Source organism: Macrotis lagotis, chromosome X (genome assembly GCF_037893015.1).
Source record: "Macrotis lagotis isolate mMagLag1 chromosome X, bilby.v1.9.chrom.fasta, whole genome shotgun sequence".
In the NCBI taxonomy this organism is placed as follows: Eukaryota; Metazoa; Chordata; class Mammalia; order Peramelemorphia; family Peramelidae; genus Macrotis; species Macrotis lagotis.
Genome location: NC_133666.1, coordinates 578,787,660 through 578,859,748, shown reverse-complemented (window position 1 = coordinate 578,859,748; position 72,089 = coordinate 578,787,660). Strand labels below are relative to the sequence as shown.

Genomic DNA, 72,089 nt, shown 5'->3' with positions numbered 1-72,089 from the left:
ATAGTGGTCTCCAAAATGAGATGAAATTAAAAGTTAAATTGATGTTTATTTTTTGCAAAAGATAATATAGAAATGAAACTATGAATTTTTTTATTCAGGGATTGACACTAACCTCAGTTCATGTCAGGCTATCACACAAAATGAATGGTCTGAAAAATATTCTGAGGATGATACATTCTATAAGATGAAGGGTTTAGGAGACAGAGCTAAGATGGTGGTAAAAAGGCAGGAATTCTCAGAAACTCATTTCCACCAAAACTCCAAAAGCTGTCAAATTATGACTCTAGCCAAAATTTTGAGGGGCAGAACCAGAGAAAGACTGAGTGATATAATTTCATAGTCCAAGACAACTTAGAAGTTCCACAGGAAAGGTCTGTTTCACTGGGATCAGAATTTGGAAAGAGCCATAGTGCAGCCCCAGCTCAGAGCAGCCTGGCTGGAGCAAACCAGCTCTAGCCTTCCAGGAATAGCCCCTCAAGGTGCCTGAGTGCCTGAGGGTACCTGGGTCCATGGCAGATGGGGTGGTTTCCAGACCTCTTGGCCCATAGATCACTGGGGACAGGCTGAAGAGGTGGTGAGAGAATCCTGCTGTAATAGAGTGAGCCTGGAGTGTAGTGCCAGCCTGTACCCAGTGATCTATGGGCCACAACCCTGTGGTGCGAACTTGCAGCAGGACTTGGGAAGCCACCCAGCACTTTCAGAGCTCCCAGCCCACAGATGGTAAGGGGGTCAGGAGAGTTTGAAGAGGTCTCTCTCTGCTCTCCCTGGATCAGGACTCTGCTGTTTGCTCACTCAAATCTGGACCCCATTCTAGCAAAGCCAAGCAGGGACCCTCCTCACAGCTCCAGGGAAGAGAGGAGTGCTGTGTGGTCATCTACATACCAGAGCGCAGGCAAGAAAGCAGTGTAATATGACCTTGGAGGAATTAAGGTCCCTGTGGGGTGTCCTGAAAACCCCTCAAAGCCTTGGAAGTTCAGTGAACCAGTCATAGGCTGAGGAAATCAGTAAATAACAGACAAAGAATAATTTGACCATAGAAAACTATGTTGGTCCCATGGAGGATCAAAATATGAGCTCAGAAGATATCAAAGTTGAACCTTCTGTATCCAAAACCTCCAAAAAGAAATAGAAAATGGGTTTGGGCAACAGAAGAGCTCAAAAGAGAATTTGAAAGCAATTAAAGAAGGTAGAGGGAAAGATGTGAGGAGAAATGAGAATGATACAAATAAATCATGAAAACCAAGTCAGCAGCTTGATGAAAGAAATACAAAAATACTTAAGAAAATAATATGTTAAAACCCAGTTTAGGCTAAATGGAAAAAGCAACACAAAAGGCAAATGAGGAGAAGAATGCCTTAAAAAGCAGATCTGGCCAGCTGGAAAAGGGGATAAAAAAGTTCTCCAAAGAAAATAACTCCTTCAAATGGAGAATGGAACTAAAGGAAGTCAATGACTTTTTGAGAAATCAAGAAGAAATAACACTACACCAAAAGTACCAAAAATTGGAAGAAAATGTGAAATATTTCATTGGAAAAACAACTGACCCTGAAAGCAGATCCAGAAGAGATAATTTAAAAATTATTGGGCTCCCTGAAAATCACAATCAGGAAAAGAGCCCAGACTTCACTTTTCAAGAAATAATACAGCATAATTGCCCTGAGATCTTAGAAGCAGAGGGTAAAATAGAAATTGAGGGAATTTGCTGATCACCTCCTAAAAGAGATCTCACCCCCCCCAAAAAAATCTCCCAGGAATATTATAGCCAAGTTCCAAAACTCCCAAGTCAAAGAGAAAATATTTAAAGCTGTGAGAAACAAACAATTCAACTACTGCAACTCTATAGTCAGGATCTGGCAGCATTGACATTAAGGGCTCATAGGGATTGGAATATGATATTCCAGAAGGCAAAAGATCTTGGTTTACAACTGAGAATCAACTACCCAGCAAAACTGAACACACTCTTTCAGGGAAAAAGATAGATTTTCAATGAAACAGGGGACTTTCAAGCTTTCCTATTGAAACAACCAGAGCTGAATAGAAAGTTTGATCTCCAAGGACAGGATTCAGGTGAAACATAGAAAGGGTATGTAGGAAGGGAAAATTATGATGGATTTAATGATGTTAAACTGTGTGTATTCCTTCATGGGAAGATGATACTGATAACTCATATGAACCTTCTCATTTATAAGAGCAGTTAGAAGGAGCACATATGGACAAAGCAAGTAGGGAGTTGAATATAATGGTATAAAATAGTATAAAGAGGTATTCAATGGGTGATAAAGGAAAGTACTGGGAGAAAGGGAAAGGAGAGGTAGAATGGGCTAAGATATTTTACATAAAAGAGTCAAGGAAAAAGCTTTTGCAGTGGAGTGGAATGGGAGGAAATGAGGGGGAATGAGTGAGCCTTCATTCTCATCATAAATGGCTCAGAGAGGAAATAACATACACACTTAATGGGGTATAGAAATATATCTTACCCTAGAGAAAAATGAGAGGAAAAGGATGGGATAAGGGAGGATGGGGGGGGAGGAAGGGGGAAGTAGGTGATAGAAGAGAGGGAAGATTATGGGAGAGGGTACTCAGATACAACATACTTCTGAGTAGGGACAGGGTGAAAGGAGAAAAAAATAGAATAAATGAGAGTGGGGAGGTATAGAGTAGAGGGAAATATAGCTAGTAATAGCATCTTTGGGGAAAAAAATTGAAGCAACTTCTCTGGTGGACTTATGATAAAGAAAGCAACTCATCCCAGAGACAGAGCCATTAGAAATCTGAATACAGACTGAAGTACACACTTCTTTCTCTATCACTATTTTTGAGGTTTCTCTATCTTTTGGGGGGAGGGGGGTTTATGTTCACTCTCACAACAAGATTATTGTAATAATATAAAATAAATAAACCAAAACAAGAATGTTAAAAAAAAGATGAAGGGGACAGCTAGGTAGGGCAGTGGATAGAGCACTGGCCCTGGAGTCAAGAGTACCTGAGTTCAAATCTGGCCTCAAACACTTAATAATTACCTAGCTGTGTAGCCTTGGGCAAGCCATTTAACCCCATTGCCTTGCAAAAAAAAAGATGAAGGGGTTAACAGTTACATTTTCATTCATTCATGTGCTTTCAGTGTATTGTAACATATTGTCAGTTAAGTAGATTTGCAGATTGTATTCTTTCATTTTACCTGATCTTCATAAAATGGAAAGTGGTTTAAGCAGACTTCTACTAAGAAATTACAGATTGAAGAGAATGACATTAATATGAGTATAAGAGAACAAGAAAATATAAAGTAAGCACTTCATTAAAAAACTAAGCAATCAACATTCTTTAAGCTCCCATCATATGTTAGGCTATATGTTTAGTACTGGAATAAAAAAAAGACAAAAGACAATCCCTTCTTTCAGGGAGTTTATAGTTTAATGGGGAAAACAACAAAGAAACAAATATATGAAAAGCAAGTTATATTCTGGAGAATTAGGAAATGATTAAGAGAGAGAAGGCAATAGAAATAAGGATTCAAAAAGGTTTCATGTAAAATTTGGGATTTTAGTTGGTACCATCTTTAGATGGAATTTTCATTTAGTTTTCATCAGTCCTAAAAAACTAAAGCAAAAACAAAACCAATCATGAACTAATCTAACTAAATTCATTATTTTTCTCCTTATGAACCTACTCTTCAAATCTTCCCTATTATATTTTAATAATCTTCTCAGTTACTCAGATTTGCAACTTCAGTGTCAACTCTTCACTCAAATACTTCCTCTTACTCATTTCATATATCCAATCAATTATCAATTTTAAAAAATAACTTCTTTCTTTATAATTTTCTTTATAATTTATCTTGTATACATTCCCTTTTCTCCATTCACCCAGCTACCATCTTTGTTTAGGTCCTCATCAGCTCTGGCAAGATTATCTTTTTTATTTTGGTTCTCACAAGCAAGTCCATGAGGTTCAAGAGTGGTGTAGTGGCACGGTAGGTAATAGGTTGTCTTATCAGAGTTGTCATTCCTTCTAATAATATCTTCATTTTATTCTATATGGATTTTGGATTTGGAGATCACTGGTAAGAACATTAACTTTAAATTGGATTCCCTGTCTCAAGCTGCTCTCCCTTACAACCCATTTTACACACAGCTATTGAAATGATTTTCCTAAGGTTTTGGTCTAAGCATATAGCTCACTTCAAATTGCCAGCAACATCAATGGTTTGCTATTCCCTCCAGGATTAAATATAAACTCCATTTAGCATCTAAGGTTCTGCCCCATTGTTATCTTTCTATTTAAAAAAAAGCACATTATTCCCTTTTACACACTCTATCCAGACACATTAATCCATTTAAAACTCAGTTCAAGCTCCACCTTCTATAAAAGTTCTTTTCCCATTCCACTGGATACTAGTAGATTCCCCTCTAAGGCTACTGTATGTGTGTGTGTGTATGTGTGTGTGTACACACACACACATATCTTGAAAGTGCCTATATATATTTATATGCACACAAATACACATGAATATATCTGTATATACATGCATATGTATTTTCTCTTTCATTAAAATACAGGATCTAAAAGACCCTTCAGGGAAGGGACAACTAAATTTGCAATCTGTTTCCCTATCACTTAGTACACTGTTTTGTACTAAGTACCTAATAAATTCTAGGCAATGGATTGATTAATTAATCAGATCTGACAAGAAATTGGCCAAAATTGTCTGTAGGCCCAAATGACCAAAATTAAAAATTAAAAAAATTATTCAAATATAATCTATCTATCTATCTATCTATCTATCTATCTATCTATCTATCTATAGTATATAATACAACAGTAGAGAGAGCATTGGTCTTGAAGACAGGAAGTCCTATTTCCCAGGATTACTGTGAAGATAAAAGATAACATTTGCAAAGTGTTTTGTAAACATTAAAGTTCTATATAAATGCCAGCTATTAATTATACTGGTTTACATCCATTAATTTGAGGTTCTAGGTACTATGAAGCATAGGATTCTAAAAAGTCATCAGCAGCAGCAGCAAGAGACCTCCAAACTAAACCTCTCTTACCAAAAATGATATGCTATCTTTCAAATAATTTTAACATTGGAAACAGGATATTCTAATTAATTCTAATTAAATTAAAAAATTCCAAAGGAAGCATTTTGTGTCCTGAACACATTTATTTAAAATATAAAAATATATAGCACTTTCTCATTAATTTGCAAAAATAATCAATTGTCAGCAGAAATGAGACATTTACTGCATGAATTTCAACAAAAATGTTTGTATAATTTGTTGATAGAATTAAAGATGAACAACACAATTTAGTAAATGTAGCCAATGAGCATTTGGATTTCTGCATCTTGGGAGAGAGTGTATCTTTTTGCAACTTTTTGAAATCATTAAAAAAAATCAAAATAAACTGATCTAAGAACCTATCCTTCAAATATCAATTATCAGAAGGTGTTGAGCTGATATTTTCCTAAAATAATGAAGTATACTTACTTACATTTCTCCCCTTAAACATATCACTTTATTAAAATGATATTTTAGTGAGTTCAGAAATGCTTTTGAAACATTAATGCAGCAACAATTATTTTTTTTAAATTATTTTTTTTAGTGAGGCAGTTGGGGTTAAGTGACTTGTCCTGGGCCATACAGTTAAAAGGATTTGAGGCCAGATTTGAACTCAAGTCCACCTGACTCCAGGACTGGTATCTATCCATTGTGCCAATTATTTTTGCAAAGAATTTGAGGTTATCTTATCATCTTAAATTTATTTTATGAAAGTTTTCTAATGTGTATAATACAATAGTATTACATATAATATGCATATAATTTATAAATACATATATATCTATTGCCACTGAATGATCAGTTTTTTCATCTGATAGGGAAATGTTGTTAACCACTCTCTCTACCATACTCATTGCCTCTCATTATTTATATATTGCCATTTGATTTTTTTCATCTTGTTTTTAAATTAATACCTGGGATTGAATATGAAATAAATACCTAAGACCCCAAAGGAGCTCAGATCTAAAATGGAAAAGATTGAAAATTCAAAGGAAGAAAAAGATATTGTCTCTATTCTTTAGGATTTTATTATCTAGAAAGGGTGACAACACACAAACAAATGTGTATATATATATGCATGTATAACATATTAGCATATTTCTGAATGCTAGCATGAGGATTATAGACAGTAAATACTCAAGGAAATCAAGAAAGGAAAGCTAAACAAGGCTTCATGAAAAAAACAAGACTGCATTTGAAAGCTCGAGGAATGACTAGTATGTGGCTCAACTGAGTAGATACGAAATAGGAAAGAGTATTTCTGGCTGAAGGAGAATATACATATATATATATATGTATATATATATATATATACATATATATATATATATACACACAATGTATTTATATGAAGCTTTTTACAAAATAGTAGAGCTTATGGAGACCCTTTGTTCGTTTTTCTTTTCTTTTAAAAATTTAATATTTTATTCTCCCAACTACACATAAAAACAATTTTATCATTTTCCAGATTTTGTGTTCCAATTTCTCTCCTTCCCCCTACATTGAAAAAGCAAGCAATTTGATATAGCTTATACAAGTGTAGTCATGCAAAACACATTTTCATGTGCATTATACTGTGAAAGAAAACAGATATAAAAAAGAAAAATATTTTTTAAAAGTATCTTCAATCTGCATTCAGGGTCCATTAGTTTTTTCTCTGGAGATAGATGGCATCTTTCATCATAAGTCCTTCAAAATTGTCTTGGACTATTGTATAGCTGAGAATAGCTGTTATTCACATTAAAATATTATACAATGCTTCTATTTCTGTGAACAATGTTCTGTACAATTACTTCATGTAATTCTCTTTCTAAGTCTTTCTGAGAGTATCCTATTTATCATTTCTAAGAGCACAATAGTAATCCATCACAATCATATACAACAACTTGTTCATCCATTCCTCAATAAATGGACATCTCCTCAAATTCCAATTTTTTGCCACTACTAAAAAGAGCTGCTATAAATATTTTTATATAGGCGTTTCTTCTTTTTTATATCTTTGGAATATTGACCTAGAATGTGGTATTAGTTAAAGGGTATGTGTATGATTTTATAAACCTTTGGAATAATTTAGTATTCTCTTACATTTAATAGATAAAGAACTTAAAGTCTAGGAAGGATACATTCTTGGAGGAATTATGGGGAGGAGAGACAAAAGACTAAAAAGCAGGGAACCCAGAAATATGAGAAATGAGAAGGGAGAAGAAAAAATAGACATAAGATCCTATTTGAAGGAAGAATTTTCAGATTTAGTGAATTATTGGATATGTTATCATGGACAGAAATAGAGAATTTTGAAGGTAGAAGATAATGATGTCAATGTGGAAATAACAAAACCAACAATAACTGTAAGACTTTGAAGTATTTTATATATATTTCCTAATTTGATTCTCAAAACAACTTTGTGTAGTAGGTCTTATTAGTATCTCCCTTTTACAGATGAAGAAAGTGAGATTGAAAGAAGTTAAGTGATTTGTCTTGGCAAAATTTTCGTCTAAGGCAAGTCAAATTCAGGTCTTTTTGACTCCAGAATCAACTCTATCCATTATGCCACCTAGAAGCCTAGGAAATATGCTTTAGGCTATGCAAAGAAATACAAATGGGAATGTTCTATGAACAGCTGAAAATTAATGGCTGAATTTTACATGAGAGGTTAAAGGACTCTACATAAAACTGATGAGTCAAAGGACATACTAATCAATGAGATTAAATGCAAGGTAAAAGAACTCTAATTAAATACAAATGACACAAAACAAATCCATAAACATAAAACATTAATCCAAGACACAGTGGAAACAAACAGTTGGAATACCACAATCTCCTTTGCAGTGCCAGGAAAAAACAGAAGCTAAAGAGGAAAGTTGATAGCTCTGTGAATCCGTCAAAAATCTCAATGCCTTTCCGAGGCCACTTGCCATAAAGCTATGTTACTATAGTTCTCCATAGGTTTGTTAAAAAACAAGCCATATGTAGGAATCCATCAAGGTAAGCATCTTTGGAGAAAAGCTTGTTACCATTTAATTCAAACTCTGCCACTAAGATTCTGTTTTCCGCTTTAGCAATTTCTCACCTGGACTATTGTTAGAGCCTTGGCAAACCCTTTCAGTTAATCTATCATGCTTTTACAGTCTATTCAAAACATTGAAGCACATTTATTTTTCCCCCACCTGCTGTAATTCTCCTACTACTCTTTTTTTTAAGCAATTAGACCAGTTTTCTGTTCATCAGAGAATTCAATTTAAAATTTTAGTGTCAGCACTTAAGATACTTGCTCCATACATAACTTTGAACTTGCATGGGTTTAATTCACGTTTATGTTTCTGTTCACACTTGGCATTCTTTAATTGATTTATTTGTTGGTTTGCCATCTGTAGATATGCAATATTGAGCAATCACAAATGACTTCTTTCCTCCAAAGCTGTTTCAAAAACTATTTCCCCAACCTTATCACAGTTAAAGCTGGGCTGCAATTTCATACTCCTCACTGAGTACTTTGCATATTGTCTTATATTCTCATCACCAGTTAGGTTTTTTCTTTTTTTTTTCCAGTATGGGGCACAAATAGTGACTTACTGTATTGAGATTCCCTTCATGCAATGTTCCCTAAGAATTCAACAAAAGGACACATGAATTATAATTAATTACTCTACACCAAACTTCACACATATTAGTGTCATTTGAATCAGTTCATCTGAATGTGTTAATTTTTATGAACTTTTCCATGGAGCTATTTCAGGAATCAGGTGCTAGGTGGTTCAGTATGTAGACCACAAAGCCTTAAATGAGGAGTCTGGCCTCAGACTATTATTAACTGTGTGATCCTGAGCAAGTCATTTTGCCTCAGTTTTCTCATTTGTAAAATGAACTGGAGAAGTAAAACACTCCAATATCTTTGCCCCCCCAACAAAAACCCAAATGAGATCATGATGATATGAACATTACATTATCAACAAAGCATTCAGAAAAGTACCACAGTCTTTTGTCCATTAGTTCTTTTCTCCTAACATTTTTGTTCCATAAATTCACTAAGAATTATTAATAATTGCAATTGCAGAATGATAAAATTGAAACGTAAGATTTTTTTGTGACTTTTCCTAGATATAATAGACTCTCAATTATGTGTTAGAACAATTTTTTTTTGTTTTGGGGAGGTTTTTTTGTAAGGCAATGGGGTTAAGTGACTTACTCAAGGTTACACAGTTAGCTATTTATTAAGTGTCTGAGGTCAAATTTGAACTCAGGTCCTCCTGAATCCAGGGCTGGTGCTCTATCCACTATACCACCTAGTTGCCCCTAAAACAATCTTTTAGAGATATGTAATTCTTTCACAACATGCTAATATGGAAATATGTTTAGCACTGTTATACATGTTTAAAAAGAGATATTAAACTTTTTGTCAGTTTGGATGAAATGCCCATTCTGGCTATCTTGCAATTAACAATGGTGAGGTACTTATAACCTTTCCATCTTTGATCCTTCCACTTTCTTCCACTTCTTGTTGTGGACATGGTAATCCAATAAGCATACCATTGTTCCTAGAAAATGCATATCATGTAAAGGCAATTCTTGGACAAGGAAATCAAAGATATTTATGGTCATGTGAAAAACTGCTCTAAATCATTAGATTTAGAGATTATGCAAATTATTCATAAGATTATGATTAGAGAAATACAAATTAAAGCATCTCTGAGATACCACCTCATACCTCTCAGATTGGCTAATATGAGCAGAAACGATATTGATCAATGTTTGAGGGGAATGTAGAAAATCTGCTCACTAATGCATTGTTGGTGGAGCTATGAACTGATCCAACCTTTCTGGAGAGCAATTTGGAATTACATCCAAAGGGCAATAAAAATATGCATACCCTTTGATCCAGCAACACCTTTACTGAGTCTGTATCTTGAAGAGATGATAAAAGGGTAAAAATCATACATATACAAAAATATTCATAGCAGTTCTGTTTGTAGTGGCAAAGAATTAGAAACTGAGAGGTTGTCCATCAAATCAAATCAGTTGTGTGACTCTGAGCAAATCATTAAGCCTCAATTTTCTAATCTGTAAAATGAGCTGGAGAAGTAAATGGCAAAACACTCCAGTATCTTTGCCCCCACCCCCCCAAAAAAACCAAATGAGGTCATGAAGATATGAATGAAAAATAATTCAACAACAATATTCAGGAAATGTTGTTGATAATAGTGTTGGAACACTATAAGAAATCATGAAGGATGGGATTTCAGAAAAACCTGGAAATATTTTCAAGAACTGATGCTGATTAGATGAGCAGAAGCAGAAGAACATTATACACCTTAATAACAACTTGGGGTAATGATCAACCTTGATGGACTTGCTCATTCCATCAGTGCAATAATCAGGGACAATCACAGGGGATCTGTGATGGAGAATACCATCTGTATTCAGAGAAGGAATTGTGGAATCTGAATGAAGACCAAAGCTAATAAGCTCTTTAATTTTTAAAAGTTGTCTTATGTGTCACATCATTTTTCTATCTCTAATGTTTTCTTTTTTTCCTTTTGGATCTCATTCTTCTCTCACAACACATTCAATTTTGATCTATGCTTATCATGGATATAAATGAAAAGCCTATATCAGATTGCCTTTTGTTGGAGGCAAGGGGAAGGGAAGGAAGGGAAGGAGGAAAAAATCGTAAAACTGAAAACTTTGAAAAATAAAAGATTGCTGGAAACTACTATTGTATGTAATTGGAAAGCAAATAAAATATTTATAAAAAAATTTAAAAAGAAAAGTCATATCAAAGAAATTCTACTATGGCTATTCCTTAAACTAAAACCCCCTACCCAGATCAACAATCCCCAACTGTGTTGTTTCTCCTTAGTACGATGGAAGTTCTTTGAGAGCAGGGACTTTCATATTTTATTAATATTTCCAGCTTTTAGCATAGTTCCTGAAGTATAAGTATTTAATCAATACATGTTCATGTATTCACATTGTTTAGGATTTATTTGAAAATACTAGATTGGAGCTATTATGCAGTTGATTTTCACCTTTTCCCAAACTAATAGGTGGATTGATTATCCACAATAGACTCTGAAATAGCTTTCAGCTCAGTTGCTATTCATTTCCATTCTGTTAAGATATCCATGAAAGGGTGGAGCCAAGATGGTGGCATGAGAACAGCCTTTCATAGAAGCTCTCTTCAAAATATTCCAAAAATCTTAAAATTACATCTCTAATTTTTTTCAATGAGATATTTCATATATTCTTCTAGTTTTTCATTCAGTGAGGCAGTTCTCCAGCCCTAGGTAATTTGGAATATTTTGGGAAAGCTCTGTTCCTCGGGGATGGAGGGAGCAACAGCACAGCCAGGACAATCGTGCCTGAGTGATGGAGCTCAATTCTTCTGGGAACAGCCCACTGGGCACCTGGGCTTCTGGGAGTTCCAGCTCCTGGCAGCAGAAACAGTTTCCTGACCTGCAACCCAGGGAACACCAAGTGCAACTTGGAAGATCAACAGGGAAATTTCTAATAGAGCAAGTGCCCAGGCCAGTATGGCCCCCCTCAGCATGGCCACAGCCCTCAGTGCAGCCCAAATCCCAGGAAACAGAAGCAGGCTCACAGAACTGCCCATTAGGGAGCTGCCCAGCAGCTGCTTCCAGAGCACTCAGGCCATGGAATGTAAGGGGGTAAGAGGAGACAGTTCAGGTCTCTCCTCTGGCCCTGGAACAGGACTCTTGTGCTTTGTCCATCTTCAGACCCTGGTTCCAGGCTGGGATCACCCATTGTCATAGAGCAGGGACCCTCTTCACAGCTCCAGGGCAGAGGGGTGTGTTTGTGGTCATCCACAGACCAAAGCGCAGACCAGGAGAACAGTCAGAGCCTCTCATAAGACCTTGAAGAAACTGAGGTCTTTGCAGGGGTGTCTCAATAATACTCAAAAGTTCAGGAAGCACCCCAAAACCAGGGCACATGCTGGGGAAATGAGTAAGCAGAAAAAAAGGATTCTGACCAAAGACAATTACTTTGGTTCCATGGAGGATCAAGACACACACTCTGAAGATGAGAAAGTCCAAGCTTCTGTATCTAAAGACTCCAAGAAATAAAGAAGTTGGTTTCAGGCTATTTCAGAGCTCAAAAAAGAGTTTGAAAATCAAGTAAGGAAGGTAGAGGGAAAACTGGGAAGAGAAATGAGATGCAGCAAAAACATGAAAACCAAGTCAACAGCTCAGTCAAGGAGACTGAAAAAAAAAAAAAGCTGAACAAAATAACATTAAAAATGAGCTTAGGTCAAATGGAAAAAAATTCAAAATGTTAATGAGGAGAAAAATACCTTTAGCAGAATTGATAAGATGGAAAAGGAGATAAGAAAGCTCTCTGAAGAAAACAAATCCTTCAAATGTAGAATGGAGCTAAAGGAAGCTGATGACTTTGCGAGGAATCAAGACACAATAAAATAATATCAAAAGAATAAAAAACTAGAAGAAAATATTAAATATCTGATTAAAAAAAACAATGGATCTGGAAAACAGAACCAGGAGAGACAATTTAAAAATTACTGGGTTACCTGAAAGTCATGATCAAGAAGAGAGTCTTGACTTCATTTTTAAACAAACTGAAAAAAATTGCCCTGATCTCCTAGAAGCAGAGGGCAAAACAGAAATTGAGAGAATCCACTGATCTCCTACTGAAAGAGATCCAAAAAAATAATACCCAGGAATATTATAGCCAAGTTCCAGAATTCCCAAATCAAAGAGAAAATACCATAAGTAGCCAGAACAAAACAATTCAAATATCGTGGAAATGCAATCAGGATCACACAGGATTTAACAACATCCACATTAAGGGCTCATAGGGCTTGGAATATAATATTCTGGAAGGCAAAAGAGCTTGGAATGCAACCAAGAATCAGCTACCCAGCAAAACTGAACATCCTCTTCCAGGGGAAAAGACGGATTTTTTTTTAGACTGGATTAGAAGATTTTATTCTCTGTGATATAAACACAAATGTGCACAGAGTTGGCATAATCTTTTTACTTTACAAAAAAAAGGATGGATGGAAACATTTACAAATATCCTTCAGTAGTTTGTTTTAAAGTCATAAATGAAAACAGCAATTCTATGTGTCTACTCATCATCTCTGAATACTACATAAGCTAGTATTACCTAGGAATTAGAACCTGCCTAGGTATTGAAATTTCCCCAGGCCAGTTAAAAATACACTACAGTGATAGTTTAGACTACTGTGCCTTTTATAATTTAAGACAATTTGAGAAAAGCAAATACCTATTTCCTCATTAGGAAACAAGACTACTTTCTTGTCATCATCCAGTATCAAAAATATTTCACAGTTTGATTTACCTTTAGCCAAGGGTAAAATTAAACTCTCCTATACCTAGATGAATTTTTTTGGCATTTAGTAGTTCCAAAAGCAAATTCTGTCTGAACGTCGACTGAGTATATATATCAGCAGAGTATCCATAACTAGGCGCTAATAAAAAATATGTCAGCATACTGGCTGAAGTCCATGCGTTAACAAAAAGAGATCAATATAAAATGTTCACCAACATCATTCTTGGAAATTTTGCCAGTCCGATATAGTGAAACCTGATTGGTTCCTTCAGTATTTATCATATTCATTATGAAGATGCAAACATCAATAGATTTCTTCAAGGTGTTTTCCAATTTTGGCTTTTAGCTTTCTAAAACGTAAAAGATCTTCTCTTCCAATTTCAAGTATTTTTTCTTCCCACGATTTAATTTCATTTGCATAACGAATTTTATCATCTTGAGCAAGCTGCATATATACCTGCTTCCGAGATAATGACAGAGCTTTCCACTCTTCATGTAAAACCTTCATCATCTCCTGTGATGAAAGTCCTTTTGCTTCCTTAAAGTGTTCAGAAATAAAAATATTATAACCTGAACGAGGTTTTTTGGGCTTTCCAAAGACAGTTAACTCCTTTTTTTTCTTTATTTCTTTTCTAGCCTTTTTTCGACGCTTTTCTTCTTTCAAACTTTTTTTCTCCTCAGGATTAAGCTCTGCTTTATATTTAGAGACCTCCTCTTTGTATACTTTAAAATCTGCCTTGGTGGCCTCTTGATATACTTTCTTCTGTGATTCTGGAAGCTCCCTCCAAGCTTCAGCAAGCTTTTTTCTTATCTCTTTGCTTTTCAAATCTGGATTTTGTTCTTTGAATACGGGTCTTTGTTCCATTGTAAAACGAATGTATGCAGTCAAAGGCTTCTTTGGAGCATTAGATAAAGTACAGTCTTTCATAAACCATTCCAATCCACAGCGAGCACTGGGCCACTCTCCAGCAGCCCCCGGGCTCCCACGCAGCAGCAGCAGCAGCAGCAGCAGCAGCCATGGCCCCGGCCCCGCTCCCGTCCTCCCGCGGCCCGCAGGGGCTCCGAGCGCGCTGGGGTCCGACCGCGAGCAGCCTCCGGCCCCGCCGTGCTTGAGGCATTGTCAAGACGGACTTTCAACCAAACAAATGAATTTCAAATGTTCCTGTTGAAACAGCCCGAGCTGAACAGAAAATATGATCTTCAAGTACAGTACTCAGGTGAACGAGGAGGGCGGATGAGAAGGGTAAATTATTAGGGATTTAATGATGATGAACTGCGTGTATTCCTGCTTGGGAAGATGATACTGATAATATCATATTAACCTTGTCATTTATTAGAGCAATTAGAAGGAGCTTATATAGACAAAGCAGTAGGAAGCTGAATATGAAGGTATTATATATATATATATATATATATATATATATATATGTATATATATACATATATATATGTGTGTAGATTTAAAATTATTAAAGATTTTATTATTTTGAGATTTACAATTTTCCCCCTAATCTTACTTCCCTCCCCTCACCCCCCACAGATAGAAATTTATCAGGATTTACAATGTTTCCATGTTGTACATTGATCCAAATTGAGTGTGATGAGAGAGAAATCATATCCTTAAGGAAGAAACATAAAGTATAAGAGATAAAAAGATCATACAATAAGATATCAATTATAAAATATTTTTTTAAAATGGAGTGAATGAGTGAAAAGGAAATGTACTGGGAGAAAGGAAAGGAGAGGTAGAATAGACTAAGATATTTCATGTAAAAGAGTCAAGAAATAACTATTCAAATTGTATGGAAGGGGGAAGGTTGAGGGGATTGAGGAAGCTTTCATTCACATAAAAAATGGCTCAGAAAGGAAACAACAGGGGTGGTTAGGTGGCGTAGTGGATAAAGCACTGGCCTTGGAGTCAGGAGTACCTGGGTTCAAATCCGGTCTCAGACACTTAATAATTACCTAGCTGTGTGGAACTTGGGCAAGCCACTTAACCCCATTTGCCTTGCAAAAACCTAAAAAAAAAAGAATAGAAAGGAAACAACACACACACACACACACACACACACACATATATATATTTAATGGTGCATGGAAATCTAGAAGAAAAAGGAAAGAAAGGGGATGAGGGAAGGGAGGGTGGGTGTTGGGGATATAGGAAATGGTAGATCATGGGAGAGGACAGTCATAACACATTTTCTATTTTATTTTTTGCAAAGGGATTGGATGGTTGCTGGTTCTCTGGTGGGGAATGTAGGCTTGGGGCTTCCTGGCTGGTTCTGTTCACTGAACCATTTGGTTGTCCCACAGAACACTTTTGAAGAGGGACAGAATGAAAGGAGAGAGAGAGAGAGAGTATAATAATTGGTAATGGGGAGAAATGGAAGGAGGGAATTACAAGCAGCAATAGCAACTGTGGAAAAATATGGAAGTAACTTCTCTGATGGACTGATGATAAATAATGTGATCCATCCCAGAGACAGAGCTAATGGTATCAGAACACAGACTGAAGTACTTTTTTTCTCTTTCTTTCACTTTATTTCTTGTGAGGTTTTTTAACTTTTGTAGGGGGAGGGGAGAGTATGTTTATTCTTACAAGACTATTTTAGAAATGTGTAAATAAATAAAAAAGAAGTGGGGGAAAAGATATTTATAATGGAAAGCATGCTGAAGTGGATTTGGAGATGGAAGAGCTGGTTTAGAATTATGAATGAAAGAATAAGCATTCAATTCACTGATTATGGGCCAATCTTAAAACACTAGGCATAAAAGTTTTTACATCAAGATTGTCCTACTCACAAGGTGCTCCAACTAGGGAAAATAATACTTTAATGATTAAATGAATGAATGAATGAACATTTATTTATTAAGGGCTTATTTTGTATCAAGCAAAAAGTTTACAAATAGAAAAAAAGAGAATTCAGATTTTCATGGAGCAAAACAGTCTAATTGGGGGAAACACATAAATGAAAGTTCAGCTAGAGCTGATAAGAGTTGGACAAGCTAACAAGTATGTTAGATTCTGTGCTAAGAGCTGGGCCTACAAACCAAAAAGGCAAAAATCAAATAAGAACAAAAACATTCTCTGCTCTTAAGGATCCCAGTCTAATGGGAGAGACAATACACAGCCAACCATTAATACAGAAGATAGATACTAAACAAATAGGAAAAGATCACAGAGGAAAGGCAATAGCATTAAAGGAGCACTGGAAAGGCTTCTTATAGGAGCATTTCTTATGAGCTATTATGCTAAGATCTGGGAGACAGGGAAGCCCTAAGGAAGCAATGGCAAGGTGGATGGAAAAATTCCAAAGGTCATTATGTTATACTAGATTAGATGAAAATTTCAGTTCTGGGAAATATGTTTAAGGAAAAACACTGACAACTTGGAACTCATCCTAAAGAAAGCACTCAATATGGCAAAGAAACTGGAAACCACACCATACAAGGGCTAACTGGAGGAGATGAAAATAACTTGGGGAGCAGAGGAAAAAAAAGTGACTGAACAGAACTGTTTTCATGTTGTTGAAGAATTGCTATTTGGAAGAGATTGGAATTAATCGTCTTGGCTTCAAAAGACAGATCTATGAGCCAAGAATGGACGGTGTGTATGAAAAGCACTTTGTTTGAATGAAAGAAAAAGCATTTATTAAGCACTGGAGATATAAATATAAAAGCAAAGATAGTCCTTGACATTTCATTCTAATGGGAGAAACAGCCTACATGTGAAGTGATGGCTGAGATGGTGGCCGCGGAGGAATACATTATGGTGCTATCTAGGAACAGAATAAATTTTAATCATACTTTATGGTATCAGGATTGTGTGTGGGCAGTAGAGATGAGCAGGAGAGAAAGAATTCAGGAACAGGTAGTTGGTGAAGAGGTTGAAGAGGAGGTATCTGGAGAGAAGGAAGTGTAGTGAAGCATGGCTGGGGTTTTTCTGAAAAGTTCGGGAACAAGTAGTCATTAATTGGGAGAGTGGTATCTTAAGTTATTTATAAGTTACATAGAATATTATTATTATTATTATTATTATTATTAATTTAGAGTCATGTATCTCCTCCCAACAATAGATTAAAAAATAGCAGCAAATAAATTCCGAAAGATTAAAACCATTCAAAAGCTGAATGAACTTTCATGATGAAATAAAAATAAGATTAAAATCTTCAAATGGAAGTTAGATGCCTCTTGCTAAAGATATTGTAGAAGACAGTCCTGTTTAGGTATACACTGAACTAAATGACTTCTGAGGTTTTTTCCAATGCTTAAAGACAAATATTTTGAAATAATTTAACTAAACAAAGTACATGCAATGAGAGAAATCTGCTATCATGCTCAAATTTATATCCCAAGTACACAAAATAGTTTTTAAACTACTCATTATTTAATCCAAGTATAGACAATTTCTTAAAAAACATTCTAATGATATTTTTAGAAACTTGAGAAAATTAAGAGAGCACACTATATAACAAATATAATTTGGTATCGAATTTCAGATCACATACAATTTAGATTAGGATCCAAAACATTCCTCTAATAAATATTAAGCACTATAGCACCATGTCAATTATTACTAAGCTTTAGAGGAAATTTTGGAAAATAAATTTAATTATTCAAGTTGAAAATGATTAACTTATTTTGATTTGTTCACATGTCAAAAGATCTGATTGACCTAGTCGACAATTCAGTTTAAAAATTGTCTAAAAGACAAAGACCAAAGACCATTACCTTTAATTTAAAAAAAAATTATCTTACTATGTAATTTTGCTATTGTTATTTTTTCTTTTATACCTTTTTTTCCTTAAGGATATGATTTCTCTCTCATTACATTCAACTTAGAACAATGTATACAATGGAAATAATATAAAGATGAACAGATTGCCTTCTTTGGGGGGGTAGGGGGAGGGAAGCAAGATTAGGGGGAAATTGTAAAATTCAAATTAAATAAAATCTTTCCTTTATAAACAAAAAAATATTGTCCAAAAGACAGTATAGTTACCAGTATGCTAGAGAACTAGGTTTAAATCAGTTCTGGAAAGGTACACATGGATCCCTGAGTTGATCATTATAGACATGAACAAAGGCCCTTCAAGTTTCTTGTTGCCCTCTCTTAGATGCACTTTAACATTCAAACATTGGAGGTCAGTTTAAACATTGTGGGGGAACCAACTAAACACAGTGTTCCAGATGTTGTTTGACAAAGACTAGAATATAGAGGTACTGGTGTTCCCTTATTCATGGAAACTATGCCTCTCTTTACCTTTTTGGCTACCATAACATAAAATTTTTTAAATTGCTTTTCATTTTTAACATATATATGTATATATATATATATATATATAGATAGATAGATAGATAGATAGATAGATAGATATGAGTTTTTTGAGTTCTAAGGTGTCTTCTTGCCATCCCTCTTCCACACATTAAGAAGGAAAGAAAAGTAATATCAACTATATGTATGAAATAATGCAAAATATATTTCCATTTTAGTAATGTTAAAAAAAAGAATTATGAAGTGGAAAAATTCTGTTTCAATTGGCATTCAAATTTCATTAGTTCTTTCTACAGAATTGGATATTATTTTTCATCATGAGTTCATTAAAATAGTCTGGGGTCATTGCATTGAACAGAATCACTGTTATTCAGAGCTGAACAACAGATAATGTTGTTGTTACTATAGAGATTACTCTTCTGGATCTGTTTACATCAATTTTTATCAGTATGTATAAGTCTTCTCAAATTTTTTCCCAAACCATCTTATAACACAATAATATTCCATCACAATACTGGAGTGTAATACAAGAAAGACTAGTAAACAAATTTGACTCAGTTATCTAGATGTAAGGGGTGCCCAATTCTTTTTTAAAAACTATTTCCACCTTTGGGGTCCACCTGTCACCCAATGTTCACTTGTGACTCCAAGAATCTGTAGCATGTGCCATTTTGACACAAGCCAAAACAAGTTGTGGGAAACTGAGGGGCCTTTTATCTTTTTGATGAATTTGGGCTATCTCTACCTTAAGCATGTGAAGACTTTCTTGGCTAAATAGGATGACTGAGCAATTTGTTCCAATAGATCAAGAGCACATTGTAGAGCACTTAAAGCTTGGTTAAACATCTAGGATGCCAAGGTCATCCACTTGTCTTGATATTTACCTTGATGCTGGACTCTGATGACTCTGGAATAAAGTTGACAGCTTCACACAACTTCACACAACTCTGCCTCATTTAAATCCAATTTATGTGCAAGTTACCCATATCATTTTACCATTTTTACCTAACTTGAAGTCAAGTGATGATGGACAAGTGATAAAGAAGCAGGTATAGATACATTGGGAGTTATAGTCCCAACTCTGCACACAGGTAGCCCAAGCCATAGGGTCAACTTCTCACAGTATTAAAGCAGCAGTGGGATATCACATCTCCATGGATGGCTGAACAATCTTTTTTTTTATTTTGAAATTTTTTCATTTTCCCATTATATGCTATGGTAATTTTCCAACATTCTTCCAATTGCAAATTTATTAGTGATACAATTTTCTACCACCCTCTTTTCCCTTTCCCCTTTCCTATGGAAGTCAATATTCTGGTAAAAGTTGTACATTTGTGTTTAACATATTGGTCATTTTGTGGAAAAGGAATTAGAACTAAGGGGAAAGACCATGAAATAGGAAGGGAAAGTGAAAGAGAAGTTTTAAAAATGTGAACAAAATATGCATTCAGATTCTGTATTCCCTCGACCCCCTGGATGTGCATGGCATTGTGAATAACAGGCCTCTTGGGATAGTCATTGATCTCGGAACTGTTGAGGAGGGTTGCATCCATCATATTTGATCATCTCACAGTATTGTTCTTAATGAGTACAATGTTCTCTTGGTTCTGCCTCCTTTACTCAGCATCATTTCATATATCTGACCACTCATGATTTCTCATAGAAAAATAGTATTCCATAACATTCATATATCATAACTTATTCAGCCATTTCCCAATTGATGGGAAGCCCCTCAATTTCCAATTTTTTTCACTATAAAAAAGCTGCTATAAATATTTTTGAGCATGTAAGACTTTTCCCATTTTTGTGATTTCTTTTGGATATAGAACTAGTATTGATATTTCTGGGTCATAGTATATGATCGGCTATATTTGAGCAACCTTTTATTTTTAATTTTTCTTTTCTAAAACTTTGAATATTATTTCCCAATGTTGTATCTTTTTTTGAATTTTACAATTTTTCTCCTAGTGTCACTTCCCTCCCTTCACCCACCACAGAAGGTAGTCTGATAGTCTTTATATTGTTTTCATGCTATACATTGATCAAAATTGAATGTGTTGAGGGAGAAATAATATCCTTAAGGAAAAAATAAATTATGAGAGATAGCAAAATTACATAGTAAGATAACTTTTTTTAAATATTAAAGGTAATAGTCTTTGGTTTTTGTTTAGACTCCACAATTATTTCTTTGGATACAGATAGTATTCTCCACTGTAGATACCCTAAAATTGTCCCTGATTGTTGCACTGATGAAATGAGCAAGTCCATTAAGATTAATCATCAACTCCATATTGCTGATATTCTGTACCATATTCTTCTGGTTCTGCTCATCTCACTCAGAATCATTTCATGCAAATCCTTCCAGGCTTCTCTGAATTCCCATCCCTCCTGGTTTCTAATAGTACAATAGTGCTCCATAATATATACCAAAAAATTGTTCAGCCATTCCCCAATTGATGGATATTCACTCAGTTTCTAATTCTTTGCCATCACAAGCAGAGCTACTATGAATATTTTTGTACAAGTGATTTTTTTTACCCTTTTTCATGATCTCTTCAGGATATAGACCCAGTAGTGGTATTACTGGATCAAAGGGGAAGCTCATTTTTATTGCCCTTTGGGCATAACTCTAACTTTCTCTCCAGAAAGGTTGGATGAGTTCACAGCTCCAACAACCATGTATTAGTGTCCCAGATTTCCCACAACCCTTCCAACATTGATGATTGTCCTTTCTGGTCATATTGGCCTGTCTGAGAAGTGTGAGGTGGTACCTCAGAGATCCTTTAATTTTCATTTCTCTAATCAGTAAAGATTTAGAGCAAAATTTCATATGACTATGAATCACTTTGATTTTCTCATCTGTAAATTGCCTCTGCATATCCTTTGTCAATTGGGGTATGGCTTTTATTTTATAAATTTGACTCAGTTATCTATCTATTTTAGAAATGAGTTCTTTGTCAGAAACACTAGTTGTTAAAATTGTTCCCCAATTTACTACTTTTCTTCTTATCTTGGTTACAGTGGTTTTGTTTGTGTAATTTTGATGTAATTTTAATTTAATGTAATCAAAATTATCTAGTTTGTTTTTAATGATGCTCTCCATCTCTTCCTAGGCCATAAACTACTCCCCTTTCCATAGGTATGACAGGTAAACTATTCCTTGATCTCCTAGTTTGCTTATAATATTGTCTTTTATGTCTAAATCCTGTACCATTTTGATCTTATCTTGGTATAGTGTGTGAGATGTTGGTCTAATTCAAGTTTCTGCCATACTAACTTCCAATTTTTCCAGCTGTTTTTTATTGAAGAGAGAGTTCTTATCCCAAAAGATATGACTTGGACTCTTTGGGTTTATCATACTGCAGATTTACATAATCATTTCCTGCTGTCTCTTTTGCACCTAGTATATTCCACTGATAGCCACTCTATTTCTTAGCCATCACCAGCCACTTTTGATGACTGATGCTTTATAATATAATTTTAGATCTGGTAGGGCTAGACCACCTTCTTTTGTACTTTTTTTTTCATTAAGTCTCTGGAAATTTTTGGCTTTTTATTTCACTATGTGAATTTACTTACAATTTTTTCTCACTCATTGAAGTAATGTTTTGGAATTTTGATATGTAAGGAATTAAATAAGTAGTTTAATTTAGACACAATTGTCATTTTTATTATATTAGCTCAGCCTATCCATAAGCAGTTGATATTTGCCCAATTATTTAAATCTTATTTTATTTGTGTGAGAGGAGTTTTGTAGTTGTTTTCATAGAGTTTCTGAGTCTGCCTTGGCAGGTAGACTCCCAGGTATTTTACATTGTCTAAAGCTACTTTGAATGGAATTTCTCTTTCTACCAGCAACCTTTTCAGTGACAGGACTGCTCACTTCCTGGCATGAGGAAAGGGCTAGAAAAAGGTGCCTTAAAATTTTTCTACTTCACTTAAAATATCCCTGGTCTGCTTACTGCAGCAGGTACTGATTCTTTCCTAAGGTTGAAATACAAAAATAATGAACAAAAACTTTAATAAGATGATTCCACTCATGTATGGACAAAACTAAATCCAGGAGACTTGAAAGCTGAACAATTTTTGTTAAAGAACTCAGCGGGTTATCCATTTCATCTAAAAAAGTAGCCCTGAGTGAAATGAGGCTGGCAAAAGAAATTTTATCTTACTGAGGTCAGAGATAGAAACAAGTTTTTCTGGAGTGGTTCTCAGGATGAGAAGCACATGAAAATAATGTAGGTTTGTATTAAACTCTAATCTAGTCAACAAGCTGATATGCTTCAAAAACATGGAATAACAGACTCATGCTAATATGACTGCTATATGCAGGCAAATGTCCTATCATCTGTGCATACTCCCAAGATAAAACTTGATGAGGTCAAAGAAAAATTTTATAAAGACCTGGTGACCTTTATCCTCAATATATCTAGCTTATAATTCTCACTGATTTTTAAAGGCAGAATGGGCACAGACTATGAGAAATGGAAGGGAAGCCAGGAAGTGGAGTTGGATAGAATAACAATGATCATTTATTAGTAAAGACTTGTGTATCTCATGAACATCATCACCAACATTGTCTTGTTGTTGTTCGCTTGTTTTGTAGTCAAGTCTAATTCTTTGCGACCCAATTTGGAGTTTTCTTGGCAAAGTTACTGTTTTCTCCTCCAGTTCACTTTACAAATGAGGAGCTGAGGCAAATCGGTTTAAGTGATTGCCCAAGGTCATAAAGCTAGTAAATGCCTGAGACCAGATTTGAATACAGAAAGATGAGTCTTCCTAACTTCAGACTCAGAACTCCATCAACTATGCTACCAAGCTGATGATCTTTCATTTACCTAAACACAATATAACTTTGTGGATACTCCCTTGCAGGAAACACTGGCATTCGATAAACCCTGTCATTGTAAAGCGAAGAGACTGACAGGATGTGACAGTGACACATGCAATGTGTAGGACTGATCATAGACAACTTCTCCAAGCTAAACATTTGCATTCAACAAGAGTGGTGGCCCCAAGATTCAAAAGAAACATAAGATTCACAAATTTAGTGATATCTCCAATCTAAATGTTCATATGTATTATTTGTGGGCCAAATCTGTTGTACTCTTCTGAACTCACATTGGATCAGTCAGTTAGATACATTGTACCCCCAACACAGTGATGTCATTTTGGTCCTTTTTGAATATGAAGGACAACCATTCCATCACTGTGATTATACTACAACTTGTTCCGATTTCCGCAAATGATGGGCATCCCCTCAATTTGCAATTCTTTACCATTGCAAAAAAAAAGTTTCTATAAATATTTTTGTATAAATTTTCTGTTTATTCCTTCCTTCCTTCCTACCCCCTTTCTTTCTTTTTTTCCCACCACTCTATTTCTTATTCAATACCATATTATTTGCATGATTTTCACTTGATAATACAGTTTAAGAACTGGTACTTCTAGTTAACTTTCCTTCACAGTTTTTGTTTCAATTATTTCCTCAATATTCTTGGCCTTTTTTACTTCCAGATAATTTTGTTATTTTTCCAAGCCCTACAGAATAACTTTTTGTCTGTTTGACTAGTATATTACTAGATAAATAACAAATTAAAGTAAAATTGTCATCTTTATTTCATTGTCTTACCCTACCTATGGACAGTTAATATTTCTCCATTTGTTGTAGATCTGTGTTTAAAAGGATTTTATAACTGTGTTTATATAGTTTTTTAGATTTTCTTGGCAGGTAGACTCAAGCATTTTATATTGTCAGCAGTTATTTTAATTGAAATTTTCTCATTCTCTCTACGTGCTAGCCTTTATTATTAATAAAGAGAAATGATGATTTATTTGATATCCTGCAACTTTAATGAAGTTGTTTCAACTAGTTTTTAGTCGATTCTCTAGGATTCTTTAAATATACTATCACAGCATCTGCAAAGACTCATAGTTTTGTTTGTTCATTATCTATTCTAATTCAGTTTTTTCTTCTCTCATTTTTTCAAATAAATGTATTTATTTATTTTTCCAACTACATGTAAAGATAGTTTTCAACAATCATTTTTTTGTAAGGTTTTCAGATCTAGATTTTTCTCTTTCTCTCCCTCCCTCCTTTCCTCCCCATAGAAGTAGTAATCTAAATAGTAATTTATTGTAGATATAAAACTATGTTAAACATATTTCCATATCAATCATATTGTGAGAGGGCAGCTAGGTGGTGCACTGGATAGAACACCAACCCTGGAGTCAAGAGGACCTGAATTCACATCTGACCTCAGACACTTAATGATTGCCTAGCTGTGTGACCTTGGGCAAGTCACTTAACTATTGCCTTAAATAAATAAAAATAAATGAATCAACATAGTGTGACAGAAGAATCAGAAGAAATAGAAAAAATGAGAGGGAAAATAATAAAAGATAAAACAAATTTTAAAAATTGAAAAGTTTACTTTGGCTCTGCATAGTTCCTTCTCTGGATGTGATTGGATTTTCCATCACAGTCCATTTTCTTCTGGTTCTGCTCACTTCACTCAGTATTAGTTCATGCAAGTCTTTTTAGGTTTTTATGAAGTCTGGTCACTCATGATTTCTTACTGAACAATAGTACTGAATCACATTCATATACCAAAGTTTGTTTCCTAATCGATAGTCATCCCCTCAATATTCAAGTCTTTGCCATTACTAAAAAGAGTTGCTGTAAATATTTTTGTACATATGAACTTTTTATCTTTTATTATGATCTCTTTGGGAAACAGACCTAGTAGTACGATTGCTGAATCAATACACCCTTTGGGTGTAGTTCCAAATTGTTCTCCAGAAAGACTGGATCAGTTCACAATTCCACCAACACAGCATTAGTGGCCCTAGTTTTCTCACATTCCCTCCAATATTTTTTAAATTTATTTATTTTTTTCATCCATATACACATGTATATTTTTAAGTTACAAAATTTCCTTCCACACTCCCTTCCCAGTCCCATTCCCTCAGTGGCAAAATATCAGGGTAGTATTGTACATGCATATTTTGATAAACATGTTTACAAATTAGCAATTTTTGTTGTGACAAATGAGGATTAAGGGAAAGAAATATATGAGATAATTTTTTAAGTGTTCATCAGATTCTGAAGGGTTGGGTTTTTTTTTTTGTGTAAGTGTGTTTTATTTTGTTTTTCTTCAAATGGATGAGGATAATATAGTCCATAGCCAGTCTTAATACAATTTTCCTAACTCTCTGGACTGCTAAGAGGAGCTGCTTCCATCAAGGTTATTCATCCCACAATGTTGTTTGTACATTGCTCTCTTGATTCTACTCCCTTCCCTCAGTATCAGATCCTGTAAGTCATTCCATGCTTCTCTAGAGTGTGACCATTTATGGTTTCTTATAGGACAATAATATTCCATAGTATTCACATAACATAATTTGTTTAGCCATTCTCTAACTGATGGATATCCCCCTCAATTTCCAATTCTTTGCCACTACAAAAAGCTGCTATGAATATTTTGGAACATGTATGACTTTTACCTTTTTTTCCTTTTTAATAATCTCTTCTGAATATAGATCTAGAATTGAAATTGCTGGATTAAAGGGTATGAACAATTTTATTGCTCTTTGGGTGTAGTTCCATACTGCTCTTCAGAGAGGTTGGATCCATTCACAACTCCACTAGCAATGCATCAATGTCCCAGTCTTCCCATAATCTCCAGCATTAATCATTTTCCCTTTTTCTCATCTTGGCCAATCTAATAGATATGAGATGATATCTTATTGTTGTTTTAATTTGCATTTCTCTAATCAATAATGATTTAGAACATTTTTTTCATATAAATATATAGCTTTAATTTCTTCATTTGAAAACTGTCTGTTCATATATTTTGACCATTTACCAGTTGGGGAAATTCCCTGCAATAGTGATCATTTTTCTTTTTTTCTGTCATAGTAAACTATCTGATAGGTGTGAGGTGGTACCTCAGAGTGTTGTATATTGTCAAAGCTTTTTCTGCATCTTTTGAGACAATCATGTGATTTTTGTTCTATTTGTTATTGATATGGTTAAGTATGCTGACAGGTTTCCCAATATTGAACCAATCCTGCATTCCTGGTATGAACCCCACCTGGTCATAATGTATCTGTGTGATCCATAGTTATAATCTTCTTGGTAGTATTTTATTTTCAATTATTACATCATTATTTATTAGGGCCATTGGTGTACAGTTTTATATTTCCTTTCCTGTTTTTACTCTTTAAAATTTAGGCAACAGTACCATATTTATGTCATAAAATACTTTGAAAGAACTCCTTTACCTATTTTTCCAAATAGTGTATCTTGTATAGGGATTAATTGTTCCTTGTTTCATAGAATTCACTTGTAAATCCATCTGGTCCTTCTTAGGAAGCTCATTTATGTCTTGTTCAATTTCTTTTTTTAAAATAGGTTTAAATATTCTCCTATGCTAATTTATATTTTTGTAAATATCCATTTTACTTAGATCATTAAATATATACTTGGTAATGTAGTTCCTAATAATTGCTTTAATTTCATCTTCATTGAAGGTTTATGCATCCTTTCATTTTTGATACTGGTAATTTTTTTTAAAAAATAAAACAATGATTTAGTTATTTTTTCAAAAAACTAGTCCTTAATTTTATTTATTAGTTCAAAGATCTTTTAACTTTTAATATATTAATACCTCCTTTGAATTTTCAGGATTTCCAATTTGTTGTTTAATTCAGAGTTTCAAATTTATTCTTTATTTTTTTTAAATTAAAAACCCAATTCAATTATTTGCTATTTCTTATTTTATTGTTAAAAGAAATATTTTTCCTCTAAAGTTCTACTTTGGTTATTTCACTAGTTCTGATATATTGTCAGATGTTGCCTTACTCTTTGATGAAATTATTGTTTGCATGATTTGTTCTTTGACCCACTCACTCTATAGGATTATATTGTTTCTTTCCCACTTAATTATTAATCTATTTCCATGGTTCTTTATTAAAATAAGTTTTATTGCATTGTGGTCTGGGAAAAATACATTAATGTTTCTGCTTTTCATCATTTGCTTAAAGTTTTTATGCCATGGTACATGATCAATTTTTGTGAAATTGTCATCTAAAACTGAGAAAAATGTATATTCCTTTCTATTTCCATTGAAATTGCTCCAGATTTCTTCATTATTTAATGGCTAGATTTATCTAGTTCTGAGAGCATAAAGTTGAGGATCTCCTACTAATATAGTTTTGCTATTTTCTTCTATAATTCATTTAACTTTTCCTTTTTTTCCAACACCACCAGCTCTGTTGCAGGTAGATCACATTCTTTATGATTTGTCCAATACAAAAGCTACTTCCATATTTTTCCACCATTGCCATTGCTGATCACAACTCCCTCCATTCATACCTCCCCAATACCATACACTTTATTTTCTCTCTTCTTTCACTCACAGGCCCTGTGGTCAAGAGGCCCCAAGCCCACATACCACCCCTTAGGCAGAGCAACCACTTGGCCCTGTGGTACTGGACAGGCCATCCAATCCTGGTCTCTTGCAAGAAGTAAAAAAAAGAAAATGTGTTATATTTGACCACTCTCCCCCATGGTTCACCCTCTCCTCCATCACTTACATCCCCCCTTCCCCTGTCCCCCTTCTCTCCTTTTTTACTCTAGATGTGTATATCCCATTGAATATATATATGTTGTCTCCTCTCCAAGCCACCCCTGATGAAAGCGAACCCCTTCCATATCATTTCAATAAAAGAAATCTTATTATATGAAATACCTTAGCCTATTCCACCTCTCCTTTCTCTTACTCCCATTAGTCATTGACTCCATTTTTACAATATATCTTCAAATTCAGCTCTTTCCTGTGCTTCATCTATAAAAGCTCCTTCTACCTGCTCAATTAAATGAGAAGTTTCATATGAGTATTATCAGTATCATTTTTCTATGCAGTTCATCATCATTAAGTCCCTCATATTTTATCCTTCTCCTCCACTCTCTATGCTTCACCTGAGTCCTGTATTTGAAGATCATACTTTCTGTTCAGCTCTGGTTGTTTGAATAGGAACAATTGAAATTCCCCTGGTTCATAGAAAATCTATCTTTTTCCCTGGAAGAGGATGTTCAGTTTTTCTGGGTAGTTGATTCTTGGTTGCATTCTGAGCTCTTTTGCCTTCCTGAATATTATATTCCAAGCCCTATGAGCTTTTAATGTAGTTGTTGCTAAGTCCTGTGTGATCCTGACTGCAGCAACATGATATTTGAATTGTGTTCTGGCTGCTTGTAATATTTTCTCTTTGACTTTGCAGTTCTGGAACTTGGCTATAATATTCCTGTGGGTTGTTTTATTTAAATCGCTTTCCAGGGGAGATGAGTAGATTCTCTCAATTTCTATTTTGCCCTCTGCTTCTAGGATATCAGGGCAATTTTCCTGTAGGAATTCTTTTAAAAAAATGAGGTCAAGGCTCTTTTCCTGATCATGACTTTCAGGTATCCCAATAATTTTTAAATTATCTTTTCTGAATCTGTTTTCCAGATCAGTTGTTTTTTCAATGAGATGCTTCACATTTTCTTCTAATTTTTCATTCTTTTGGTGTTGAAGTATTGTGTCTTGACTTCTCGTAAAATCAAGTTTCCTTTAGAGAGTTTTCTTATCTCTTTTTTCCATCTGTCCAATTCTGCTTTTTAAAACATTCTTCTCTTCAATAACTTCTTGAACGGTTTTATCCATTTGACTTATGCTAGTTTTTAACATGTTATTTTCTTCAGCATTTTTGTATCTCTAACTAAACTGCTGACTTCTTTTTCATGTTTTTCCTGAATCTCTCTCATTTTTTCCCCAATTTTTCTTCTATCTCCCTTACTTGATTTTCAAAATCTTTTTGAGTTCTGTCATAGCCTGAGCCCAATTTCCATTTTTCTTGGAGTCTTTAGATGCAGAAACTTGAACTTCCTCATCTTCAGATTGAGTATTTTGATCCTTCTTGGGATCATAATTTATTTCTCAATGGCGTTCTTCTTTTTTCCTGTTTACTCATTCCCCAGCTTGTGCCTGGCTTTGGGGTGCTTCCTGAGATTTTGAGTATTATTGGGACATCCCCCCCACAAGGATCTCAGTGTGTGAAGCTCTGTCTTCCCTCTTGGTCTGTGAATGACCACAAGTGCACCCCTCTGCCACAGGGCTGAGGTGGAGGTCTAATGTTCAATAGGGCCTAGACTGTTATTAGGATTTGAATGTGGTCAAAGACTGTGTCTGTATTATGCACATGTATGTATATACTCATCCTTTGAATAATTCTTATGTTCTGATGAGACTGGAGTTTGGATGCTGCCACTTCCCTCATCTTCCCCTATATTATTAATGTTCATTATGGGCCTTTTATGTAAAATAATTTTCCCATTCTTCCTGTCCCTTTCCCACTTATCCTTATAATCCTATCATAGTCAACTCATACCCATGCCCTTGGTTATGTATACTCCTTTCAACTACTCTAATAATGAAAAAGTTCTTAGTAGTTACCATCTTCTTATATAGGAATGCTAACAGTTTAACTTTGTTGAGTTCCTTCTGATAGCTTTTTACCTTTTTATGCTAGTGTGTGCCATATTTTATTTAGCTCTGATCTTTTTTATCAGGAATACTTGAAATTTCACTACATGTCAATTTTTCCCCTTTAGGATTATACAGTTTTGCTGGATGGGTTATTCTTGATTGTAATCCTAATTCCTTTGCTCTCTGGAATATCATATTCCAAGTCCTCTGCTTTCTTAGTGGACACTACATCTTGTGCTAGTCTGTGGCTCTACAACACTATTTTTTTTTTCCTTTCTGGCTACTTACAATATCTTCTTGAACCTGGGAGCTTTGAAATCTAGCTAAAATATTCTTGGAAGTCTTCATTTTGGGATCTCTTCCAGGAAGTGATTGGTGAATTCTTTCAAATTCTATTTTACCCTCTGGATCTAAGATATCAAAACAGTTTTCCTTTATAATTTATTGGAAGATGATGACTAGGCTCTCTCTCTCTCTCTCCCTCTCTACTTTCAGGTAGTTCAATAATACTTAAATCCATTTTCTACACATTTTTGTTTGTTTGTTTTTGTAAGACAAATGGGATTGTGTCCCACCCAAGGCCACACAGCTAGGCAATTACCAAGTTTCTGAGACCAGACCTGAACTCAGGCACTCCTGACTCCAGGGCCAGTGCTTTATCCACTATGCCACCTAGCCACCCCTACACATTATTTTTCAATGAGATGTTTCATATTGTCTTCTATTTTTTTCTTGATATTTCATGAATTCATGAGATTCCATTTGTTCAATCTTAATTTTTAATGAATGTTTTCTTCATTGAGCTTTTATTCTTTTCTTATTTAGTCAATTCTTTTTAAGAAGTACTTTTTGGTGAATTTTTGAAACTCTTTTATTATTTGGTCAATTTTTTTTTTTGGCAAGGCTTTTTGCAAGGGTTAAGTGACTGAGGTCACACAGCTAGGTAATTATTAAGTGTCTGAGGCTAGATTTGAATTCAGGTACTCCTGACTCCAGGGCTGGTGCTCTATCCACTGCACCTCCTAGCCACCCTGGTCAATTTTGTTTTTAAGGTGATATTTTCTCCAAATATTTTTGTGTCTCTTTTACCAAGCTGTCAATTATTTTTTTCCTAATTTTCTAGCATCACATTTCTTTTCCCATTTTTTTCATTAACTCTCTTAATTTTAAAAAAAGTTAGCTCCTCTAGGTATTTTTGTTGGGCTATTGTCCAAATTACTTTTGTTTGCTTTGTTTTGAGGTTTTGTTAGTAACTGTTTTCATTGTGTTTGGAGTTTGCTTCACTTTTTCTTGTCACCATGTCAGCTTTTTATGGTCAGTCTTTTTGTTGTTTGCTCATTTTCCCAGTCTATTTCTTGGTATTTAACTTTAAATTAAAGTTGGACTCTGTTCCAGGGGTGAAATGTGCCTGTCCCAAGGTTCAGGTTTTTTGTGCTTCTATTTTCAGAGCCAGTTCTGGGAGTCTCTTAAGTTTTCTGTGCTCCTAAGTTGTATGATCCAAGGAGAGGTATGGTCATTGCTCTTCTGGACTGGTGCTTTACCATTAAGAGACCTTGTTCCCCTGCAGACACAAGTGATCAAGCATTTCTTGACCCTATAACTGACATGGGTAGGCTTAAGCAATAGTGCTCCTCTCTGCCTTGGACCAGTGACTAGGGTCCCTGCTCTCCTAACAGGCATAAGTACTAAGGTTCTCTTTTGCCTTGGAAATGCATATAGGCAATACACCAGGGTCTTTTACCCAGTACCAGCAAAGGGTCTGTAATCTGTGACATTTGTTGGATGCCCTTATTCTCTCTGGGGTGAGTTTCCAAAGCTGCTGCTGCTGCTACTGCAACCACCTCCAAGGCCTGTTGGTGTTTCTACTGTGTGTGTGTGTGTATGTGTTCTTTATTCTGGGTTGGCTTCCACCCCAGTGTGTCAGACCATGTACTAGTTTTGTGGTGAAAAATTGTCTTGCTCCTCCTTCTGCTGAGTATACCACTCCAGAATTAAATTTGAATAGAGTTTTGGGGGAAGGGAAATGTTGAGTTCAGTTGAGTTGTTTCTAGTATTCTCCATCTTGGCCCTGTCTCCATATTGTTCATTCCTAAGAATCCTACAATCCACTAAAAACCCCTAAATCTTTCTCAAATTACTAACAATCCTCTTCCATCTTACACTTACGAGACTTATTTTTTTAAAGTACAATTTTAAGTCTTTTGGTTTGCTATCCTTATTGAATTTTATTTTATTAAATTCAGCCCAAATGCATATCCACTAGGCTACATTTTTTCAAGAGCCTATCAGCCAGCATATTAATTATCCTTCCTAGCCTTTTGTCATCTGCAGACTTGATAAATATGCATTTATGCTTCTAACCAAGTCATTAATAAAAGTGTTTAAAAGCAGAGTCAAGCAAAGATCCTTGAGGCACTTCATTGTCTGTCACGTTCAGTAAAGTTACATTTGGACCATTTCACTGTAACTATGACTATATAGTTGACTGCAATGCTGTCAAAAATAGAAATAAGATTATTCTGGTTCAATCTATTTTTTTTTAGTTTTTTTTTAGTTTTTGCAAGGCAATGGGGTTAAGTGGTTTGTCCAAGGCCACACAGCTAGGTAATTATTAAATGTATGAGGCCGGATTTGAACTCAGGTACTCTTGATTCCAGGGCTGGTGCTCTATCCACTGTGCCACCTAGCCAGCCCTCGACCTAATCTTTATGAAGTCGCTCATATTCTTTGCATTTGTTTCTTTTTCTGAGTTCACCAAATCAAATAAAATAGACTAAAACCAGATGATTTCCATGACAAAAGAAAAGTTAAATCAATCTTTCTAAATGTACACTATGCTCCCCATCCCCTTCTGGTTAATAAAAGACCAACTAAATATTATGATGGTTCTATAATAGATTTGAATAAATCGGATCCATATGCAGTCTTCCAACAGAAAGTATGTCTTTACATTGATACTAATTTGGAAAATTTAATGTTTATGTATTTATGTATATAAATATATAAACATAAATCCTTAATTTGACTTTTTTAAATTTAGAAATAAGTGAGTAACTTTTTGAAAGTTACTTGAATATAAGATATTAAAACGGCTACAAAATTAATCTTTTCAATAAAAAAGACAAAATCTAGAAAAAACAATTCAAGAAAAATAAATTTAATAACAAAATTGGATTCTGATCTTTTCACATAATTGCTGAGTCATAGAAAACTAACAAATTAAGAACTGTCAAGAAGTTACTGTACTTAACAGGAAAGTATACATTGTTTCCTAAACTATAAAGCAAATATTTAATGCACATCTGAGATAATGGAACAATAATTTAAGTTTTGCAACATTGTGATGAAGACAAAAATAAACAATTTTGAGAACAAAATAGTTATGCAAGTCTTAAAGTAGAAATTTAAAAATCAGTTCAGTTCCTCATTGCCAACATGGCATTAATGTCCCAGATGAGATTCCGTAATTGGTCCATAATTTGTTTCAGCTGTTGATTCTTCTGTTTGAGTTTCTGTAGAAAAGACAAAGTTTATCAGAAATATCAGATGAAATGTATATCATTAGCTTATGATATTAATTTAACAGATTGATAAGGATAACCATGATAATAATAATACAATGAATGTTGCAGAGTGCAACTAAGGTAAAATTTGGTGCAGTTAGCAAAGTATCTCTTACAAACAGGATAACATGGTAGACTTCTTATATTGTTTTTCCCTTTTACATGATTAGGCTAATTTTCTATTGAATAATCATCAATAACATGGAGAGAGTCCCTATACAATTTTAGAATTTGGTACAATTAGCAAAGTATCTCTTACAAACAGGATAACATGGAAGACTTCATATTGATGAGTTACCTTTGATAAAAGTATTTTAGGCTTCATTTGATACTAAGAAACTGAGTCACTGAAAAGCTAGCTTTGCAATTTCATGTATTGAGGAATCTTAATAAAAACATGAGATACTGCTTTGTGAGGCCCTTTAGAGTTAGTTGTTTGTTTTTATCAAATATTTCTTTGTCATTAGTAAACAACAAACATAGAAGAATCTTATTTTAAATGGGTCTTTTAGTCAAATGTGTGACTGAAAACTTCATCTGCTGATAATCATTTACAAAAGTTTTCTCTTTTGCATGTCAAGTATATTCTTGATAGACTTAGTGTTAATTCTTAGAAATAGTTGTACAAAACTGAGAAAGCAGACAGAAACAAAATTGATAGAGTGGAGGAAAAAACTGAAAGAACTGGGTTCAAGTCCTGACTCTGACACTTGGACATAAAAAAGGGTGAGTCAGCATTGAGGTACTCTTAAGAATCATCACTGACCACCTGATTTATATTATTTCAGCTACTAGGAAGATATACTCCCTTGGGCATAACTATAAAAATCTGAAGGTAATTCTTTCTTATAAAGAAAAATTTTTTACAACTCTGGAAACAAAATCATTTTTATTTACAACCTAAAAAAAAAATTTAAGGTAGAGGCATATAAATATATAACATAAAATGTATAAATCCATCATATCAATCACCTATTCTTTAAGATATGTGTTCATCCCTATACTGTATAGGATTAAAATCTTTGAGGTGTTAGCTTAAAAAGTTTCCATTGGTCCGAACAAACAGTTTTTGACAGTTATCATATCAGTATCCACTGAAAGTGGCCAGTCAACTACTAGGAAAATGGCTATGATACAAGCAAAAGAAATACCCACAGTGATATAAATGTTGGTGTTGGGTTTGTAAAATTTACATTATGCTCATAATATTTAGTTGGGATTTTTATTGACCAGAAAGGGATGGGGGGGGGGATAATGTTAATGTTCATTTTAGAGCATCTGTCCCTAGTACCTAAACCTTTAAGACTGATTTAACTTTAGCCTTTATTGGCTAGGTGAACTTAGAAAAAAGAAACAATTGCAAAGAATATGAGAAAAAAAAAAAGAATATGAGAGGCTTCATAAAGAATAGGTTGTACCAGAATAACCTATTTCCTCTTTTGACAGAGTTACAGTCAATGCTATATAGTCAATATTACAATGGAATGGTCTAAATCTAAGTTTACTAGATGTGGCAGAAAATGAAGTGCCTCATGAATCTTTGCGTGACTCTGCTGTTAAACACTTTTATTAATGACTTGGTTAGAGGTCTAAATGCATATTTATCTGTTCATATTTCTGTCCATATTATACTCTATTGATGAGTGTTTAAATAAGCATAATAAAAATAATCTTCTTCAAAAAAGTAAAATGACATTATGTTTACTACCAAAGAAAAAATGTATTTATATTATATTAAAAGAAGTATCTTAATTTTGGCTTTTCATGATCACTATTATTTATGATTACTAAGTACTGAAAGTTAGAACTGTGGATTCTAAAGCTGATCCTGTCACTTTAGACTGAGCAAGTCACTTCTGGACTTCAAGCTTCAGTTTTCTCAACCATGAGATGGGAATAAAAATTATTTTCCTGGCTCATAGAGTTGTTATAAGGACAAAAGATAATTATGTGAACATTCTTTTGTAAAATGAAAGCAATAAACATATAAAACATTATCATTACAAATCAAACTCTTTTCATACTTACTGCCAGTTATTTTAGTTCATGATTAATTACATGATATTGCCCCTAAATTGCCGGGATCCTTCACATCTCTCATATTATACCTTATAATTCTGTCTATAGATTTTTATCTCCCTCATTGGACTAAAAAGTTTCAAAAGAATAGGGACTGACTGCTGTGTATTCCTCACTGCACACAGATTATACACAGTAGATTACATATACATATATATATATATGAATATGTATATATCTGTTGAAAAATGCTTTACTTGAAAAATGCTTTACAAAGCTTACTTTCTGAGCAGTTTTATAGTTTTATTTAGTTATGGTTCCACAATTATTAAATGTCACAAGTAGAAATCAAACCCATTTCATGCTTGACTTTAAGTTCTTCATTTGTAAATATAAATCTGATTATAATATTAACAAAGACTATATCTGTTGAGTGAATGGCTTACCTAAAAGAGTACTTAAGTCAAAGCCCTGAATTTTCAAATCATGAATCAGATACTTACAAATCATCTAACTATGGTTGAATTCCTTAATTTCTGTGAGCCTCAGTTTTCTCATCTACAAAATGGGAATAATCATAGTTGTACTACTTATTTCACAGAGACATGAAGGAAAGGCACTTGGAATAATTCCAAATACTAAATATATAAATAATATTATTGCTGGTTTCAGATTCAGAAATATGCTTGCTAATTGTCCCATTTATGGATTTCTAAATTTAAGAACATCTAATGAGAAAGGATCAGAAGCATCTAAATATATGGTGAGAATATTGATAAAAAAAAAAAGTCCAAAGACTATAAAGAAGAGGTACTGGAGTTGTAACGTCACTGGTATAAGGATTTTACCAGTGAAGAAGATCATTGTACCAATTTAGGCAGTATCTTATTTGCACCCTACAGTTTTGGAGAGTCACCTGGGGCAACTGAGAATTTAAGTGACTTGTTCAGAACACATATTAAATAAGTATCAGAGGCAGGACTTTGACCCACATCTTTCCTGGCTTTGAAGTCAATGATATGTCTACTTCACCAACCTGCCTCTTTCTATATAAATATACAGAGGCAAGCTTTAATATAATTAAGGCAAAAACGACACTATCCTAGGAGCATTTAAATTAATTCCTTAGTTATTGATGCATTTTGAAGCATATATCTTGATAGTTTAGTTACTTGTCAGCCACACTGCCAGAAATAAAATCAAAATACTAGTAAGTAGAAAAATAAGCCTTACAATGACAGACAGGAAAAATGCAAATTTAAAATCAGATCACATGAAAGGAATCCTTGAGAAAATGATGAATTATTTTTATGTTACTGTAATATAATAGCTGATATTTTATGAAAGTGAGTTTGCCTTAAAAAATATTTTTCTAAAGAACTTATTTGAGAAATATAGTACAATAGCCAGGAGTTTACATAGATCTACTCACTTGTCCCTAATCCTCAGAAGATATGAAACCTCTTTCCCCTACTTAAATTAATCTCTATTCTTCATATTTTGTTCCCTCCAATAAGTGAAGTCTTGTATTATGGGCAGAGTTAAGGAACTGAAAATTCACTTTCCCTATTTGTCTTTCACAAGCCTCTGGAGAAGGCTTCATTCAGGGCACATGACTTTATGCTCTCCACATTTCCCAGCTTATCACCTTGGAAATTATGCCCCAGTATCTAACTTTCGTAAAGCCCTACACACACGAAGCACTTCATAACTGCTTAAGAAATGAACAACAGAGGAAATCATTTTTAAAACCCAAATAAGGAGGCTACTGTTAAAATGTGCGACATCTTGTTCCCCGAAAATCAGATCTGCTTATACATGTGTGAATACTGGCAGATATTTCTTCAATAAACAGTCATCTCCCTAATGATATGAAAAATTCTATGAAGCAGCTGAAGGAGAAGAGTAATTTTTAAAATTGTCTAAGAGACTTTTCTGTCCTAAACTAAGCATTATATTATCATATGAGAAGTCTTTCCCAATCTGCAGTAAATTACATCTGAAACTCTCCAGAACAATTCAAATACTCTTGACTGGTAGTTCCATCAGACTGGCTTGAAATAAGAACCTTTGAAAAAGTCTATGAATGAAATGAACAAAAGAACTTTCTCCTTAGCTCAGGATATTCCAGATACGGATTTAATGTTAAAAAAAATACAAAACAGCCATTGGGGTGATAAGGAAAGATAAAATAATCAATCTGATTATATTACCTTAGAGAGGCTACACTAAAAATTATACAAATTAATATATGTGCAACACTCACTTGCAACCCTAAAGAATAATTAGCAGTAAGTTTCAAAACCTTAACTACTGATCTTCCTCAATAGGGCTTTCATAACAATTTAATTTTTATGAAAGAAAAACAAAAACACAAAATTTATAACCCCTCAATTTGATTCAGAAAGATAAAGCTATCTATTTTAGTTTATTGGTACAAAGAGTAAAATGGAATGTAGTTCATGACAATTGCAAAAATGGAAAACAAAAATATTATGTGAAAAAGCAAAATATCTATTTTGAATATTTAATTATGATATGTATTTTGATTACAAAGCATAAATGAAACAATTACATAAAACATTGTCATATGGAGAACTTAAAAGTGTTTCACAAGGTTCATAATAATTTATCCCCATTGAGATTTATACCACAGAGTGACATACAATAATTTTTTTCATATGGTTCTTTTCAGAACTTTTGAAACATTTTCAAAACATTTCAAAAAATGCTTGGAGTCAGAATGTTGGAGCTGAAAGGTATTCCAATGGCCATCTACTACTTGAACTAAAAGCTCAGTGCAACATTCATGACAAATGCTTGTTCATCTTCTTCTAAAAGATCACTGAAGGAGAACCCATTCTTTTACAGTGTAGTTTTTCCCAGTCTAAGTCTAAATTTACCTTGCCACAACTTCATAAATTGTTCCTAATTCTGACTTCTGGAATGACTTAATCCCTGTTTCACATTTTGTCCTATTTGAAAGAAAACTACCACATCCTCACTTCAGCTTTTCCTTCTCCAGAAATTTCTTGTCAATAGACTTGGGCTTCAATCATAACTTTGCTACTAACTTATATGTATCCCATGAGCAGTCCCCCTGAATCTACAGTAAATTAAATCTGAAACCCTTCAGATGAATCCAATTCTTCTTCATCATTATCAGCAGCAGCAGCAGCACATCTTAAAGTTGGATAACACTTCAATTAATATACTCCAGAGGTTTTCTATTGCCTCCAAAAGCAATACAAAATGTTTTTTTCAAAGCCTGTTATACTGTTATAATCCACATACCTCCTATCTTTCCAGTCTTCTTTCACTTTACTCCACAAGAAATACTTTCCCATCCAGTGACCTTCTGGATTCCCAACAAAAACACTCCCATCTCTCAGCTTTCAAATTCTCACTGTCCTCCATGCCTAGTATACTCTCCTTCCTCTGCACCATCTACTGACCTCCCTATTTTCCTCCAACTCCTAAAATTCCACCTTCTATGAGAAGCTTTCCCCAACTCTTAATTCTAGTACTTTCCCTCTGCTAATTATTTCGTATTTATCCTGTATGTAGGCTGCTTTGTACATATTTCTTTGCAGTCCTCATTTGTTTGATTCTAAGTTTCTTGCAGACAAGACTATTTTGTCTCTTTTTGCGTCTCTAGTGTTTATCATATATTCTGGCACAAAAATTATGCTGACTGAATGAACTTATAGCCATGATTTATATACTTTGCTTACAACTGCCTTAGGAAATGTTAAATTTGTAAATTTTTCATTAACATGTTTTTACTTTTCCTTGCCATTCTTTACAATTTTTCTTTTCTTCCTTTATTTGCCAAAATTATCTGGGAACTTTTGCTTTCCTTAGCATTTTATGGAATAATCTGGGCAACACCATAAATGATTTACACCAAAGACATATCAACCTGTAATTTTATTTACTCTGGTATTGCTGCTTTAACTTTTGGCATCAAAATATAATGCATGGTGGTGGCTAGGTGGCGCAGTGGATAAAGCACCGGCCCTGGGGTTCAAATCCAGTCTCAGACACTTAATAATTACCTAGCTATGTGGCCTTGGGCAAGCCACTTAACCCCATTTGCCTTGCAAAAACCTAAAAAAATATATACTGTATGTCTCATAAAAGGTCTATACTGTCAGAAAGAATGAAATTCTTTTATCATGAGTTCATTACCATGTGTTCAATCCTTCCCAAGTTAGATGAAACACCAAAAATCTTTCAAAATAAAATCTTTTCACTAAAATTTGAACTCCTTTTTTCTGACTTAAAAAAAATTAAAGTCCTAAATAAGAAATGTAAACATAAAATCAGAGTCCTTAAAAAAAAGATCATGAAGTGCAAGGATTTAGCACACATTAAAATTTTATATTAAAAAAATGTAGGGACAGCTAGGTGGCACAGTGGATAGAACATGGATTCAGAGTCAGAAGGACTTGATTTCAAATCTGGCCTCAGACACTTAATAATTACTTAGTTGTGTGAACTGGGCAGGTCACTTAACCACATTGCCTTGGGGGCATTCTTAGTTTGTGAACTCTACAAAAACAGGCAAAAGAGGGCAAACATTTGGGATACTGATTTTGGATTGAAATAAAGTATGAGTTTTAAAGTAAAAAAAGACAATTTCTTGTGTGACACAAACCAATTCTGAAACTTCACAAAGACTATTCCAAAGATGTTTTAATAGTGATAAATAAATAATACAGTCTTCAAAGGACATGGAATCAAAGTAATGGAATCAAGTTTTTGTGCTAAAAGGGACCTAAACTCTCATTTATTTTGAAAAACAATGCTTATTTATGTCTTAAAGCTCTGGTATATATGAAACCACTTATGATTTTATACATATGTTCATGTATATGGATATGGACATTAAAAAGTGTGGAATATTCTAAGTGTAGACTTAAGCATTCCACTCTCTTTATTAAGCTCCAATGGTTCTCTATAGTCTTTTTGTGGTTTTTACACCCCTTCATATAATCTGATCCTTTCCTACCTTCAAGATTCCTTATATTTTATTCCTTCCAAATTATCTATGATCCCAGGGCACTGGTCTTCTTGCTTTTCCTCAGAAAGGATCTTCCATACCTTTTCACTGGTAGCCCCCAATGCCTGAAATGTTCTCTCCTCACCTGTCTCCTAGCAAAGACTCAGCACAAATTTTGTCTTCTGTAAGAGACTTTCCTTTGCCAGTCCCTCCAATGGCTAAGTCCATCCTCCTGAGATTACCTACAGTTCATCGTGTGTGTGTGTGTGTGTGTGTGTGTGTGTGTGTGTGTGAACATAAATTAGTATATTTTATATGTCTCTCTGTCTATCCACTCATCCATTCATCCTTGTTTTCTCCCATTAGAAATGAGAGCTCTTTAGGAAAAAGAGATCCTATTTTTGCTTTTTTTTTTTAATATTCCCATCACCTTTCATATAGTAAATGTCTAATAAAAGTTTATCATCTGATGTTATAAGGTTAACTTTTTATAATTTGTTACCTTGGTGTCACACAAAGACTTATTTTCCAGGATAATACTTAACTACAGTCAAGTCACACACCATGTTTTTTTTAAAAAAAGAAAGGCTTATATTATCATACATTCTCAAAATATGATTATGGCACAGAGTGTCAAGAAACAAATTAGCATACAAGTAAAATATCAGGAGCCAAAACATGTCACAGAACTATCAAAAGTGAAACTGACAGCTATGCTTATTAGTGGTTAGAAAAATGTAAATACATTTTCATGACTATCTATGATTTAAATATACAATCTTGCCATTGATTGATTTAACAGAGTTTGACAGTTGCTATTTTCAAAATTCATCAGCTGTGCTTAATTTGATACTTTCACAGGTGAATGTGTAAGTATAGAAGATACTTTAAAATATATGTATGCAAAAGTCATGGTAGGTTACTTGATATTCATGCCAAATGTGACATTCCATCCAAATGCTTTAATTCTTAAACATATATTCTCAATTTTACTTCAACAAAATAAAAACTATTCACAAATTTTTTTTCCATCACAAACAGCAATTTAAAAGAATTTGTAAAATAAAAAAATGCCTCCATGTGGTGAAGGTTATCTTCATTTGACCTCAGATGATGAATATGGAATGGAAAGAACGAGGTTAATATATATCAGTGGCCCATAGCTTGCACAGAGCACCCCTTACTATATTAAACATAACTGTTTAGATAAACAGATAGATAGATAGAAAGATAGCTAGATGGCATGATGGTCTTTGAAAACAGAAGGACAATGCTTATAATCCCTCCCTATTCATTAAATGTGGCCGAGTTGCCTCCAGTAGCTTGTGAGCTCCTCCAGGGCAAGAGCCCTTCTGTCTTTTGCCTTTCTTTAGATCTCTAGTACCACAGGGCCTGGCACAGAATAAGGTGCTTAAAAGAATGTCTGATTTACTCAAATACCTAACCTTTAAAATTCCCATTTTTATATTTTTTTCTAGAGAGCCAGGGTGGCAAGAATTCTTTTTTTTTTGCACTAGACATTATCAAGTAGTCTGTTTCAAAGTTTTATTTTCTTCTAATTTTAAATACTTAATAAGCCTTTAATCCAGAGGTTGAAACACAATCAAATTAAGAAGCATGTATTAAAAGTACTTCCTTATTGTGTGAAAAGCACTTTGCTAGGCAAGGAGTATACAAGAACAAATGAAACAATCCCTTCTCACAAGGAGAGTATTCCAAAGTTTGAATACATGTATTTTTGTTTATGTTTAAAAAACAAAAAAAGGAAAAAATAAGATTTACAGAAAGAAAAGAATGTGTCAACAAATATGCATATGAAAAACATTGAGGACTAAAAAATGAATTCTAAGAAAGATGGTTTAGATAATAAAGTTATTCTAAGAACTTGACAAGATCCACCAAAGTATCATCTAACTTTCTTATTTATATTTGTTCTTCCTTTTCTTTTTTTTTTTAATTTTTGCAAGGCTTAAGTGTCAAGCCCAAGGTCACACAATTAGGTAATTATTAACTATTTGAGAACAGATTTGAACTCAGGTCCTCCTGACTCCAGGGCTGGTGCTCTATCCATTGCACCACCTAGCTGCCCCTGTCCTTCATTTTCAAAGAAGACCATGACACCAGGGAGGTGATGCCATGACAAGCATATACATTAGATTTGAGTGAGGGGTTGCTGTGTTGTCACCAGCCTTACTTTCTCTCCAGAGGTATTTGGGTCCAGTGGACAGATATGGATCAGGGCAACTGGAGAAGGCCCTGGACATGCAGCAAGCAAGGTTAAGTGACTTGCTCAAGGTCACACAGCTAACACGAGTCAAGTGTCTGAGGTCACATTCAAACTCTTGTTGTCCCAACTCCAAGGCCTGTGTTCTATCCACACTGCACCACCTCACTGTCTACTTTCTTACTTAGTGAACAACTGGACACACAAGGTTTAGAAGCAAAGCATAAGAAATCAGTGTTTGGAGAATATGCAGAAGCCTCACATTTCTACATCACAAATTTCTATAACACAGGTTTACAGAGTAAAATCTTACAGCGTAGAATGGTGGAAGAGTATGAGCAGTGGAGAAACAGTGGAGGGAAAAAACAAGTCAAGAAAAATCTAGTAAGAGATATGTTATATAATTCCTGGGCATTTAAGGATGAAACAGCAAGAAGGATAAAGAATAGATGAAAAAATGGAACAAATGGGTATGTCCAACATACTACTAATGAAATACTGTATCCAAGATATATCATTATGCTTCCTAGTTTTAACTTAATGGGAAAAAAAAAATCTAGAGCAAGCTCCCCATCAGCTAGGAGAGTTCTCAATTAAGCATTTATTGAGATCATGCATCAATGAATAAATGAATGAATGAAAAAGCATTTAAGTGTTCAGCATATACCAAATACTGTGCTTAGAATTGAGGATATAATAAAGCAAAGACAATCCTTGCCCTTATATTCTAATAGGGACATGGGTGGAAGAGGAGGGGCACTTTAATCCAGAAAAATTCAAGGATGTGTGATGTGAGAGGGCAAGGGAGAGCCAGACTGGCATATTTCTTTCTCAATGCAATGGCAGTTTATTTGAATAGGTTTCAAAAAAAGGAGGGGGAGGGGGGGGGAAAGATGGAAGTTGAAATCCATGGGTGGCAGCAAGGATGTTGGCTAGTTGAGAAGTCAGTGGGGAGTAGGGAGTGATCACTGAACTCAGTGGACCAAATGGAGAAGTATTCAATCAAGTGAGATTCCATGGAACATATGATGCTATCTTTAACAAAACAGTTAAATTTGAAGGAAAGATAGTTCCCTCCTGCCTTTCCAGCCAACACCTTACTCCCCAACATATACTCTTCTACCAGTGACCTTGGCTTCCTGGCTGTCCAATGAGAGCCATGCATCTCTCAGGTCTGGGCATTCTTTCTGGCTGTCCCTCATGAATAGAATGCTCTCCCTTCTCCATTCAACCTATTGATCTCCCTAGGTTCCTAAGAAACAGAAAGATTGTCTATCTTGAAAGGTAACAAGATTAACAACATTAATGATAATAATGAACAATGTCAAAATGTTCCAATCTGCAGAAGACAAGATGCTAATTGAATTATGTCCTAGAGTACTAAGACACTATCTAATAAAAATTTAGTGGCATCATAGAAATCATCCTAATACTCCACCATGAATAAACAAAGTAGATGGTAAACACAATACACACACATACACATACAGACACAAAGGTTGGTAGTGCACAGGTAGAATCAGCAGATTTTATATATATATATATATATATATATATATATATATATATATATATATATATATCATGAACAAATGTTGCAGACAAATAATGATATTGGAAACTGAGGAAGATGAAAGCATCAGTTCATATATTATGTCTTTACAGGATTTTCTGAAATCTGACTGCTCATCATTACTTACAGAACAATAATATACTATTATGTTCATATACCACAATGTGTTCAGGCATTCCCCAATTGATGGGCATCCCTCAATTTCTAATTCTTTGCTACCACAAATAGAATTGCTATGAATATTCTTATCCACGGGTCTTTTCTCCTTATTTGTGACCTCTCTGGGATATATATATATATATATATATATATATATATATATATATGTATATATATATACACACATATATCTATACACACCTAGTAGTGGTATTGCTGGATCAAAGGTTATGCATAGTTTTATTGTCTTTTGGGCATAGTGAGTTTGTGCATTTTCAAAGAGAAAAAAAATACTCAGATGAAATTACAAGTCAGTCAATGAGTGATTTCTTAAGAGTGTACTAAGTAATATAAGGAGGGGTTAAAAATACAGAGAATGAAACCATTCCTTCAGTTAAGCCATTTATGGATTATAGAGACAAATACATATACAATCATATATATAAAAATACAAAATAGTAAGAAAGGCATTCAAATATATTTTTTGCAGAATATGATGCTTGACCTGTGACTCAAAAGAGAGAAATTATGAGGTGAAGGTAAGAAAGGAGTGAATTACAGAAATGTAATGTATGAAGAATAGAGGATAATTTGGTTAGATAGTTAGTTGAGTGTGGGAAGGATTGGGTTCAGGTAGTAAAGGATTTTAAAAGCCTAAGAGGAATTTATATTTTATCCTAGAGGATAACAAACACTAGAGTTTGTTGAAGAGGAGAAGTCATGTCATATCTGCAACACTGAATCTTTGTGGAGAGTAGACAGAATGTGGAAGAGACTTTAGGCAGGGATATCAAGTAGGAGATCACTGCAATACTACAGATAAGAGGGATAAAGCCTTGAACAAGAGTCATGACTATAAGAGCAGGAAAAAGGGAACAGATTCAAGAAATGTTGTAGAGTAGAAACAGCAAGGTTATATATTTGATATAGAGTAGAAATGACGGGGGGGGGGGTGTAGGAGTTAATCTAGTGCTGAGGCTGTGAACCTAAAAGAATGGTGCTATCTTTAACAAAACAGTTAAATTTGAAGGAAAGATAGTTCCCTCCTGCCTTTCCAGCCAACAAAGCTTTTACTCCCCTAGCTTCCTAAGAAACAGAAAGATTGTCCCAACTCCTCCTTACAGTTCCTTCCCTCTGTTAAGTATTCCCTATTTATTCTGAATATAGTTTGCTTTGTTTGCATGTTGTCTACCCATTAAACTGTATGCTCCTTTTAGGCAGGACCTGTTTTTGTCTCATTTTGCATCCCCAATGTTTATGTCTGGGACATACTTGATAAATTTTTATGATGTCATCCATAATGACTTCTAATCTGTATATGATGAATATGAGACCCCTTCACAATATCACTTTGAATGTCCAGGAGGCAGCTGATAATGAAGGACTAAATCTCAGAGAGACTAATGGAGCTGCATCTGTGAGTCATTGGCATAAAGATAAAAATTAAAATCTGAGGGACTCAATGGGGCCTTGGTCAAGGACAGAATATAGACAGAAAAGTGAACGGGGCCCCAGATATAACTTGGTAGAACACCCTCCGCTAGGAGGCATAATATAGATGATACAGATCTAGCAAATAAAGCTGAGAAGGAGTGATCAGACAAGTTAGAATTGAACTAAGAATACTCAGAGAATTTAAGCATCTGGGACCCAAGGGCAGTTAACAGTGATAAATGCAGCAGAAAGGACAAGAAGGATTGAGACTAAAAATAACCCATCAAATTTGGCAATTAAGAGATTAATGGCAAATTTGGAGAAAGCAGTTTCAATTGAATAACAAGCGCTGAAGGCAACATTTAAAAGGATTGCAAAATGAGGGCAGAGAAAATAAGAGTTAACAAGACATCATTTTCTAGAGTTTGGTTAAGAAAGGTAATAATTATAGAATAATAACATCAACATTTTTGAGTATGGAGGAGAGTTGGGCATGTCTGAAAGAAGGAGGGAAAGAAACTAATAGAAAGGGAAACATTAAAGACCAAAGAAAAGGATATGACTAGAGAGACATGCTGGAGAGGTTGGGAGGAGATGGGACCAAGGGCATATGAAAAGGTGTTGGTCTTAGCAAAAGGGGCCACCATATTATAAGAGATAAAATGAAATGAAGAGAGAGTGGATAATGATGCCAAGAGGTTTTAATAGACAGCACTATGTGGCAGATAATGAGTTAATCTTTGCTTTAGTAAAACCTGAGTTTAAATTTTGCCTTGGACATTATGTGATCCAGAGCAAATCTCTTCCTTCAAAGGAAATGTTTGATCAGCAAAGTCTGTACCTAATAGGTAGTTAATTTCTTCACCTGAAAATGGGGAAGTGTAAACAAGAAAAGACTTTTTAAGATTCTTGCTGTCATTCTATAAGAAGCAAGGACCTCATCATAAATGGTCTCAATTTTCTCAGTCAAGTAAAAGGTTTTCAGTTTAGCATGGGAGATGAGGAGATATGGGGGAAGGGGAAGAATTTTTAAAATAAGTTTTGTGGTGAGCTAAAAAAGGAATCAAGGATCCATCTAAGTAAACATTTTTTTTTTTAAGAAATCATTCTAATTTCCCCTTAGGTACAGAACTTGCTTAACTTTAATCTACATATCTTATATGAAAGCTGTCTTTTATCAAGGAAAAAAATTGAGTTGTGCTTATAACACTAAACTAAATGGAACAGGTATCTCTAGTATATAATTGTTCAATTTGACTACCTGTAGTCTCTTAAGTATATTATGCAGCTCCAAGTTCAGAGAAATGTGTAACTACTCTATAAAGAATAAAATATGCAGAACCAAGAGAATAAAAGCAATATTGTTTCAAGAACAAATATGAGCAACTAAATCATTTTGACTATAATAAATACCCAAATCAGTCACAAATGACTTATGAAGGGATATATGTTTGCATCCAGAGCATATATTATATATATATATATATATATATATATATATATATATATATATATATATATCTTCATGTGTTTGTGATTAATGATGGCCATCTTTAGAGGGAAAGGAGAAGAAAAAAGGGGAAAATCACATGATGATTCTTATATGTATTCATGGAATAGTAAGCTGTATATAATAGATTTTGCAATTTCACCTTCAATCATCTTTTTTGTCTATTATGCTATGGAAATGCTAGTTTTATTTCCATAAATCAAAAATAAACAATAAAATTTTTAAATAGAAAAATATGCAAAAAAATACAACTGATTTTACAAGTCTTTTTCTCTTATGAAGAAAAATTTGCAATGCAAATAGATGAGTGCCACAATCTTAAAACAAAAATAAAATCTAGATGAGGTCACTAAAATAATCTTATGTTATCTGATTTAAAACTATTGAGGTAAATAGAAAGGGATCCTTAAAGCTTGCATAATGACTTCAAAAACTTCAAATGAGCATTATGCATGTTTATTGAATTTTTATTTTGTTAAACCTCTCTCAATTTCTTCTTTAATCAGGTTCAAGTAGTACTGGAAGTTTGCAGTCCGGGAAGTCAGAACTTCAGTTTTTAAGGGTTTTAACATATGTACTCAAAATTCTCTTCCAACTTTATTATTAATAAATCAATAAATCAGCAAGTATTTTATTTAACATGCAGCAATGTTGCAGTCATGATGATAGATCTAAAACAATTGTAATTTATACAAAATAAGTTCCATATAACTGAACTTTCAAGATGGCTGGCTATTCCCCCAAGGAACCAAACATTTAAAAAAAAAAAAAAACTTAACCAATTTAAAGCTTCAAATTTTTTCCCAAAGCAAAAGAAGATAAGTAAAACATTTTATGTTGTTTGTTCTAAATATGCTTTTTTTATAACTGACTTTTAAAAAACAATTACTAAACAAATATTATAACCAAGGATGAAATAAAATAGATAATTATCTGACCTCTCAAAATAACATATTTCAGTATAATTCATAATCTTCATAACTATCACTATTATAAATATCAATTATTATAGTGTATTATAATACTATTTTATTTTTCCGACTCTCAGAGTTGTTTTTTAAAGCAACTTATCCACCTCTAAAAACATATTTTTTAAAAATTTTCTTCTATTCTGCTGTGAAATCAGCCAAATCAAGACTGTAAGCTTTTAATAAATGCTTACTGATGGATTGACAAAGCTGTCTAGAGCAAAAAGAAAGAAATTCTGCATGAGTTTCTCTCCTCTAAGTATATGTGCTGACCTGTGATATTTATAGAATCCCTATTTTAGTCTCTAAAATAATCTTTGGATAAAAGATATTCCTTTCAATGATTCTATAATAAGGTCTTTTAGCCATCTTGAAATCACTTAAATATTTTACTAACAAGAAATGTAAAATAATCACTCACTTTATTTACTTCTGCAATTTCTCTTCTCTCTTCACTAGCAAAACGAAGTTGGCCAGAAGCACCACGGTCATCATTCTTTGAGCCATCTTCTTCCACATAAGGAATGAGTTGCTAAAAAGATGGGAGGAAAAAGTTAAAATGTGTAGAACACAAAGAAAACTCAAAGCTTAGAATCATATTGCTATTTTGCAGCATAGAAAATAATAGCATGTTTATAATAACACATAAGTATATTTTAATGATGGTTTCAAAGAGATTATATTTTCAAGAGTTGAAAACTATGAATATTTTTAACCATTATCATTTTAATAAGCTATTTTTAGAATCATGAAACTAAGAAGAGATCATGTGAAATCATCTAATCCAATTCCATAATTTTATGAATGAAGAAAATGAGACCCAGAGAGATCAGGTCACAAAGGTAGTAAATGGAAGAGACAGTATTGGAATCCAAAGTCCTTGATTCCAAAGTCCAACATTCTTTCCACCAAAAGCAATTTATGCTTTGTTTTGTCAAACTTAGGTAGACAACTTAAAGTTAAAGTTCAGTTCAGTCAAGTATAATCAAATAGTATTATGATTTTTCAAGAATTCTAAATATTTTCAATAAATTTCAGAACAGAATATATCTGAATATAAACCTAGAATGTCCATTATAATTTTCATGTCTTTGTTTAAAAGAAATCAATCAATTTTATCAATATGGTCACAACAACTAGGTACTAAATAAATGAATGAAAAATTTATTGAATTTAATTTATTCAATGAATAAATGAACAGATTATTGAATTGAAGAAGAAAATCAGGGCACTGAGAAATTTATTTCTCTACCTTTGGAAACAAAGCAGATTGATACTGAAGAGCTACCAAAGAGAAGTATCACATTCTCAATGTAACTGAAATACACCTTTATTACTCAACTATATTATATATTTAAGCAACTGTTTTGAAATGTAAAAAAGATAAATACCAACCCAAATCTCAAATCTGAATTGGCATTATTAATAAAATCTTGAGAATGTCAACTAACATTTATATAGCAATTTTAAAATTAAATAAAACTTTTATGAAAGTCTGACATATTTTCATTTCTCAAAACATTGGCAGTTCTACTGGTAAACAAGATTACAGCTAAATAAATAAAAAACGATTAATACAAGAAATCAGACTTAAGAGCTGAAGTAAGATTTGGTTCAGATTCAAAATTCAGAGCATTATACCTTGTGTTCAGGTCACATGATAGATAATAAATTGTTTGACTAAAGTAGTTCAACATTCTTACTAGAAATAAATCCTTATTAATTTAAAAAACAAATATATCCAACAACTGGTTGTTTTTTAATAGATATATCTCTCTTTGTCTTCTTTAGAAAAAGAAAATCAATAGCTAAGATTCTACTGTACTGAAATAATAGACGTGGAGAATTTTTACTCCTCTTGTCACTTTTGTCATAAAAAATGTCTTACTTTCTGATGAATGCCCCAAATTTCCCCCACTAAAACTTACCTCTATTGGAATAGGATCCAATCCTGCACAATTTTCATTGCATTTATCATAGACTAATCTTAGTTTCCGGAAGAGGATAGAGAGTTGACGGAGATGATCTTGAAGCTTAGCTAATCTGTCCTGATATGTTCCAGTGTGGTATGTGACACCATTTGGTAACTAATTGGTTAGATAAAAACAAAAATAACATGATAAACATTGAATGCAGTGAAAACACAAGACTTTTTTTTCTCATAAAGAGCATTTAAACAAAATCACTTTGATAATCATCATACTTGAGAAGGTATAGAGAAATTACCATCTGTATCTATAGAGAGGATTAGCCACCCTGAAGAAACAATTAGTTCCTACAAATAGAGAAATTTTCACTAGACCTTCTGCCAGACAGAAAAAACTAAGTTTTTTCATTTCTATAAATTAACCCTAGAAGCAATTCATTTATAAGGCATGGTCTAATGTTCTTAATGCATTTATTTAATGCTTGAAGAATATAAAAATAAATATGGCTGTTGCTCTCAAGGAACTTACAACCTTATAAGAGATGTTGATATAAAATTCAACATGATGTCAATTCTATAACTGTAAGTTTCATATGATGTCAAGAAGTACAATTTTGCAGTAAAGTTACTGGGTAGTACAATAATTTTTATTCTGGAAACTTGAATCTTCTGTCTCACACAGGCTGGAAGTTACTGAGGTCAATCATGTACCTGATCCCCACTGCTAGTCAGCATGTAAGCTTTGCTATTCTCTACTTCTGACTTGAGCTGGTTTGCCCTCTTCAGGCATCCAATGGTCCTCCAACTCTAGAGGGATTCTCTGTATTGGTGCTGGTCTTACTAAGGATACTGACTTGATTTTAACAATCCTATAGTACAGATTTTCCAAGCTCAAAATGTACCATCCTTCGTCTCCCCAATGGCAGGGAATATGGATATGCACCACCATGCCTAGTAATACAATAATACCTGTAAAATCAACTGCACTGTATTTTGTAATTTCTGAAGTAAATCATAGCTTGAAAAAAATATTTCTTTAACATTAGTTTGTAGCTGCTCCACACAGTTGAGAATTAAAACTAGAAATGCCGAAAAATATTTGACTCTACTTAAAATTTTAAATAATACACAACTAAAGATATTAATTTCTCAAATATCTACACAAAACTGATAGGACAGTTATGATGCTCAAAGAAGGCAGTAAATGTAGTTTTCACCTTAATATTTTATTCAGTTTTTATTTCAAGTTCTTTTCTAAAGAAGTCTACTTCTTAAAATTTCATACCAATTTTAAGAACCCATAAGCTATGGCACTCATTTATCTTAAACGATCATTTCCAGTAAAAGAAACAGAGAGAAAAACAAAACACTGATGTAGATCTTAAATAAATGGAATTCTTACCTTGAACAAAAAGGGCAATGAAGAAAAGGAATTAAAGAGGAAAAAAAAAATTTCTCACCTCAAGTTACATAAGAAACTGTAATTATTAAAACTACCTGGTAGTAGTTCAATAAGATTACAGTAGATTAAATGGAACAGACTAGATTACAAAAAACAGAAATTAAATAATCCCAGTGTTTAATAAATCTGATAACAAAGAATACTTGGAGAAGAACTCCCTATGTGAAAAGAAATATTGGGTAAACTGGAATTTAAGTAGGGAAAAAAATAAGCAACATGGCACATCAAGTTGCAAATGGATACAGAAAAATCAATGGTGATAATATTAGCAACCATGATCACAGGAATTATTAACTAAATAAATGTTGGAATAGACTTCAAAAATAAAACAAACATACAATTACATAAAATTAAAAGCTTTTGCATATCTAAAATGAATGCACAAAGGATAAAGCAGGAAAAAAGTTGATTAGGAAAAAATGATAACAAATGTCTTATAGAAGGTTTATATCTTAGCAGTATATAGAGTATTCAACAATCAATCAAGAAACATTCATTACATTCCTCCTGTATGTCAGACACTGAGTTGGCCATAAGGGATAATTTAAAAAAAAAAAAAGAAGCAATTCCTGCTTTCAAGGTGATGACTTATAAATTCTATTTGGGGAGGTAACAAGAATATAAATAAACATACACACAAAATACATATGCAATAAACACAAGGAAATTTATAGTGAGAAAGAAAATGTAGTGGCTCTCAAAGTTTTTGATATTAGGACCCTTTTACTTTTTTTTCCATTTTATTTTATTTTTCCCAATCACATGCAAAAACAAGTTTCAATATTCACTTCTAATGTTTTAAGTTCCAAATTATGCTTCTTTCATGCACCTCAATCCCCTCTCCTCATTGAAAAAGTTAATTGATATAAGTTAGAAATGTGTAATGATGAAAAACATTACCACAGTAGTCATACTGCAAGAGTAAACATAACCCCTACCAAGAAAAAGAGAAAGCCCAAGAAAACTACAGTTTTAAAAAAAAGGATGCATCAGTCTATATTCAGACAAAGTCAGTTCTGACTTTGAGATGGATAAGTATTCTTTACCAAAAGTCTTTCAGAGTTGTCTTGGGTCACAATATTGCTGAGAAAAAGGTTAAGTCATTCACAGTCAATCATCCTACATTGTGTGGTCTATATTTCTCAATGCATTTTTTCATGTAAGAGCTGCTATAAATATCTTTATACATATAGGCCCTTTTCCTTCTCATTTTTCACCTCTTCTGGAATATAGACCAAGCAATGGCACTGCTAGGTCAAGGGGCAGGCATGGTTTTAATAGCCTTTTGGGCATAGTTCCAAATTGCTCTACAGAATTGTAGAATCACTTCAGAACTCCTCCAGCAGTGTATTAATGTCTCATTTTCCCTTACTTCCCCAATGTTTGTCAACTTCTCTTTCTCTTTCCTATTAGTGAACCCAATAGGTATAAGATAGTATCTCAGAATTGTTCCAGCCCTTATTTCTCCTATCAATAGTGAGTTAGAATATTTTTTAAAAAATGATTTAAATAGATAACATTAATAACCTTAACTGAAAACTGTTCATAACTTTTGATCATTTATCAATTGGGATATGGCTCTTAGTTTTTTATAAACTTGGCTGAGATATGTTTGAGAAATGAGTTCTTTAGGAGGGAAACTTCTTTCAATATTTTTTCCCAGAGTTACTATTACTAACTGTATCTCCTTCTATCTTATTGCCCCCACCCTTATTTATTTTCTCTCTCTTTCCATTCTATCTGTCCTTAAAAGTGTTTTGCATCTGACTACCCCTTCTCACAATCTTCCCTACCTTCTATCACCCTCCCCTTCCCTATTCCTATCCCTTTTGCTTCCTACTTTCCTCTGGAGAAAGATAGATTTCTATACCCAATTGAAGGTGTATGCCATTTCCTCTCTGAGACAATTTTGATGAGATTAAGGCTCATTCATTTTCCCCTACCTCCTCCCTCTTCCACTCCACTGCAAAAGTTTTTTCTTGCCTCTTTTATGTAAAATAACTTCCCTTATTCTATCTCTCTTTTTCCCTTTTTCCTAATACATTCCTCTCATCCATTAATTTAATCTTTTTAATATATTATTTCTTCAAATCCATCTCTTACCTGTTGCCTTGTCTGTATATACTCCTTCTAACAGCTTTAATGATAAAGTTCAAATGAGTTATCAGGAGCATCTTCCATGCAGTAATATAAACAATTTAACATCATTAAGTCCCTTATAATTTACCTTTTCATGCTTGAATTGAGTCTTGTATTTGAAGATCAAATTTTTCTGTTTAGTTCTGATCACTTCATCAGGAAAGTCCTCTAATTCAATGAATATTCATCTTTTCCTCTGAAAGAATATGCTCAGTTTGACTACAATCCAAGCTCTTTTGCCTTTCAGAATATCATATGCCAAGTCTATGATCCTTAAAAGTAGAGCTGCTAAATCTTGGGTTATCTTGATTGTGGCTCTATGATTTTTGAACTGTTTCTTTCTGTCAGCTTGCAATATTTTCTACTTTATCTGGGAGTTCTGAAATTTGACTATAACATTTTTGACATTTTTTAGCAGGTGATAGGTAGATTCTTTCAATTTCTATTTTACCCTCTGCTTCTAGAATATCAGGGCAGTTTTCCTTGATAATTTCTTGAAAGATGATGACTAGGCTTTTTTAAATCTTGGTTTTCAGGTAGTCGGATAATTTTTGAATTATGTCTCTTGGATCTGTTTTCTAGGTCAACCTCTTTTCCAATGAAATATTCTGCATTTTCTTCTAGTTTCTCATTCTTTTGGTTTTGCTTTATTATTTCCTGATTTTTCACAAAGTCATCAATTTCTTTTTGCTCCATTCTATCTTTTAAGGAATTATTTTCTTCATTGAACTTTTGCATCTCCTTTTCCATTTAGCAATTCTGCTTTTTTTTAAGGCATTCTTCTCTAATTTGGCTTTTTTGAACCATTTTTCCAAGTTTCTAAGATGTTATTTTCTTCAGGATGTTTTGGTATCTTTTCCACCAAGTTGCTGACTTGGTTTTCATGATTTTCCTGCATCACTCTCATTTCTCTTCCCAATTTTTCCTCTACCTTCCTTGACTTTCAAAAATCTTTTTTGAGCTCTTCCAATTCATATTTTTCTTGAAGGTCTTGGATATAAAAGTTTTGACTTTGTGATCTTTTTTAATGTATGTATTTTGATCTTCCTCATGACCATAGTAAATGTCTATGGTAAGATTTTTTTTCTTGTTGCTTACTCATTTCCCCAGTCTAGAACTTGATTTTAACTCTCTGTTAAGGTGGGACTTGGCTTCCAGGGTAGAGGACATACTGCTTTTGGGGGTTTTTACATATATTTTCAAAGATACATGTAGGGATCTGCAAGTTTTCAGTTCTTCTAAGGTCTTATGATCTAAGGAGAGGTTATGATCACTCTCTTGACCTGTGCTCTGGATCTATGTATACCATAAGAACTCCTTTCTGCCCTGGATCTTTAAGGAGAGTCAATGCTCTGCTATGGCAGTAAGCTCTGTTGTGCTTCTGCTCCTCTTCCTGGGACTGGGGACCCAAACTGGGGCCCAGATCTGAGTCTGAGCAAAGCAACAGGGTCCTGTCTCAGTGATAGTAAGGCGACCCATCATCTTCTTCTGATCCCCTTACCAACAGAGGACTGAGAACTCCAGAAGCAGTTGCCTCTGCTGACTCAGTGGCTCCCAAGAACCACTCCTAGTCTGTTGGGGTCTGGTCTGCACTGAGAACACCTGCACTGGATTATGCTTTGCTCTTTTCCTGGTGCAGGAGACATTTCCTGCTGACCTTCCAAGTTGTCTTTGGCAATCTCTGGGCTGAGAGGTCTGGAAACTGCCACTGCTGCCACTGACTTAGTTACCCCACTGTCTGTTCCTGGATTGCTGGGGCTGGTTCCCTACTGCACCACTCTACACTCAGTCTTTATGTATGTTTTGCCACTATAGAATTTAAGAACCATTATCTAAATGTATTTGGGATGGTTTGGGGGAAGAGCTCAAGGGAGTCCCTAGCTTTACTCTGCTATCTTGGCTCCACCTAGAGGACTCCTTTACTTTTAAAATTAATTGAGAAACCCCTCCACCAGGGTTTTTAAGTATATCATATGAGAAATGTACATGTCTAAGTATTATTATGAAAATAATTCTGATTTCATAGAGCTCCTAAAAAGATCTTAAGGATCCCCAAAAGTCCCCAGATCACATTTTGAGACCCACACTACCAATGATCAAAGGACATGAAAAAATAGTTCAAGGACAGTTCTTGAAAGAATAGTAAACTACAAACAACCAAAAGAGGACTGCTCCAAATCATTAGCAATAAAAGAACATCAAATTTTAAAACAGGAACAACAACCAAGAGGCTCACCAACAACCTCACATCCAGAAAAAAATAAAATTAATGTTGAAGGATGAAAAGCTCACTCCCATCCTGCTGATAAGACTGAATTAGTTTAATCAGTCTTTTAAAAGCAAGCAAATAAATAAATGGATGAATGAATAAATATCACTGATTTTTTTGTTGCCCATATTTCTCAACCTGAGTCCTTCTTGGGCTATTTTTTTCCAGAGAGTTCTCTAGTACAATAAAGGAAAGGAAAACAAAACCATTAAAAGTAAACAATACATGAAAAGTTCTGACAAATAAACAGTATTCCATAGTCATGATCTCCCACTTCTTTGGGGAGGTATCTTTTTATCTCTTCTTTGGGGCCAAATTTGATCATCATAATCTCACAGCAATCAGCTTTAACTTCTGCTGTTGTTCTTTATATTTATATTGTTCTAATCACAAAGTGTGAGGCAGCTAGATGGCTGAATGGATAGATCACTGGGTCTGGAGTCAAGAGGACCTGATTTCAAATTTGGATGAGCAAGAGAATCAAAGGAATATGGAATATCTAGTGAAAATGCACATTCAGGCATTGAAGTGCCACTGCAAAGAACATCAAGGGGGCCAGTGCCAATAAAATGCTGAGTTTTTAAAGAGCATTAGGAGTAAGGAGACGTGAAATGTAGGAAGAGGCCAAGTAATAAATGACTTAAAAAAAAAAACTCTAAAAGTCAAACAGTGAGAGTTTTTTGGTCAGGGAGGTAAAAGGTAGCCACTGAAGTTAATTGTATAGGGGAGTGGCAAGGTAAGAAAGCTGAATGGACAGGAATGGGAACTATTACAACAGACCATGAATGAAATGATCAGGGTTTCTATCAGCATTGGAAATAGTGAGGGGGTTGGGATGGGTTGGGAAGAGTGGAGATGAGAAAGAGTGAGCAGTTGAGGATGGTACCTAAACTGAGAGCTTGGGTGACTGGAGAATAATGCAGACCTTGAAAGTAATAAGAAGTTGGAAAGATAATATGGCTTAAGAGAAAATGTGAGTTTAATTTTGGACATGCTGAGTTTAAAATGTCTACAAAACACTGACTTTGAGATGTCTAGTTGGAAGATTCAAGGCTACAGGACAGGAGAGAGGTTGGGGGCTGGATAAATAGAACTGAGAATCATAAGCATAAAGATAACTGAATCCATGGGAAATGATGAGGTGAGTAATCAAAATAGAATAAAATGAAAAGAAAAGGAAGAATAAAAGTCTTGGAGAACACTTGCAGTTGGTGGATGTGTCCTGGATGAAGATTCAATAGAAGGGGTCAGAGAGGTGGGAGGGGAATCAAAGAAAAAACAGTATGATATCAAGGAGAGGGAGATTGGAAGTGTCAAAGATTGAGAAGAAGTTAGCTTATTAGAGTTTGCAATTAAATGATTACTGGTAACTTTGGAAAGTATTGTTATTGTTTGTACTTCAATTTCAAAGAGGATCAATGGCATCACAAGGAAATGTCTTGACTCAAGTGCATTTGATGCAAGTGAGGTACAAATGCAAAGTTGTCAAAGTTGTCTCTCTTCCAGAGATGTCAAAGTCCAGTGACAAGACAAAGTCAAGATAACTGGCCATGGTCCCAAATGCAGTGGATGACCTTGACATTTTCTTTTTTTTAATTATATAAGTATTTTGTTTTCCAGTTATATATACAATAGTATTGATCAATCATTTTTTTTGCAAGGTTTTGAATTTTACGATTTCCCCGGTCCTTTCTTTCCCCCAACAAAAGGTAATCTGATAATCTTTACAATATTTCCATGATATGCAATGATGAAAATTGAATGTATTGCGAGAGAAAACTTTGACATTTTCATTAACTGACCTAGCTCTAAGTACCTTCTTCAGTTGCATTCCTGTCTACTGGAACAAAAGCCCATTCTGCTGAGGGACATCTTCACAAGCTTGGGTTGATATCCTCTAACTCACTAAAGGAGTTGAGGCCCATCACTTTCTCTCTGGGTTAAACTATCTGCTAAGATGGTTTATTGGGGCGTGACTTGGAACCACAGGTGACGGGTGGACACCTAAAGTGGATAGGCAACCCTGAAAAGGGTTCTGACAGCAGAGGTGCTAGTCCTCTTTAAAAAACAAATATATCTTGTCATGAAGTACCAATGAAACAATACAACATCTGGATAAAGGATAAATAAAAAATACTGGAAATATTCTTAGAACTGAACTGGATGACAGACGGTAATAGACGCAAGAAAATAAAAACAAAGGGGGGGGAATGAAATAAATTCCATTCAAAAGCTTTATGGAAGAATGATTTTGAAATCTTTTCGTATGTAAAATGTATAATAATAATACTTTAAAAATTATAAGTTTTAATACTAGTGTCAGTGTCACAGGGAAACAACAAAGATCACAGCCTGAATCAGTTCGGCATTTGCTTGCCCTGTGCCGGCCCACTTACCTGGCTTTCTTCCCGTCTCAGGGAAAACTCTCCCTTTTGCAAGCCCGCCCTGGCCTCCCTTCATGCCGGCGCTTCCCAGATTACCACCAATTTTGTCTGAATCTTGCTTTTATGCACAAAGTTGCTGGAATGTACCCTCTACCGGGCTCTGAGTTCCCGAAGGGCAGGGGCTCTGCCCCCTCCCACCTTCTTTGTGTTTATCCCAGAGCTAAGTAAGTGGCACAGGGGCTCTGGGGCTGGACCTGGCCTCAGAAAGATCTGGGTTCAAATCCTACTTCAGAGCCTGGAGTGTGTGAGTCTGGGAAAAGCACCGGAAGCATTTCTGCCTGGGTTTCCCGCGTGTCCGGCTGCAGGCCCCCTCGCACCCCGCCCCGGGCGCGCCTCACCTGCATGTTCCGCAGCAGCTGGAAGATCTCCATGGTGCGGTACACGATGTCCTGCACGGTTTCCTGGCCGATCCGGCACAGGGACGCGGTGTTGACCTCGCGGGCCGCCTGGGCCTGGGGGCCGGCGAAGGCCCCGGGCGGCACCCCGGCCAAGGGCGGGGTGGACATGCCGCCGAGCCGGAGCAGCGGCGGCGGCGGGGCCCGCTGGGCTCGCTGGGCCCGCGCCCGGCACCGCGGAGCGGCTTCCTCCCCCGCCCGCGGCCCTTCCGGGGCCCGAGACACCACGCCGCCCGGCTTCCCAACCCGGGCCTGGGCTTCCGCTCCGCCGGGGCGCCGCCGTGCGCGTGACGTCACCGCGCCGCAGCCCAGGTGGGGGGAGAGCGCGGGGCTGAGGAGCCGGGGGCGGGGTCAGCGGTGGGCGGGCAGGGGGATGGGCGGCCCGCGCTGCGGCTCCGCCTCTGCGGGCGCCTGGCCTATCCGCCCCCAGAGAAGGAATGAATCATTAGCATATTGATGAGGCGTTTACTGCGTGCAAGGGAAAAAGCAATGGAAAAGGGGCGGAGACGGGAGAAGAGAGAGGAAAAGGGGCGGAGACTGGAGGAGAGAGAGAGGAAAGGGGGCGGAGACTGGAGGAGAGAGGAAAAGGGGCGGAGACTAGAGGAGAGAGAGAGGAAAGGGGGCGGAGACTGGAGGAGAGAGGAAAAGGGGCGGAGACTGGAGGAGAGAGAGAGGAAAGGGGGCAGAGGACGGAGACTGGAGGAGAGAGAGAGGAAAGGGGATGGAGACTGGAGAAGAGACAGACTGGAGAAGAGAGAGAGGAAAGGGGGCGGAGACTGGAGGAGAGAGAGGGAAAGGGGCGGAGACTGGAGAAGAGACAGGAAAAGGGGCGGAGACTGGAGAAGAGAGGAAAAGGGGCGGAGACTGGAGAAGACAAAGAGGCAGATTTTAAGTCCCATATGTTTGACTCCAGGTTCATCACTTAATTCACTCCCCTACCCACACCCACCCCCCGCTTCCCTCTAGGAAGACAGAAAGTTGCACAAGATCATTGAAAATACCAATGTTATCACCGTAATCTAGAATCTCACTTTTTAGTCCTGCTTCAGTGACCAAGGCACCCTTCCAAGATGATATTGCCAGCACCTGGGGATCAAGGGTGAGGCCCACATGAGAACGGTGGAAAGAAAATTGACTGTGAGCCCCAGACCTGAATGCAAATCATACCCCTAAGGCTCACTACCCATGTGAACTTGGGCATATAATTTACTATTTGGGGGCATCAGTTTTCCCATTTTTAAAATGAAGGGGTTGGCAGAGGGGCCTCTGAAATCCTTTCTAGCTTTGGCTCTGAGATTTGAAATTTAGAGTTGGTAAAGACCTTGAAGGCTATCTAGATCAACCCCTTGATTTTTTTTGATGGTTTCATATTCTGACCATTTTAATTAAGCATTTATTTTCTTTCCATCTCAATTCCCCCAACCATTAAACAAAAGCAAAACTCTTATCACAAATATGTGTGTATGTATATTATGCTAATCAAACAAAATTAATTCCCACATTAGTCATGTCATTAAAATATTGATCTCAAAATCTTGAGTCCCTCACCTTGTGTCAGAAGGTGAATAGTGTGTATTACCACCTGTCCTCTGGACTCATGGCTGGTCATTGCATTCTGTGTCCAGCACAGACTGCAAAGATGAAAACTTAATCAATAAGAGTTTGTTGAAAGAACGAATAAATGGATGGATACAATTTGAAGCCTAAAATAAGTTTAGGAAATAGAAGGACATAAGATTTCAACCCAGGTGGCAAGGAAAGAATTACACTCATTACACTGAGAAAGAACAATTTTTTTTTGATTAGGCTAAAAAATAAAACATATTTGAAGCCTTTCTAGAAGTAGTCCCCCCTGGCTCTAAACATCCTAGCAAGCTTTTCTAACACTTAGGTGTATCTTCAAGAATGTCCTTGTTTGAGAGCCATTATTATTTGTTTTGTGCTTATGCTATATGATAATTGTACTTTCTCACAAGAGATGCGCACATATATAATCATAGAGTTAGAAATGGAAGAAGCTTAAAAGTTGATCTAGTCCAATCCCCTTATTTTACACAATAACTTGCTAAATATTTACATAGTATTTCACAGTCTTTAAAGTACTTTCCTTATAACAATTCTGTGAGGTACTGTATTATTCACATTTTACAGATGAGAAAAGCCAATATAGAGGAATAAGGTCAGTTATACTTAACAGGAAAATTGAAATCCATAGACATGGAAATGACAACTAAGTACATGACCACTTCATTTTCCATAGAAGCTATTCCACATCTTTTCTCAAGCTTCCTGTACCGTCCCTTTTCTGTGTCTTAGCAGAGGAATTCAGGTCCTTCACTGAGAAAGTAGAGAATACCTATCATAAATCCCTTTTCCATTACTTTACTTCCATCCCCTCTTGATCAAACCCTGTTCTCACTTTTGCTCTAGTCTGATAAAGTGATCTTTTTCTTTACCTACTTGTACTTTGTAACCATCCCTTTTTCACCTTTTAGAAGACTTGCTCTTTTGATCAACCTTGCTTTCACCTCTTCAGTCTCCTATTTTTGATATGTCCTTATCCTTATTTATTGGTTCCTTCCTTGTTGCATTCAAATATTACCAGGCATATTCCTTCCTTAAGAAAACATTCATTTTATTCTTTAACTCCCCAGATATTCTCACATATCTCTCCCCCATTTCTATATCTCACTCTGAAATATCAGACTCTTGTAATCTGACTTCCAATCTCATCAGTTGACTGAAACTACTTTCTCCAAAGTTACCAAATGCTCTCTAAACTTCTAAATCTTTCTTGATGACCATTTCTTAATTCTAATTCTTCTTTAATTCTTTTCCATTTTTGGCATTGTTCACCCAACTGACTCTCTCTAATCCATATAGTTAATTGAATGTCATACTTTATATTTTTGCCTTCCCATATAATACCTATTCCTACTCAATACGTTCCAAGCTCCCCATTGGCTCTAGAATAACATATAAACTTAGTTTTTCAAGTTCATCACAACCTAGCCCCAACCTAACTTTCTAACTTTGTTATTCATTACCACCCCCCTCACTCTTTGATCTGGATCAACTGGGCTTCTATGTTCCTCAAACATGGCATTCTTGACTCTGCACTTTTATTGTAGCTATCTCTTAAGACAAGTGTATATTCATTCATTCTTCATCCTTACTGTACAGAATCTCTATCTTCCTTCAGGATTCAGTGACACCTCCACCCCCAACTTCTAGGATCCTCTCTACATATATACACATACATAGAGACACACACACAATTTATAGATGTATTGGCATCTTTCCTATAAGAATATACATTCCTTAAGAGAAGGAATTGTTTCATTCTTTGTAATTGTTGATTCTCAAGTGCCTTCAACAACACGAGGTATTTACTGACTACCACCTGCTCCTGAATATCTTTCTTCTTCTACCTGCCTGTCTGCCATTCATGAATCTCATTTTCTGAATTACTGTTTCAACCTAAACGTTTTCAAAGTCTCTGTCCTGTACCTTTTACTTTTCTTATTCCCCATCCTTTCTCTTGCTCATATAAACTCTTATTGATTAAGTTTTCATCTTTGAAGTCTTTATTCAGGTCCAGTCTTTCTCTCTCTCTTGGGATTTTCAGACTAATATAATGATATGGAGCCTAGAGAGCTGCTGGGATACCCCCCAGGTCTCAAACTCAGAATGAGACAGATCCTCTCTTAACATTATCATTGCTATTGTTCTGTTTAAGTAAATTGACAAGGGAAAGACTAAAATTCAACCTTTAACTTGATTGTTGAATTTATCTTTGTTTCCTTGTTCTCATAAAATTCAAGAGAACATGGGTTACAAGAAAAAGAATTTGAACAAGAAAAACACTAGCCTTGGATTGTGTTTCTCTAAGTACCAGTTCTCGGAGATAATTAATAAAATGTCTCTGCTGAATTTGAATTTTAAAAATGAAGAATGTGGTGTTTTTCTTTTGTGGGAGGATGGTCAGAAATGACACTAAAAGAGCAAAGCTACTCAATTTCTTATTTTGTATATACATATGTAGGTAATAGAATATATCTGTATATGTGAATATGTACATATATACACCTATATAAATATATTTCTGTTTGAATTGGGAAGAAAAGAGAGAAATATTTAACAGAATATTGAATGTGAAGTTGAATAAAGTGAGGGCAACTAGTTCCTGTCAATAATTGCAAGTTACCATATTTAGAACTACATCTCATTGTATTAAGATGATTATTGTAAAGTGCTTAGCACAACATGGCACATAATAGGTATTTAATTTGGTAAATGCTTGTTTATTTCTTTTCTTTTTTAAGTTCTGATGACACAAACAAAAATAATTACAATAAGTAAATAAGTGGGAAAGTGTTTAAAGAGAAAAATGTGACTCAGTGTGTGTATGCTCATACCTGTATCTTTTGGGGCAAAGGAGAATGAGGGAGGTGGTTTAGAATTAAATGTAGACTAGTAAGGTGCTTTGCTTTTTTGAAAAAAAATTAGAGTTGTTTCTTTGATTTATAAGCCAAGAAATTATAGGTTTATTTCTAGGGAAAATCTACTATGTGATTAAAATGATAGTTTGTGAATCTTTAAAAATGAAAAAGGTGATCACAAAGAAGCAGAATGGCTCATCCAGAAAAAGGAATAACAGACTAACCTTATCCACATTTTCAACAATTATTAGATCCAGGGAATTCCATAGGAATAATATTCTTGGATTTCAACAAGATAGTTCACAATGTTATTTCCAGATTTTGGATAGTAAACTCTACATTTTTTACTATTTAAAAATTGTCACTCTTCCTTTACTTTTCAAAGAAAATATATACAAATAACTTTCTTAGAATATATTTTATTCAAATAAATTATATTTGTTAGTTTTATAATAAGAGAAAATATCTTTAGCATAAAAAGTAATGTAATATATAGGATTTATTAAAGTTATTTAGAGTTATATATATGTAAAAAAATAACACTATTGACTGTCATTAAAGTGCTGAGTGAACTTAGTTTTGGGTACAAAGTTTCTCAAAATGTAGTATCTTTGATTTTATTGCAACATATAATTCCTTATCAACCACTAATCAAGATGGATACATTATCTTTAAAAAGTAATCTTGCAAATTAAAGGAAAACTTATATCACTTTTTTTCATCAGCCAGATGTTTCATCATCTGTTTACCTTAAGTCCAATGAGATTTTCAGGTTAAAAAACTTGTGCGAGTGTACTATCATAAGACAAATCTATCAAGCATTCCCATTCAGATGACCTAATTTGACAAATGTGTTATATTTTCTATATAAAACATAGCTAGAAATATCTAGATACCTGAACTAAAATCAGAATTGCTTCCATAAATCTTTCAAGTGGTTGAGAATTTCTTTACTGTTTTCTATTTTACTTTCCAGGAAAGTATTTTCAAAATTGGGAAACTTAATTTTTTTTCTTAAATATATATAACTTTTTCACTTTACATTTTGACATACAAGGATGAATCTGATGATTTATGAAGAATATAGTGCTCAGTTTTTCAAAAATCATGTTTCAAAACTCATATAGAAGTGTCAGAAGAAAGTTTTATTCTAGAATAGATTTTCCTCATTGTAATTATTTTCAATAAAATAGCAATTTCTTCTTTTAGCTCAAACATTCTTTGAAGTACTTTGTCATGAGAGTCAATGTATTCCTCCAAATATAGAAATAAACTATATTCTACCCTCATATTATTGTTTAAAAAATGCAAGTAGTTTTCCTTTTAGTGTACTAATTAAAACAAAGTTCATTTTGTATTTTCATAACTTGAGCTGTTTGTATTTCTCTACTCATATTTTTTGAAACAGATGATGGTCTCTGAATGAAGTAATGTGTTCATATTGAATGAAGGGTCACATTTTAAAGCAGTGCTTATAGACTTACATTTCTTCCTGATATTGACTGAGTTCTGACAGTATAAGATCCAGTCTGCTTTCCCTACATTATGTCCTTTTCATTTTTTAAAACTCTGTCAGTCTTATAGAAAATTTCTCTTGATCTGATATTGTCACCAATAGATTAACAAATAACAGATCTCTAAAGATTGACTTCAACATGTTATACAAATGCAATCAGATGATAAATCTTACCTACCTGTATCTTTCATCCTTTTATAACACAAAATAAGATTTTTGTTTCTCAAATGATCAATAAGATTTTTAACAAAATTTTTCTCTCCACTCTATTATCTGTCAAAATATTATTTGGAGATGCTTTGTAAATGATTAATCATGCATTATTTCTTTTTTTTTCCACTTTAAAGATTTTATTTATTTTGAGTTATACAATTTTTGCCCTAATCTTGTTTCCCTGCCCCCACCCCTCACAGAAGGTAATTTGCCAGTCTTTACATTGTTTCCATGTATGCATTAATCCAAATTGAAAGTGATGAGAGAGAAATCATATCCTTATCTAAGAAAAATAAAGTATGAGATAGCAAAATTATGCAATAAGATATCAGGGGTATTTTTCTAAATTAAAGGTAATAGTCTTTGGTCTTTGTTCAAACACCACAGTTCTTTCTCTGGATGCAGATGATATTCTCCATTGCAGATAGCTCAAAATTGTTTGTGATTGTTGCAATAATAGAATGAGCAAGTCCATCAAGGTTGATCACCCCCATGCAGCTGTTAGGGTGTACAACAGTGTTTTTCTGGTTCTGCTCATCTCACTCAGCATCAGTTCATGCAAATCCCTCCAGGCTTCCCTGAATTCCCATCCCTCCTGGTTTCTAATAGAACAATAGTGTTCCATGACATACATATACCTCTGTTTGTTAAGTCATTCCCCAATTGAAGGACAATTACTTAATTTACAATTCTTTGCCACCACAAACACAGCTGCTATGAATATATTTATACAAGTGATGTTTTTAACCTTTTTCATCCTCTCTTTGTGGTGTAGACCTAGTAGTGGTATTGCTAGATCAAAGGATATGCACAATTTTGTTGCCCTTTGGGCATAATTCCAAATTGCTCTCCAGAAAGGTTGGATGAGTTCACAGCTCTACCAACAATGTATTAGTGCCTCAGATTTCCTACATTCCTTCCAACATTGATCATTGTCCTTTCTGGTCATATTGACCAGTCTGAGAGGTATGAGGTGGTACCTCAGAGCTGCTTTAATTTGCATTTCTCTAATAAGTAATGATTTAGAGCAATTTTTCATATGACTATTGATCGCTTTGATTTCCTGATCTGTAAATTGCCTTTGTATATCCTTTGACCATTTGTGAATTGGGGAATGGCTTGTTTTTTTGAAAAATTTGACTCAGTTGTCTGTATATTTTAGAAATGAATCCTTTGTCAGAAATACTAGTTGTAAAGATTGTTTCCCAGTTTACTACATTTATTTTGATCTTGGTTGCAGTGGTTTTGTCTGTGCAAAAGTTTTTAATTTAATGTAATCAAAATCATCTAGTTTGTTTTTAGTGATGTTCTCCATCTCTTCCTTGGTCATAAACTGCTTCACTTTCCATAAACCTGACAGGTAAATGACTCCTTGATCTTCTAGTTTCCTTTTAATATTTTTTATGTCTAAATCCTGTATCCATTTAGATCTTCTCTTGGTATAGGGTGTAATGTATTGGTCTAATCTAAGTTTCTTCAATAGTAACTTCCAATCGTCTCAGCAGTTTTTATTGAAGAGAGAGTTTTTATACCAATAACTGGACTTTTTGGGTTTATCAAGCAGCAGATTGCTATAATTATTTCCTGCTACTATTACACCTAGTCTATTCCACTGATCCACTGTTCTACTTCTTAGCCAATATCAGAAAGTTTTGATCAGACAGGCTTCTCTGAATTCCCATCCCTCCTGGTTTCTAATATTTCAATAGTGTCTATAGCATGAATATACCACAGTTTGTTAAGCCATTCCCCAATTGAAGGACATTTACTTGATTTCCAATTACAACACAAACAGGGCTGCTATGAATATGTTTGTACAAGTGATGTTTTTTATCCTTTTTCATCATCTCTTTGGGGTATAGAATATAATTTTAGATCTGGTAGGGCTAAGCCACCTTCATTTGAACATTTTTTTCATTGAATACCTGGAAATTCTTAACTTTTTATTTCTCCATATAAATTTACTTACAACTTTTTCTAACTCAAAGTAATTTTTTGGAATTTTGATTGGTAGGGCACTAAAGAGGTAGTTTAGTTTTGGTAGAATTGTCATTTTTATTATATTAACTTGACCTATCCATAAACAATTGATGTTTGCCCAGGTATTTAAACTGGATTTTATTTGTGTGAAAAATGTTTTGTAATTGTTTTTCAAAAAGTTTCTGAGTCTGCTTTGGCAAATAGACTCCCAGGTATTTTATATTGTCTGTTGTCACTTTGAATGGGATTTCTCTTTCTAGCTCTATCTGATGTATCTTGCTAGTCATATATAGAAAAGTTGAGAATTTATGAGGGTTTATTTTGTATTCTGTAACTCGGCTAAAGTTGCTAATTGTTTCCAGTAGTTTTTTAGATGATTTTTTGGGATTCTCTAAGTATACCATCATGCCATCTATAAAGAGTGAGAGTTTTGTCTCTTCCTTCAATTTATTTTTTATCTCTTATTGCTGAAGTTAACATTTCTAATACAATATTGAATAATAGTGGTGGTAATGAGCATCCTTGTTTCACCCCTGATCTTATTGGGAATGCCTGTTGCCTATCCCCATTGATTATAATGTTTTTTAATGGTTTCAGATAGATACTTCTTATTATTCTAGGAAACAGTCCATTTATTCCTATATTCTCTGGTGTTTTTAGAAGGAATGGGAGCTATATTTTTGTCAAAAAGCCTTTTCAACTTCTATTGATATAATCATATGATTTCTGATAGATTTGTTATCGATATAATTAATTATACAAACAATTTTCCTTACATTGAACCAACCTTGCATTCCTGATATAAATCCTACTTGATTATAATGTATTATCCCATTGATAATTTGTTGTAATTGTTTTGCTAAGATTTTATATAAGATTTTTGCATCTATATTCATCAAGGAGATAAGTCTATAATTTTTTTTCTCTGTTTTAATTCTTCCTGATTTAGGTATCAGCACCATACTGGTGTCATAGAAAGAGTTAGGCAGAGTTCTGTTGTCACAGTTTATATAGAATTGAAACCAATTGTTCCTTAAATGTTTGGTAGAATTCACTTGTGAATCCATTAGGCCCTGGAGACTTTTTCTTATGGAGTTCAATGATGGCTTGTTGAATTTCTTTTTCTGAGGCAGGGTTATTTATGTATTTAATCTCCTTTTCATTTAACCTGGGCAACTTATGTTTTTTGTAAATATTCATCCATTTCACTTAGATTATCAAATTTATTGGCATAGAGTTGGGCAAAATCAGTATGAAGTATGACTTTAATTTCTTCCTCATTGGTTGTGAGTTCACCTTTTTCATTTATGATAGTAGCAATTTGGTTTTCCTCTTTCTTTTTTTTAATCAAATTGACCAGAGGTTTATCAATTTTATTGTTTTTTTTTTCATAAAACCAACTCTTGGTTTTATTTATAAATTCAATAGGGGATTTTTGCTTTCAATTTTGTTAATTTCTCCTTTAATTTTTAGAATTTCTAGTTTGGAATTTAATTGGGGGGGTTTTAATTTGTTCTTTCTCTAATTTTTGAGTTGCATATTTAGTTCATTGATTTCCTCTTTCCCTAATCTATTCATGTGAGCATTTAAAGATATAATATATCCCTTGACAGCCATTTTGAGTGAATCCCATAGGTTTTGGTATGTTGTTTCATTATTGTCGTTATCTAGGATGAAATAATTAATTATTTCTATAATTTGTTGTTTGATCCACTCATTTTTTTAAAATGAGGTTATTTAGTTTCCAGTGCAATATTGCATATGATATTTATTGCATTATGATCTGAGAAAGATGTACTCACTACTTCAGCCTTTCTGCAATTGATCATTAGGTTTTTATGTCTTAGTACATGGACAATTTTTGTGTAAGTGCCATGTACTGCATCAAAAAAGTATATTCCTTTCTATCCCCATTCAATTTCCTCCATAAGTCTATCATAATCTATGTTTTCTAACAATCTATTTACCTCCTTAACTTTCTTCTTGTTTATTTTATGGTTAGATTGATCTAAATCTGAGAGTGGGATGTTGAGTTCTCCCACTAATAGAGTTTTGCTGTCTATGTTATCCTGTAGTTCTTTCAGCTCCTCCTCTAAGAATTTGGATGCTATCCCATTAGGTGCATACATATTCAGTACTGAAATCACTTTATTGCCTGTGATACCTTTTAGAAGGATATAATTTTGTTCCTTATCCCTTTTAAGGCTATCTATTTTTGCAGCTGCTTTGTCTGAGATAAGGATTGCTACCCCTCCTTTTTTTTAAGGATTTTGCAAGGCAAATGGGGTTAAGTGGCTTGCCCAAGGCCACACAGCTAGGTAATTATTAAGAGTCTGAGACCAGATCCAAACTCAGGTACTCCTGACTCCAGGGCCAGTGCTTTATCCACTACACCACCTAGCCACCCCCTACCCCTCCTTTTTTCACTTCAGCTGAAGCAACATATATTTTGCTCCAACCTTTTAACTTTACTCTGTATGTATCTCTCTGCTTCAAATGAGTTTCTTGTAAGCAGCAAATTTTAGGATTCTGGGTTTTAATCCACTCTGCTATTCACTTATGCTTTTAGGGAGAGTTCATCCCATTCACATTCAAATTTATAATTACTAACACTTTATTGCTCTCCATGCTATCTTCCTTCTGATTGTATTTTCCCCTCTTTTACACATTATCCATATTCCCCAGTATTTTGTTTCTGAATACCACCACCTTCAGTGTATTTGCCCTCCTATATCCAACCCTTCCCTTTCTTTCCCCTTTCCTTTTTTTCCCTTTTTCCTTCCCTTCCTTCTATTAGTTCCTCTTTTTCTCACCCTCCCTGTCTCCACCCCCCCTCCCTTTTTCCCCTTTTAATACTTGAAAGGTAAAATGTTTCTTAAGCTAACTGAGTGTGTGTGTAAGTTAACTTTAAGCTAAGTCTGATAAAATGATCCCCAGAGGGTATCAATGTATTCTTTCAATAACTATTTTGCCCTCTGGTTCCATGAAATCAGGGCACTAAATCCTGTAATATTAAGTCCAGGCTTTTTTTCCCTTCAATGCTTTCAGGAAGGTCTATAATTCTCAGGTTGTCCCTCTTTGATCTATTCTCAAGGTCAGTGGTTTTGGCTGATGATATATTTTACATTTTCTTCTTTTTTTTCAATTTTTTAGTTTTGTTTAACAGATTCTTGTTGTCTCATAAAATCCTTAGGTTCCACAGACTCCATTCTTTTTTTTAGAGAAGAATTTTCATCATTTATCTTTTGCAACTCCTTTTCCAATTGGTCAATTCTATTTTTTTTAAGTTTTTGCAAGGCAATGGGGTTAAGTGGCTTGCCCAAGGTCACACAGCTAGTTAATTATTAAGTCTCTGAGGCTGAATTTGAACTCAGGTTCTCCTGACTCCAGGGCCAGTGCTCTATCCACTGCGCCACCTAGTTGTCACAGTCAATTCTGTTTTTGTAAGAGTTTTCCTTTTGACTAATTGAAGTTTTGAGAGAATTGTTTTCTTGTTGCAAGGCATTAATTTTCTCTCCCAAATTTTCCAATTGATTTTTAAATTCCTTCCTTATTTCTTTAAGGAAGTCTTTCTGTGCTAGAGAGCAGGTCATATTCGCCTCAGGGTTTCTAGGTCTCTCTTAGTGTCTTTTCCTTTCAAGAATGTTTTTACAGACCTTACTTTGTGCTGGCTTTTCTTCATTATCCTAAGACCTTGTGTTGGGGAAGGGCCAGTTCACAGAGGTTTGATGTTGGGATCCCTAGAGACTTTACTTACTGAATGTCATATCTCCAGCTGGCCAGTATGAGGTGGTAGAGGTTTTTCTCACTGAGTGTAATATCTCCAGCTGGCCAGTAGGGGATGCTGGTTGCTTTCTCTGGAGACTCTGTGACCTTGATTAAGGCCCTCTCCCTTGGCCTGGAGGGGGTAGTTGAACTATTGAATACTTTTATCTTGGATCAATGATGGGTTATACCCTGGGGTGAGGTAATCACTCTCCCTATTCACAGCTGAGGTGGTTCTGCTGTTTGGCATTAGCTTGGGGTAGAAGGTGGACTGTAATTGTGTTTGTTCTGGGAAGAGGCCTCAGCTGAAATGAAGATATGGACTCTGAGTTTCTCCCGACCAGAGGAGCCCAGGGATTGATGTCTGCCACTCTCCCGCACTGGAACTCTCTCCAACCCCACTGGCAAGCTCCAGGTGTTCATTGCCACAAGCAATGCCTCTGCTCCCTAGTTGACCTGCACCCTGTAGCCAACTAGGTTCTACACCTGCTGCTGATCAATCCATTCCAGTTCTCAGGCCCTCATGCTCCTGGGCTCCTGCCCCACTGCTAATCAGGCTAATCCCAGGCTAATTCAGGCTCCCAGTCTCTCACCCAGTCTGATCTCCCAGCAGAGTCTGCCCTCTGCACCCAGACTCACACACAATATCAGAAGACTAATCCTGAGTTAGATTTTCTTCTCCTGGCTTTTCTTTCTGGGTTTTGTAGACCTGATTTCTGTTAAGAGGTTTGTTTCATATAATATATGAGGGAAGATCAGGAGACCTTTAGCAGTATGCCTGTCCTTTCTCCACCATCTTGGCCAGAAGCTATCAAGCATTATTTCAACTATTTTAGAGTCTATAGTCAGCACCAACATTTCTTTGATCTAATGAGGCTTTTTACACTTAAA

General features: G+C 34.7%; 1 protein-coding gene and 1 pseudogene across 1 annotated transcript; both read right to left on the bottom strand.

Moving 5' to 3' along the window:
- Positions 1–13,426: 13,426 nt before the first annotated feature.
- On the bottom strand, positions 13,427–17,156 carry LOC141499378 (transcription factor A, mitochondrial pseudogene; annotated as a pseudogene).
- A 16,184-nt stretch (positions 17,157–33,340) lies between these two features.
- On the bottom strand, positions 33,341–59,507 carry MED30 (mediator complex subunit 30). The gene is made up of 4 exons (XM_074201357.1): positions 59,226–59,507; positions 50,575–50,733; positions 49,068–49,178; positions 33,341–33,703 (listed from the first exon to the last, which is right to left on the bottom strand). Exons 1-4 carry the CDS (start codon positions 59,391–59,393, stop codon positions 33,608–33,610), a joined length of 534 nt encoding a protein of 177 aa, XP_074057458.1. The 5' UTR covers positions 59,394–59,507; the 3' UTR covers positions 33,341–33,607.
- Between the last annotated feature and the right edge of the window lie 12,582 nt (positions 59,508–72,089).

What these genes read in the sequence shown, in the direction of transcription:
- MED30 (XM_074201357.1), bottom strand. Translation starts at nt 59,393, where the DNA reads ATGTCCACCCCGCCCTTGGCCGGGGTGCCGCCCGGGGCCTTCGCCGGC. An exon ending in AGCTGCTGCGGAACATGCAG is followed by an intron (nt 50,734 to 59,225) that starts GTGAGGCGCGCC and finishes CTAACCAATTAG; the next exon opens with TTACCAAATGGTGTCACATA. An exon ending in TGGATCCTATTCCAATAGAG is followed by an intron (nt 49,179 to 50,574) that starts GTAAGTTTTAGT and finishes CCATCTTTTTAG; the next exon opens with CAACTCATTCCTTATGTGGA.